Source organism: Neolamprologus multifasciatus, chromosome 20 (assembly GCF_963576455.1).
Source record: "Neolamprologus multifasciatus chromosome 20, fNeoMul1.2, whole genome shotgun sequence".
In the NCBI taxonomy this organism is placed as follows: domain Eukaryota; kingdom Metazoa; phylum Chordata; class Actinopteri; order Cichliformes; family Cichlidae; genus Neolamprologus; species Neolamprologus multifasciatus.
Window position 1 is genome coordinate 22,235,429 of NC_140458.1, and position 72,089 is coordinate 22,307,517.

The following is a 72,089-nucleotide window of genomic DNA, read 5'->3' on the forward strand; positions in this document are numbered from 1 at the left end:
TTCCTTCAGGTTTGAAGAATCTAGAAAGAAGAATCTATATATCATAACACAAACTATAATGGAATATTATAATGGAGATGTCTGTCTCTCTCATTCTTTACTATAAACTATGGCCATTGGCTTCCCCTTTGCTTTTATTGTCCTTCCGGTGGGTCCAGTGTCAGAGCCAATTTTCAGTAAGGGGGCTAAGATGTGATCATTTGGGGTGGCACACATATATCACAGGAAATACAGGGCTATTTAAGCACCTGAACCACCTGTGAAATATTAGGAATGCAGGTAGTGGCAGAAAAGATCCATCTGCATCTAAAGGACAAAGGTCGCTCTTTTGAGGATGCTAATGTTCACATTTTGGACAGAGAAGACAGATGGTTTGAAAGAGGAGTGAAAGAAGCCATTTATGTCCACTGTGAACGACCATGTTTGAACAGAGGCGGGGGCTTATGACACCAGCTGTCTGCCATCTATAATCCAGTTTTGAGATCCCTTCCCAGACACCTTAACGCCCACTCACATCCTGGGACATTTGACCTCAGGAAATCACATGATAGGGTGGGGATAGATTCACCCAAAACCTTGGCTGATTGTGACCTACACATGTTTCCTTGGCTCGTGTGATTAGGTAGAGCAGGGGTGTCGAACTCCAGGCCTTGAGGGTACTTGGAAGGAACTTGGAAAAAAAAATGTCGGGACTTTTTTGAGTCTCCTTGAAGACATTTCACCTCTCAACTGAGAAGCTTCTTTGGTTCTAAGAGCGACTGGTGGAAAGTCCCAGATTTTAAGCCCTACAGGATCGTCCACAAGAGGGTCATGGATCCCTATTGATCCTCCACCTCACAGGTGTTGAACTCTAGGCCTCAAGGGCCGGTGTCCTGCAGGTTTTAGATCTCACCCTATGTCAACACACATGAATCAAATGACTAGTTCATTACAAGGCCTCTGGAGAACTTCAAGACATGTTGAAGAGGTCATTTAGCCATATAAATCAGCTGTGTTGGATCAAGGACACATCTAAAACCTGCTGGCCCTCGAGGCCTAGAGTTTCAACACCAGAATGTACCTGAAAATAAATGTCAGTATTATTATTTTCTTTTTTTGGATAATAGCACTGCTGTGTTTGTTCTATATTATTGTTGTAAATGTTTATATGCTCGATATATTTTGAGGTAAGTACAGCATTAGATCAAATTTTATAAGGATGTTATGTGTTTGTTTCTTCTCTGCCCGATCGTTCCTTTGTGTTGGAGAGGTTGTAGTCTTCGCGGGACTCGATCTACGTAGGCTGGGTTCCCAAAGGGACTTCTAGAACAGAAACTGATTTAGGGATCTGAACAGTTTTATAAAGGCTAAATTTGAGATTTAGATTTTTGATAAACTTATAAAAAAGTCACTCTTGACCTTTTTTGGATTGAAGCTCTCAAACATTTCTTTACAGCTCATTTCTTTGTTTAGAAATAACAGCATGATGGGTAGTTGTTGTGAGAAGTGAACAGCTTCCTCAACCCACGCACGCAGTTTTTAATAAAACTGTCATATCCTCTACTGGGAGATGCACTAAACAAACAAAAAACAAATGTGCTTTAGAGATATCATGTGGGAAGCTGTTAGATATTAACCAATGACTCATGTTAGGTCTGAGTCAGTTCTGGTCATCTCTTAAATTCCACTGGTTTTACTACTATCAGAAAAGCCTCAGCAGATTAGTTCCCATCGCTTTCGACTCTCTCTCTCTGTGTCTCATTTACTTTGGTTTAGATTTCATACAGTGAAAGAAACCAAAGCTGTGTGCGGATTATGTTACTCAGGCCATTTGCACATGAGCAAAGTTCAGAAGAAAGAAGAATGCAGGCGTGCCAATATTTGTGGCTTTGAACCGTGAGTGTGTTTGCGCGTCACTCTTCCTGGGCATATTGTTATGACAGACGGTCAGCGGACCCTTTTAAATGCAGGCTCTCCCTTCCTGTGATGGAATTCCTGCCATCAAAAAACATTCTCCCAAACAATCGCCATAATTAGAGCCCACGCTCTCTTGAACGGCGTTGGACACTGAGTGAATTATCTGGGGTTAAATAAAGATCATTGTAATAATGATATTACTCTAGTTCTGTAATTATCTCACAGTGGGACTTTTTGTTCTCATTAAAAACAAGATTTGTTTGTTATCCATGTGAGAGATCCATCCTGTTAAGAGTGATTTCTACTCTCTGTGGTTTGTTGTTAGAGATGGATCGCTGACAGAGAACACTTATTAAAAGAACAATATAAAAATGCATATTTTATTCCCTGTATTTCATAAATATATAGAGACACTATCATGTTTAATTTACTTTTTCTGTCATTTTAAAGTGAAGTCTGTGTATTTGTTTATAATTGTCTAACTCAGAGATTGCATGTGGTCTTGGTAGGTTGTACAATTCATTTATTTGTGCTTTTATTAGATGGATTTATAATTCAGTGATATAAGTGATATATTCACTGATTTATCAGGGAAATGACTCGAGGCTTATATTTCTAAAAACAAAACAAGCAAACAAAAAATCTGAGTAAATGTATTGGCGAAATAATTTAGGGACAACATAAAGCTAAAAAGCTCACTTTAGTATTTATGCTTACATCCCCACAGCTTTTTCTGACAATCCTGGACCAACAAGCACTTTTTGTTTATGACTTTTAGATAACATATACACAGATGTAGCTAAATCATAAATTGGGTCTTTGACCCAGTATTTTGAGTTTTCTCTGGACTTAAATGGTTTCTGTTCATGTTCTTGAGTATCTTGTTTCCTAGTGCTTCTGAGTTTGCTACCTATGGTTCTTAGTGTCTTGTTTGATTGTTCGTCCCTTTAATGTCCAGTATTGTCCGATATTCTTCTCTGTGTCCTAATCAGCCTTGTCTGTCTGAGCTCTCCGTGTTCCCCAGGTGTGTCCTCTCAGCCCTCTAGTCTTCCCTGAGTATTTAAACACCCGGCGTGCTTCTATTACTCATCACGTCCTCCCTCATACCCTCATGTTGTGTGTGCTGCTGGCTATCTGGCCACGTGTAGCTTCTAGCCAATTCGCACCTGTTCTGCTCTTTCATTATATTTTGTTAAATCTTTCTGTTTTTTGAGTCCAATCTTGTGAACCCTGCTTCCAACTTGCCACACAGCAGTGCCATGACATTTGCTAGCAAAAAGATGGAAAGCTACTAGGAGATAGTGTGCATACATATAAAATAAGTCATGGTTTGGTATCAAATTCAATTCCGTTTTATTTATACAGCGCCAAATCACAACAACAGTGGCCTCAAGCCGATTTGAGCTACTTCCTTTTCCCATGGTGTAAATACAGTTTATTTGCCGTCAGGTTTCACTGGGCTCAGACAGTGAAAGAAATAAAGAAATTAAGTAATTTGTCCTTTCACATGACATCAAACAAAGAAACAAAGAAACAGAAAACCCCACAAAGCACTCAGAGAACTCTACTGCTTTTTTTATTATCTTTCTGTTAATAATTGAATACTAACAATAACATTGTAACTAGTGGTTGGTGATTATCAGGAACGTACTGGAACCTTTAGTAGACCATTTCTGGTCTGTGCAGCTGGGTGAAAGAAATACTCAAACTCTTAGCTAGTGTGTGTGTTTTGGCAGAACAAAAAGTTACTCATATCAACCGCCGCAAGGAGATAAGTCTTATTTCTTGGCCCTGAAATGTCATATTCATGTGTGTCTAACCAGTGAGTGGTTGGAACAGGATACAATAGTTTGTGTAACTTCTCGGTGAGGCATTTATTCATGTCTCTGGTGAAAATGTAGAATGGTACGTTCTGTCACTCATACTATAAAACTACGGGCCACCATGGAGGTTGCGGCAGGGAGGGTGTGTGAGCGAGGTTGGAGTGAAAAGTTTGGGTGGAGCTGGGTCTGTGGCCACAGTGAGACCCTTTTATAGCTCCTGCTCACCACCAAGGGCTGCTTAAAAATTCACATGGTATATTTACACCTTTAACTTGTGACCTGCTGTTTGCTTATCATTGATTTTTGTTGAGGGAAAAATGTCTGTTTTCACAGACTTCATTCAAAGTTCTTTTGTCTCATTTTCCTCCAGATACACTCTGGCAATACAAGAGCCAAATGTATTTTAGTTTATCCTCTTTGAAACAATACTAACTTTAATCTCAGAACAGCGACGGCCCGCAATCATTTACCCTTTCCTCTGGAATGTGAGTTGGTTACTCATTTAAGGAATGCCGAGGTTAATGGAACCTCAGATAACAAGAACTGAGTGAAAAAAAACTTGATGAACTCAGCTATATAGCGTTTCTCTGGAGGAGCTGCTTCAGGCTGGATTCATCCCCACCAGAGAGACTCACCGCTGTATTTTTAGCAGCGGATAGGCGGCAATCATCTTACTCCTTTGGGTGTACAGCTTCCAACTTTCTGGTCACCAAGTTCTTTTGGTTTGTTTCCATGGAAACCAGACAAATGAGTCACTAAACAAGTTCAGCCAATTCTGCTCTCCAGTTTGGGAGACGAGCCTTGGGTTTCCAGCTCGAGTCCACTCCCCCCACAATAAGGACTGGAAAATGAAAGTGGGGGAGAGTAAATGGAGCTTGGATCTTGGCTTACCTCCCAGTTTTGTTCTTACTTAACCTGCCCTTTGCGCCTCCCCCTTAGCCTCAGCTCTCCCACACTCCTCTTTTCTCACTTTTTACCTATCACTCATTTTAACCTTCACTCCTTATTCCTCATAATCGCTTTTCTTTTCCCACAATCCCACACTCCCCTGGCTTGTCTTTTCTGTCACCTCTCTGTAGAACTTGGCCTCGATCTCGCAAAATACATTTGCACACAGGCAGTTCGCAAGAGTAGAAAGACAGAAATTAAAATGATCTTAGCTTATTACCTAATCTGCTTACTGACCGTGGTTTGGAGGATTAGAGGAAGTTTGATTATCCTGTGGCCAATCTGCTCTCTGGATCTTGCATGGACGATCCATTACTGTAGTCCTACTGTTTTCAGGTCTTCCATTTTTTTCCCTCTGCACAGGCTCACTCAGACACACCCTTTCCTTTTTTCCACCACGGTCCCTCATTTCTCCCCCATCTTTAGCTCCCAGTGGGTGGAGGCTCAGCAAACTGGGAGCAGTGGATGACTGGCTGACTCACACTCGGCACACCCCACAGATGTGCAGGGTAGAGAGAAACACCAAGAATGTGTGTTTGTGTGTAAAAGCAGGAGCTGATTTATACCCTGTCCATGTTAATCCTGCTAACTGTTGTACTGCGAAAAAAGAGAAGAGGCTGAACTTTTTGCTGACCTGTTGTAAGTGACTCATACAGCCTGGTGTAAGTTCTGAATGAAGTCCTGCGTGCCAGCATAAACTGTTTATCTTAACTCTTAATAGCTGCTGATAACCTTTTCAAGTCCTTTTTTTGTTCATTTGAAAAACTTGAAGGAGAAGCAGGAGTTCATAAATTTCTACACTGTGTATGATGCAATGTGACTGCAACACAGTGTCTGTCTCAAACATGTACAGCTTAATCACATTTTTCTGTGTTTGCAACATCTCAGTGTCACCACCTATATAGACTGGAGTCCCATTTTCTAAATGAGCTATCAGCCATTACCTATCACTCACTAAATGTCCTCACAGACGTTTTGAACACATTGGACATCACTGCCCCTCGGGAGGAAGTTTATCACCTAAACCTCTGAGCACCAAGTTGCATCTGCACTATTTTACCCTGCATACACCAAAGTAACGCTTTGGCATATTGTGAGCGTCCACCACATAGTTTAACATTATAATCAAGCAGCAGTTTCACAGTCCTACCTTTGTTGAAAAAGGGTACTTTTGGCTTCTGTGCTGAGTAAAATATACATATTAGATAAGATGCAGCAGTCACAATACATAATTAAGTATTAAGTCCTGACTAACTTTGTAGATGAAAGACTTTCCTTACTTTCATATGAATTTGCTCACGTGCTTTGTGCCTGACATGTGCACCCTTTTTGTATCTGTGTTAAAATACTGTGTGTAAGCCGGTGTTGTGCCAAAAAGGGTTGTTTTTCCCCTCCGATGTTTCCTGATATATTTTTCTCTGACCACTTCAGTTTTGGCTGTTAATTCTGCAGTGGGGTCTGGCAGTTGCAAGACTAACACACTTTGTAGATTTATGTTAGAATATCACAAGATAACTTGGTGCCGCCTCAGCACCCTGAACTTCAAGGCCTTTCCCACGACTCTCAGTGTCAGTGTGAATGAATGAAATGAATGCTTTTGTGATTTGAATTCAAAGTTTGCAAAGTGAAAATAGTATTTTTCTGTCCAAGGTCTTTCTTTTTTTTAGTGAACATGATTCATTAAAGTGAACTGTTGGTGTATTTTTCTGCTGCTATTGTGGGGTCCTACTGAAGGATTGCAGGCTAGAAAACAGGAGGTGCAGGTCTGGTGCATTTCTCCCACTCTTCCCATCCCCTGATTTTCTATGGGTTTTCTGGAATTCCTTAGCGCTCTGTGGTTTGTCTACTAAACGTCTTTCAGCTAGGCCATGAATTGCCTGGCTGCAGAGGTTAGCAGGCCCTCCAACAAAGGCTCAGACTGTCCGAGAGGACACTTTTACAACAGTTGGTAAGACTGGCACAAGGAGCTTCTCACAGCAGCCATGCTGCCACACACACTTTGCACCACAACAGCTTCGGGGGACTGGCAACTAGCACAAATCTGAAGATTCTGTCTTGTTGACAGCTGCAGTTGAGAAAGCAATCTGGATATAAATCTGGCAGGAAGATTAATGGTGCCGTCTGTGGAATGCTGCAGTGCAAAAACGTGACATTGCGATGATGAACGGGGCACTGATTTGTGATTTGTGTGTAATGAACCACAGCAGTTCAAAAACATTCCCAACCAATTATAAAATCTTTTGCAACTCACATTTCTATCGGCAACTCACCAGAAGTCGTTAACATAAACTGATGCAGTGAATCAGCTGATTCCAGACGAGAACAGTTTGTACCACAGCAGCTTCAGGAATTAGACTGATGCGAATGTAAATAAACCGGGACAGAGGACTTCACTGAGCTGCTTGGACATGGCATGGGAATGGCTGCCTTCTGCCTATAACTGGACAAGGTTAAAGAACTGCAGGTCACAAAGTGAATTTCTCAGAAGCTGAAAGAATTTCCTGCAGACTCTGATGTGTGGGAAGTTGATGGCGGGATGCCAGACAGCCATTGGTGTATGTGAATGGCAGTGAACCTTTTTTTTCCCCCAAATGTATGTTGAACATATATTTTGAAATTTCACAATTGTAAATATTGATTGTCAGTATATTTTAAAACCAATATTTTACTATAAAGCTACATTAGCACAGGCCCATAGAGATTTAGAGAGGTCACTCCTCCCAGGAAAAAAGTAGTCCAGCACATGACCTCCTGTTAATCTGAAATTTGAGTCAAAAGTTTTGGTTTAATGTATGTGTAAATGATTTAACATGTCAACCTAGTGAAATATGAAGGTGCTGGTGCTTAGTCAGGCTGTTTTTTTTATGCTAACCTAAGCTGAAAGTTTGTTATAGCTTCCTTTAACACATGGATAAAGGCATTATATCTCTTGACAAAGAAGCAGTAGACATATTCTCTAAACTGTTGAACTATTAATTTGTTTTTTAAAGATTATTTTTGGGCATTTTTGCCTTTATTTGACAATGGAGCAGTAAAGACAAGCAAGCAGCAAACATGCAACAAAAAGCTAGGCTGCTGTACTCCAGCCATGTGGCATACTGTCATCTGCCCACCCGCTGAGCTACACTGGCTCCTCTGAACTAATAATTTAATAGAATAATGAAATAATACATAAGTCTTATCAGTTTAATCAATGGGTTTCTATGAATATCAGTCAAAACAATGGTTGATATGCTTATTTTGCCCTTAAAAGAAAAGCTGAAGACATTGACAGAAAGCAATCAAAATAAAATGTTGCCATTTTATTTTTTTCATAGTTGTTTTTCTTTCAGTTGTTTTTTAACTAAATGCCAGATTTTCAGTGGATCCGATCTCCTTGCTCTCCTTGCTCTCTGACACCACTTTGCCGTCCACCACAGTCTGAGTGACCGTCACCACTTGGATTTTCTTTAGGTCAACTGCATCTTCAAGGCTGGTAAAATGAAGAAATATAAAAAGGTTAGTCATACGGAGACAGAACAGAAATATATTTTCCACCTTTGAGTGATCTTTTCTTTGACATGATGAAATTGAGCAGTTGAAATTTAAATGATGGTAATAGGATTACATAGACACAGGTCAGTGGCATCTGCTTTCCATATCATTGCTGCTCCATGTTTGCATGAGGCTGCTTTAAATCAAATTTGCAAATGCACCCCCGAGATGAAGAAGGCTTCTGTCTCAGTGAGCGTATGTTGCATCCATACTTTCTGCTGCTTCACCTTAATACTCACTTTAAGTCTCCTTCACCATCCAGCAGCCTTCTGTACTCTGCAATCTCAGCCTCCAGCTTCACCTTGATGTTGAGGAGGGCCTCGTACTCATTCGTGTTTTGCTGGATGCTGCTGCGGATGTGTGCCAGTTCTTCCTGCAGACTCAGGATTATCTCATTGTATTTTTCCAGCTCTAAATTGTAACGCCTCTCAATGTCATGAAGGGCAGCCACCAGGGACGCTTTCTGTGAAGAGATTAAGGAAAATCACCATTGTAAACATTTTGTGGCTATCTTGCATTAGGTTAGTCTGGGCAATTGATATGTGTTAAAGAGGAACACAAAGCTAGAGTTAGCTTCATGATTTAGCCTAGAAATAAAGACTTGCATATAAAATTATGTACCAGCACTTCTGACAACCTGTGAAAAAATGCAATTAGTGAATTTTCGATGTGCTGATTGGTGAAATTTATTGGTTTTGAACAGAGCTAAGATCAACTTAATTTTTTTCTTGGCTGTAATGCCTGTCATACTCTGGAATTGCCAGGTGTGAACCAGGCTCAATCTATGAGAAGACCTAATGATGAGTATTTATAGTAAGGGAAGGGTCAAATCTCAACCCAGAACTGGAAACTAGTGACGTAACCAAGACTTACCAGACTATGTGCAGACTGGAGCTCAATTTCCAGTGCCTGATGCTGCCTCCTAGTTTCAGTCATTACACCTGCGGCCTCCTTCAGGGCTGTTGAGCTCTCTGTGACTTTGACCTCCACCTCTGTGATCTTAATAGAAGATTATATACATAAAAAATTTACTAATACTGTTCAACTTTCAGTCAAGTTAAAAAAAAAAGATGTTTTTCACCAGCCTAGTTTAGCTGTACCTGGGAGTTATGCCACGCTTCAAGCTCCTGCTGGTTCTGTAGCGCTATCTTCTCATACTTTGCTCTTATTTCCTCCATGATTCTCGCCAGGTCCTGTCCTTTTGGTGCATCAACATCCACATGGACCCCAGCCTGTGCAATTTGAACTCGCAATTCATCAACTTCCTGTTTGGGAGGAAATAGTCAGGGAGTGATTTCCTGAACATTTGGTTATTAGGATTTTCCTGTGCTAAGTGGTTAAGGAAAAAATTGTTTTAAAGGTGCACTGTACTGTATTGGGGTTATCAGATAGGTTTTTCTCTTTGAACTGCTCTGCTGAACTTTATAATGGTTGCATACTCTCTCGTGGTTCTTCTTCAGGCTGATCAACTCCTCCTGGAGGGACTCGATTTCACTCTCCAGGTGCAAGCGAGTAACATTGGTGTCATCCAGGATCTTCCTCAGTCTTGAAACATCAGCCTCCACTGTCTGCCTCATGGACAACTCATACTCATACCTATGGAGATGGAGTGAATGCTAGATCTGCTCATGCTGGTGAAGCGATTACCTTCATTTTGCACAAAAATCTCGACACTCACTTGGTTCGTAAGTCATCTGAAGCCAGACTTGCGTTGTCAAGACGGATAGCATACTGGGCATTTGCCCTGGTCATGTCAAGAATCTAAAAAACAGTAATGGTATTTTTGGTGACATAACTGTATGAAGAGATCGTTTTGGTGGAAAGCAAACTGTGACTTTCAATTTGATGAGTTGCAAATGGTTGATACTGCTTAGCGATAGGAGCCCACAGGTAATAAATGTTGTGAAATCAGGTATTCAAGTGATATCTAGGACACTATAATAATAAACTTTATGTGTTAACAGTGACTCGATTGAACAATAGTATGTGGCATTTACAAGAAAAGAGTTGTAGTTGTTGTAGTTCTGGGTTCGTTTAACATACTGAAAAAACTGAAATGCAAGAAAACTACAACTTAAGAATCATTTGTGAGAACTAGTATACCATAGCTACCTAAACCAATCCGGTCTTTAAGTGATGACCTGATGAAACCTGATTCCAGGCCCAAAGTACTCTGCGTTTAATAAGGCTGTTGTGTTTTAACATGTTTTAATGCTTTGTTTCTTGTTATATTTCATCTCAACAAGCCCCTAAAAACAGTCGGTAATCACTGTCGGCCTCTCTCGGTTTTTATTACCGCTAATCATTTTAAAGCTCAGATTTTAAAACCTTACGATGTAACTAAAGCCCAGCCCATGCAGCAGTATATTAATAACTAACCTCGTGTTGAGGATGGATTGTCTCAGTTGTTCTCCTGAATGAAGTTTGGTCCATGCCATGCGATTGCATTTGTCCCTAACCACCGGGAACCCTCACGTTAACTTTTATCGAGTGGAAAAAAGTTGGCGTTCATCCTCCAGCTTCACTGTTTATAATATGCTAACATAGCTGTGTCGCTAGCAATCACGTAGCACAGCGGTCCCCAACCCCCAGGCCTCGGACCGGTACCAGTCCGTGAGTCGTTTGGCGCGAGAGCTGAGGCTTAGTTGGGAAATGTATGGTGTTCAGTGTTTTTATTGGTTTTCAGCGTTATTTTGTTATCGTTTTTATCGTTAACTCGGTTTTCTTTGGTCTTTTCATGTGTGTTATAAAATAATCTTCTTTTTTTCGGTACTGGTACTAGTTTTAATTTTGTTGTATTTATCCGCGACACCTTAAAGGCCGGTCCGTGAAAATATTTTTGGGCATAAACCGGTCCGTGGCGCAAAAAAGGTTGGGGACCGCTGCCTTAGATGCCTAGACTATCATCTAGATTAAATGTTTCATTGGCTCACCTGGGCCCTGAGGCCTTCGATGATAGTGTAGTACTTGCTGTAGTCCCTCCCTTCCAAGGGGCCTCTATTCTCAGTGGCCTCTCTGATCTTGACCTCCAGCACTGCATTGGCCTTCTCCAGATTCCTCACCGTCTCCAGATAGTTCGCCAGGCGGTCATTCAGGCGCTGCATGGCATGCTTCTCGTTTCCAATGCCCATGACTCCAGAAGTGGATCCAGAGGACAAGGACTGGTAGTCGTATCCTCCGCCAAAACCGCTGCCAACACGCGAACCATAGCTGGTACTGGAAATCTTGGTTCCACGGCCACCTGCCCCTCCAGTTACACTGTGGGCGTAGGAGGTTTCCATCCGTAGGGATCTGGGACCTCCAAGTGAACTTAAACCATAATTTTGAGAAGACTGGCGTCTAAGCTCCATTGGTAAAGGAAGTGTGCTGATCAATCAGAGTGAGAAATGGCACTGAGGAGAGTGGCAGCAGAGTGGAGTATGAAGGTGGAGTCTGAGGCCTTATATACAACTCTGAAAAGCAATATTTCTTCCTGAAACTCCTCTCCTATCTATATTAAATTGTTACCTTTGACCTTCTTGCTTAGACTTTGTCCTCTACCCACTCACTTCACAGGTAAAAAGTGTACTGACATTTTCATTTTGATAGTGTGGAAATAAACTGATAACCTGATATGACTCTCAGTGGACACAGTGAGGCTGGACATGTTCTATTTATTTATTTATTTATTTTTTTGAGATGGGGGAACAAATCTGTTTAAAAATGTTCTCTTTACTATAGATGCGCCCTGCAGTACTATAAATAAATAGAAATATATATTTGTTACACACCCTTGGATTGCACCTAACACCCACCCCCCAAAAGATACATGTATTACAAACATGTATAGTGTACTTACAAATTGAGCATGAAAAACACTGTGGGAGAGGGGAGTATACTGGTAAAGGAACATGAGCCCTTCTGGATGGGTCAGATCACACCTAATCTGAAAATTGAAAGCTTAATTTTTTTTTCTTGAATGGCTGCGATGCTGTTTTACTAACACTATCTTATTTTATTGGCAGAAAAACACCTGGCCCAAGCACTTGAAACCATGTGGTAGATCTCACTACAGCAGGCGTCACCATGACTACAAAACAAACATGCACGCACAACCTACGCACTTGAAGTTGAGGATATCAGTTTCACAAACATGACTGTTACGAATGTATTAGCTTGTGTTGGCTGTGGCATGCTTCATTATGCGCCAAAGAAAAATAATCCAGGAAATGTAGGAAGAACAGGCGGATTTGATAAGGCACAAGCTAAAACACTGCACAGAATTTAAAATACTACTAGTAAGACTATTAATAATAATGTAAGCCTTCCAAATTTGCAAGGCAGACAATATGTTTACTGTGTCAAGTATAAATAATCAATCAAAACTGGTTGGTTTTACTATGCAGGGTTATTTGGTCATAGCGTTGGCTATTAATAGGTTATTAGAGTTTTTAACCCTGCAAAGTGATTGCCATAGCAATATCCATAAGCCTTAATGCTAATTGCTAACTATGCAGTTTAATCTAACAGAGCTGTATATGAGCACAGAGGAAGAGATAGAAATAAACTGAGAAGTGAGTTTCCATTTTCACACATGCATGAAAAATGATTTTAAAGGCTTGGTTAAGTTAGCAGTTGGCATTAAGTTAGCAACTTATTTCACATTTACAGTTAGGTCGTTTAGTGTTTCGGTGACCTGACAATGTTTTTTAAACCTCCAAAGTGGATTTTAAATCAAACAACCAAGATAAGATCGAGGTGCAGACTTTCAGCTTTAATTCAAAGGATTTAAATATTTCATGAATTGTTTAGGAATTACAGAAATTTATTTTTAAACATAGGATTTCATATGATTTGACGTGTGTTGGATCCTGAATGGTTCATTTCTTCTCTGTACTTTTCTCATTTTAATCTTGGTCCATCCTCTTCTTGAGAATCGCAGCATCTCTAATCCTTACTCTCCCCCTAACACAATTTTTCACAACTTTATGTTGTACATTTTTCTGAAAGTGTTTTATAATAATCAGAAAATAGAATAGCCTTTTATTGTCATTGTACATGTACAACAAAATTGTGGGTGGGCTACACCAACTGTTCATGGAAAAATCAAAAATTGGTACATTAAAAAGACCAGACGCTCATCTGAAGCAGTAGATGCTTAGACCTAGAACAAGGGCTACTACAATGGGTTGGTTTCAGAACGTAAGTACTGGCACCAACTTTCACAGGTGTGGGGATTTTCTTACTTTGGTGATTCATAAAAGGTACAAACCGTGACAGAGAGGGAAAGTTGTGGTGCACTCACACACAATATCTATAATTATATCACAAGAAAAGTCAGACACTAAGTTGTAAAAGTAGGAATTATCTTACATTTGAATTCATAATAGTACTGCAAAAGGCAGCGATATTAATCCAGTGTACAGGTATATGATGAATAACAGGAGCAAAGGTCAGTCTCCATTAGACTCTTACTTAGGTTTGCTAGTTATTTCACTATGCTACCATCAGCTGAATAATTAGCTCAAGTTTGGTTGTTACTGCAGTAATTTATTGCCCGTGAAGTGTTAAACCCTAAATACTCTAAACAGTCCAAACTGTATAACTTCAAATGGTAAATGTTGTAAAAGTCTGTCAGTACAATTCAGCGGAGGGGTTCAGTGAACGCTTTGGAAGAGCCTGGAGCTCAATTATGCGAACAATGTTGTTATGTTATTCTTATCTCCTATTCCCATCCCCCTTTTTATGTTATTAATATTTTAAGCTGCTTCAGTGTGTGTTAATGGCAACAGGGGTTTGGGATTCCTGTTTACTTGTCTGCTCAGCAGACTAAACAAATCTGTATCTCAAGCGATTTCTGAATGAACGAGACGCCGTGATAGCAAATATAATTTCAGATGGACTTTATTGAAATGTCTGAACATAACAGCAAAGCAGGCAGACATAACTGGACAGAAAGAAAACAAAAAAGATGATGAAATATAAAAATAATTTCATTTATTCTGAGAATTTTATGACTTTGAAATAACGTCTTGAATCTTTTTGTTTTTTTGAAAAAAGTTCTCCAATTTTAAACTTTTGTAAACATCTGCATGTCGACACACAAACACATAAATAACTCATGATGAAATAAATAAAAAATGATTTTGTTTTCTTTTGATCCAGTTTTTTTAGCAGCCTGTGGGAGAGCTGTATACCCAGGAAGTAAAACTATTGGTAGAGACGGCTGAAGGGTCTTATTGTTGTTAGTGCTCTATCACTAAGAAGCAAAGAGGTAAAATTTGACCAGTTGTATGCTAGTGTTATAATGCTGTGACAGTGACTGGTGAGAGAATCAGCTGCTTGCTCCTTGCATTCAGAGGTTCTTGGTCTCTGTGCTGGAGGACACCACCTTGCCGTCCACCAGCGTCTTTGTGACGGTCATCACTTTTTTGGTCTTGGTCACTGTTGTTTTCTGCTCTTCCAGAGCATCCTGGAGCCTAAGTAAAAACATTAATACTCAGTTAACTTCCAGGTAGTTTCTACTTTTAGACTTCTAAATGATAGGAAAACTATCCTACGCACTTGAAGTCTCCACCGTCCAGCAGCCGTCGGTATGTTGCGATCTCAGCCTCCAGCTTCATCTTTGTGTTGAGCAGGGCCTCGTAATCCTGTGTCTGCAACTGGATTTTGCTTCGCAGCTGTGTGAGCTCTGCCTCCAGGCCCAGGATGATGGTGTTTAAAGACTCTATCTCCATGTTGTAACGGAGCTCCGTGTCCCTTAGCGTGCCCTCCAGAGAGGCTTTCTGTAAGCGACAAGAAGGGGTTACATTTTTACAGTAGAGTCAGATTAGCGATGACAGCTCCATAGAGACAAATCACCGGAGTGCAACGCTTGTGTCAACAGAATACACCCGAGAGACTTGAAGTGAGAGTGCTGAGTTGGGCAATGTGGAGAGTTCAGATAAGCGTGTTTAGAGGTAAATGAGGGGCAGACTGCTCACCAGACTCTTCTGTGATTCCAGTTCAATATCCAGCGTTTGTATCTGTCTGCGCAGTTCGTGCACCTCTGTCTGGGCACCCTTCAGGGCCTCTGTGTTCTGGGTCACCTGTGTCTGCGCTTCTGTTATCTGATTGAGGTTAAGAGACAAGTTAGTCAAGAGTTTATTTATTTAAATTTTTTTTAACTTGATTTGTTTTTGCTAATGGTTTACCTGAGATTCATGCCATGCTTTCAGTTCTTCCTGGTTCTTCTTTGCCATCTTCTCATACTTGGCCCTGATTTCTGCCATGATCTGAGCCAGATCCTGGCCTTTAGGAGCGTCGACATCCACGTGGACTCCAGACTGGGCGATCTGGTTACGAAGCTCGATAACTTCCTAAAGAAAAAAAGAAAGTCAATAGAAAGTCACTCTTATTGTTTACCTCACCTAACTACTTTCAGGTCTATAGAATACTTCTTAATTCTTTTTCATTCTACTGCTTGAACTGAGTCATGACCCAGCGATGACCCTTAGCCTCTATCCAACCATAATCACACGCTTCGGTCAGGCAAATATACAGGTCTGTGCCTGAGTCCCTTAACACTTAATTTGATATTTCCCTCAGTAAACAAATGGTTGTGTTTTGGCTTATGCACTCAAATCATAGTCATTTGAAATCTTTGGAGCTTTCTCTGTTGCCAATTGTGGCTGGGAACCATTTTTACGATGAGGCTTCCCACAGAACTCACATACAGATATTTCAGATTTCTTAAGCAACCTCTGCCTTCCCAGCAAAGTTTTCTAAAGACTGTTTTCCACAACATCCCACTCAAGGAGGTGTAGGATGTAGTCGTGGCTTTCACTGCATGTGGAACTTAAGCACATATGGTTGCAATGAGAAGGATTAATGAGATGAACAGATCTGCAAATAATATGTATATAATTATGGATCTTTCTGAGTTCGACTATGTTGAAAGCAGCACAAATATAGTCTATAGACCTGAATTAAATGTTGTATATTTGAAATTTTGTTTTTGAAATAAGTTAAAGTAATCAAACTCACATTTTCATGGTTTTTTTTTAGGTGGATGAGCTCCTCCTTCAGTGCTTCGATCTCACTCTCCAGGTTCATGCGGGTCAAGTTGGTATCATCGATGACTTTCCTCAGACCAACAATGTCGGCCTCCACAGACTGGCGGATGGCCAGCTCGGACTCATATCTAAACAGGACAGGGCAAAGCAGTCAGGATAACGTCAGAGTTTGGCGCAGCTGCTCACATTCACAGAGGCTTAATGAACTTAGTTTACCTGTAAATTTTTGTTAAATATTTTGCTACACTCATTTAGAGAGTTGCCGTACTTTGTCTTGAGTTGCTCATGATTATTTATGTGTTTGTGTGAACTGTGTATGTTTAGAAAATTTCATTATTATCAATTCATTATTTGGTCAGTGTATAATACTGTTAACTTTATGGTCAGCTCTGTTTGCAACTACACATAATTTATGACACAACTCCACCAGTTGTGATTCAAAGGTGACGATTTACGACTACATGACTGATGACTGACTCCTCCTTTAGATCTTCACACTAGATTCGTCCTACAACCCATCCTGCACTAAAAGAGGGTGTGCCAGCAGTTGTCTAGTTCAGTGTTTTACAATGTCAGCGGTAAAGCAGGCGGGTCTTACTTCACTCGGAAGTCATCAGCTGCCAGGCGAGCGTTGTCGATGTTCAGAACCAGACGAGCATTGTCGATAGTGGCATCAAACACCTAGAATCGGATAACAAAAGAAAAACGTTATTTCAACTGCAAAGCTGAAATATGAGGCAGCTAACAGTAGAGCGAGCAATTACAAAAGAATCAACAAAGAGAGACAATGACTATTGTATATATTTTATTATTGTAGTTTTGTAATATTGCTTAAGAATGTATTTTTCTTACTATTAGAATCACCTGAAGTTACCTGTAGTTTGAACTGGTAGTGTATAAAAATTTTAATATTATATTTAATATTATCATATATTGTACTTTGAAAAGTTAGATGAGAAGCTGAAGACTAGAATTACATTTGTTTGCTAAATGCTAAGCTATGGCTAACAGCCAGTTAGCCTAGCATAAAGCCTGAAAACAGCTGTACCTCAGAGCCTTTTAGCTTTGGTAAGACTTCATGTAAAGGGAAAAAATATTATTATACCAACTTAATGACTAGGCTAGGTATTCTTTTTTTATTTTGCGTTTTTCAGTGCTGCTTGGCTAAGTCAACCAGCTGCTGGCTATCGCTATGCTATTAGCAAACAAACATCTTTGCTCAATCAAACTCAAAAAGCGTAGTTTAAAACTAGCCTGATGTTATATATAGATAAAAATAATTTTCTACTCATGCTATGTGTGCTGTTTAGTTTTAAGTTTTCATAGAAAACTATAAAAGTTTATTGGGGTTTACTGTTAGAGGATAAGTGCCACTATCTGTGTGTGTAAACGTGAATAGTGGCAGCTGCTTCAAAAACTAAATGGTTGGAATATTTGTTCTAGCTGACAGATATGACAGATAAAAGCTGGGATGGATGGTAAGGGAGGTATGCAGAATGTGCCAATCAGTGGCTGCCGGGCTGTTGGTGCTAAGAAACAGGATCTTGTCGGCAGACAATTTGCATGAGGATGGTGGTGACTATGGCTGTGCCGGTGTGTTTGTGTGTGAGTTTGTTCACTTCACATGCAAGTCTGTGATATCGAGGGTAGTTGACTTTTCATGTCAGAACTAAATTTATTTTTAGACCCTGTTAAATCTCTGTGAGAATTTTTCGGGGTTTTTTCTGAGGTTATGGGTGATTTCTTTGCATCATTCCAGATGAAATATTAGGCGTGTTCGACCTTTATCTGTTTGGCTAAGCTGAGGTCCTCGGTTGTTAGTAGAGCAAACAAAACCCAATTCCAGACAGCGTTTGATCTTATGTAATGTTTTGAGAAGTAAAGGATTGGGGGAAAAGCCGCTTATTCAAAAAAGAAATTTTCCGACCTTGATGCTAGTATCCTATTACAAAGATTAGACTACAAATATGTTTCCCCACAGTGATAAGATGCAGAGATACGCTATGCTACAGTCGAAAGTCCAGAATGTTCCATGTGGCAAGTCTGACTTAATGCTCTCAAATAGCAGTTTTGAATGTAGAATGTCAGGATTTTGTGCTTCAGGGATCCTGCTGTTTTTTTCTGTGGCACTCAATACAACGAAATCTGGAATAAATGATTAACATGTTTTTGCTGCATGAGTAGTACCTTTACTTTGAAATCTTGAAACTGTGTGGAAATTACAGCTGAACTGACTTCATAGCATTTGTCATTTAAGCATGAGTTAACAGCCAGTCACTTATAAAATGCTGATAGATCCTTCTGTGTCTAATAAGTTTCCCTTTTATCTCTCACTTTCTGTTGGATGAACGCAGAGTAAAATTGTTAAAGTCACACTGTCAATTTAAGAAGACTAAACAAGGAGGGAAAGAGTAGTTAAGGATGGGAAGTATGGGGTTTAAGTAGTCGCAGGATTCTCTCTCTGGTTTCCTGTGTCTGTGACCCCTGATGATCCAGCATTCCTCCTCCATACTGTTTCCGGTCCAACCCTCAGCCCCCAGCTCAAAGCAGCAGTGGCGCTATGCCAAGCACTAGCAGGAATCCACTCTGTTAGGATTCTATAAACTATACGAGACCCTGAGAACTAATGGGGTTATATTTAATCAAAAATATATAACCAATCAGGTACACTCACAACATCTTAAAATGTTTATCACAGCACATCTCATTCTGCTTTTCATGTTCATCTTCTTTCATCTTTCGTTCTTTTTTTATTAACACATAAACGGTCACATTCCCCTGTCTACCCTCGTCATCCCTCCCAACCCCATTTCCCTCCTCACCTTCCTCCGCAGGTCGTCCAGGATGGTCTGGTACTTGCTGTAGTCTCTGAAGTCGGGTCCACTCTTCTCCAGGGCCTCCTTGATCTTAATCTCCAGCTTGAGGTTGGCCTGCTCCAGGTTCCTCACCGTCTCCAGGTAACTGGCCAGGCGGTCATTCAGGTTCTGCATGGCAAACTTCTCGTTGCCCATGATGTCGGCGCTGTTCCCGCTCACCTGGATGCTGCTGGAGAAGCCTCCTGCTCCAGAGCAAGCTGCCATGCTGGATCCCAGCCCACTGCGGTAGCTGGAGGAGACGCTGATTTTGGTCCCACCGGCCCCACCATGAATGCTGCTGGATTTGTAGACCGGAGCAGAGGTGCGAGTGATGGACATAGCAGGAGCCCTGCTACTAGAGGAGGAGCGCACAGAGTATGTACTATGTCTGGAGGTTTGCATTGTCGCTATAGTGTGAGACTCAGTGAGAGAGACTGTCAGTAAGAGAGACAGAGGCACAGCCTGGGCAGGCAGAAATTGGAGCTCACAGACACAAGGCAGGAGGAGAGGGAAAGTTTTAAACTATATAAACCTTGTGGGCCCTCAGGTCCGCCCCTCTGACCACTCCTCCTAGCCTGTGTCACCTCCCTTTTTTTCCACTGGCCTCAGCCATACTTACTGCTCAGAACCTGCCTTTGTCCTTGAAGGCTCCCTAAGTTAGTAAATCTTGACTCTGTGGTATTCATTAACTTGATATTTGGTAGAATTATAAAACCTTTTTTTCCCTATATGAGACTAGAGTGGCCTTAATTTTGGACTTTACTGACACAACAGTAAAGTCTAAGATTAGTTCTGCTTGTTAATTTTACTAACAAAACCTTTAAAGAGAATAAAACCCACACTGACAGTTAAGGAATGCCTAAAATAATATTAGGCCTGGGCACTCAATGTTTATTAACAATGGTTCCAACAGTCATAGGATCAACAGTACTGAGTTACATAAACAGCTATACCCCCTTTTGGCTCCACGTTAGACTCATCATAATCCCCACCCTATAGGAGTGACACACCCAAAAGTGACCCACAAATTCAGTGAGTGATCACATGCTCAAATGATGTCATCACTGCTCTAGTCATCGCAGCTGATGAGATCAGGTCATTTCACACCTACATTTCACACCTACACTTCTGCATTAGCTGTCGTTTAAAAATGTAATCTTTTGTGTTTGTCAGCACTCTTACTGATTTACCATAAACAAAACTCTCAATAAACATCTGCAATCATAGTATTTTATAAAAGCATTATTTGGGATCCAGCTAATTATTGTTAAAGGTATTTTTATACCATTCTAGGTGTCTGTTGGTTTGATGTGAAAGTACATTTTCAAATCTAACATACCACAAACACAACCCATGATCTTTGGTGTTTAAACCTGAATAAAAACCATCAGTTAAATGAGAAAAAAGTTTTCAAGGTGTTAGCTCCAGATGCTATGTGTACTACAGCATGTTATCTGTCCTGCTTAGCCGGATGTGTGCCTGATTGCCCCCCTCCCATAAAGGATATGGTCAAACAAAGGAACAATTCCGCAGCCTGGTTAGTAGATATGTAAGAACAATGACTTTTCTACACCAGTAAACATGCTTCAGGGGCCCCCCTGCAGCTTTTTAACACAAGAACATTCCAGACACATTCCTCTACTTGGTGGTCTTAAAACAAGGAATAACATCTTTTCTTTTCTTTGTTTTCTTCACAGTTTTACATAAACTGTACAGATATGCGTTCTATAATATGCGTCACTGTCAGATTTCTGTTTTGCAGAACAATTAATCAGTTTCATACGTAAAGTTATCTTCCTACGCACAGTCGTCTGTATCATCATCAACTTGTTCCCAGATAAAGATCCTGCTTAAGGTTTTGTTGTTCAGTATTATTGTTGCTCCACATTTTTCTGTTTGTTTTTTTTTTTTAGGAAGGAATAATGCAGCAGGATATTAAAGGATAAAGGGCTCCTGACAAAATCAAAAATACTCTTGCTCTGCTGATGAGCCGGTAAACAAATGGATTCCTCGTAAGCATTGCAATAAAGTGGCTTCATAAGAAGCTCCTTCACAAACATGTATTTAAGCTTACTTGTAAGTCTCTGAGATATTTTGAGGGCAGTCAGTAGAAACTGAAGAACAGATACAAATCAAGCAAGAGAAAAGAGAGTAGACAAAAAACATGTTTCTGATCTACAAATAGATTTAAGAAATTCTATTTCTTCTGAAATTAGTAATTAGTAAATATACAAAACCAGCTAGGATCATTTTATGGATGACTGTTTTTTGTTTTGTTTTTTCCCACGGTTTTGTTTGTCTTGTAGTGGTGAATGTGAATAGTGAATGATTGTGCTTTGTCTGAATCTAATGGCTGCCACACCCAGCAGAAAAAACAAAGATTAAGGTTTGAGGATAATAGCTGACCATAGTATGTGTACATTATTTGTAAGGTGAATAACAGGGGTTACCTTAAGCCTGACACAACAACAACAACAACAACAACGTGGGTTTTGCGTTTTATTTTGAACACATAACGCAAGTACAGCACAGGACAAAATGAGCTAAACTTGAGAACGGAGACAGAATATGAACATTTTAGAATTTCACCAGTTGGTGAAAATTAGCCTCAGCTGCAGCTCTTTCCAGTATAAAAATGTGATTTTGTAGCCTTTTTGTAAATCCTTTCTTAAACAAGTAGTTCAGTGTAAGTATGAAGCTCGTGTCAGGTTAGCATAGCACTGACACTGGAAGTAGTGGAAAAAACTAGCTCTACTGAACATGAAATAATATGGAAATTAACACTTTAGAATATCACCACTTAACATATTTCTTATTTGCTTAAAATGTATATAAACAAATGTGAAAACACGTTTTTTGGAAGGGAAGTCTTGTAGAGATCAACAGAGGACCATTATTACATTTATCAGCTGCTGATATTTGTGCTCACTAAATATTTGAATATCCAAAAACATGCTTTTTTTTTTGCTTTTTATACAACAATGACCATTTAGAAATAAATTGGGCTTTAACTAGGTCAGTAAGTTTCTAAGCGTGAAATAAAAAAATCATGCTAGCTTGTTAACACTCTCTCTGTCTTTCAAGCTAGTTGCTATGCCAAAAAGTCATCATTCCAGCATCTTAACATCCTGACATGACAGTGGTACCTAACACCTTAGCTAACCTTAGAAAATTAAAAGAACAGTTTAAATATTGAAAATGTGCGACCTCCCTGTTGTTTCACAAATCTTGATGATCCATAAACATCTTTAATTTAGATGTAGCGCTAGCAGATCAGGAGCCACTCTTCATCACTTTTTTTCTAAGGGAGCATATAAAATAATTACAGTAAGCTTAATCAATTGAAATGCACTTGTCACTTTAAGAGTAGACCGTTTCATGCAAGAAATGTCTAAACAGAAATTGAGTAGTAAAAGCTGCCATGAAGATATCTAAGGCCAGATTTGGTAATGAATTAGCAAACCGCTAATGGCCTCAAAAAGCTGCTGCAGGATTGTAGTGTTAGTTTTGTGAAAACAGTGTGTCAATGTAGAAAAATGAAAGGAGGCTAAAAAAGAATCAGTATGGTTTTATATAAATGTGACTTAATTTAATTTCAAACTTTTACACAATATAAACCTGAAATCTTTGTGAACTAACTCCATCACATGGACACACTCCACGACCTGAACAAATAGCACCACACCTCTACTTCAGGTGTTTTTCTTTTTTTCTTGCAGGATCTAAATGTTACTCTTTGCTCACAATAAAGCATCGATTTCACGTAAAATAAACATTGTCATAGTGTTAGGAAAACCACCCGTATTATGATAAGGGGAAGGCACAGATAATACTAGTCTGATTTCTGGGTCTGATATCTATTGCACAACAAATCAAAATCACATTATGACATCATTGGTTTACCTCACTGATGATTGTGAAATATGAACGGGAAAGTGCCCATCCAGCTGTTTGATGTTGAACCCTTATCCTTGGTCACAATGTTTGGCTGATGCCAGTTAGGGCGAAACCTCAGAGGTCCTGGCCCAGTGCCAAGAATCTTTGCCCATTACTGCCCTGATAGTCATCATGCAAGTTCCCCTCCCACTTGCACGCTAACCTGACAAACTTCAAAGGGCACTTCAGAGTTCATGTAAATATATCTGTACATATCTAGGATTTAAAAAATAAGTGAAACTTTTTTAAAATTGCATAGACTGGGCATAAACTAGTGCAATCACCTCCTCTCCCTTTTCGTGCATACACTTTGATCATTTTCATAGCTGTGTTCATGTTTTCCATTCAATATTAACTATTATGTACAGCAAGAAATCATTATCAGGATTTAAAGTCAAAGCAAATTATTGTTCAGACTTGTTTGTTTCCATCCTAAAATGCTCAGGAAAGAGTGACACTTTTTTAGAAAAGTTAACTGGAAATGGGTTGAGCAATGCTCAGCCTCTGTTTACGCTACTTTAACACTCTTATCATCCTTGTGTAATAATGCAGTTGACTGTGATGGAGTCTGGGAATTCATAAGCTAGTCATACCTGCCTTATGATCAATGTTCTGCAATGGCTCTGCTCTCACTCTTGTTAAATACTGTATGTAGATGGGAAAAGTGTCACATGTGCATGCTCATATATGGCATTTAATCTGGCAGTGTGAAAGTGACCTGAAAGGTCCTCGCTTTTCTGTTTAGACGGCACTCTCTTTGGTCACAAGGGTTGTGTTTGTTGTTAAATGCTTGAGTTTGACTCATGATCATCTGATGTTGAGTTGAAACTTCACTGGGGTAAAAATGAGCTTGGCTGGCTTGAGCAGATCAGAGGGACTGTAGGGATTTTGTTCTGCTGGACCATAATTTCCCTGTTCTGGCCTCAGGGTCCAGAACACCCACGGAAAGTGCTAAATCAGAGCAGGCCTGACAGAAGCAAAGGAAGACCGCCCAGAGGTCTAATGTACAGGCCGGGCCAAGGACTTGTCAAACATCTGACCTCTGCTGCACTTTATCACTCAGCACCTTATTCATTAGGAGGACAAACCATCACTGAGGAAATTCTGTGGAACTCCCATTAAAACTACTGACACAAGGACCTTCATTCACGATGTCTCACAGATTAACTCTCACTGCAGTAACGAGCAAGGGAGAGCCCATGTTGTGACCACTTCAGAAAACTAATTAGGGGGCAAAAAAGCCCAACAATTACAGAATTTTATAACCAGAAAGTGAGATACAAGCATTTCTTTTAGTAGTGTTTCTGGGTAAATATAGCAATAATTAACCCTGAGTGGTCTTTGTTCAGTGGCAGAGAGGACATGCAAGCAACACAAAGCTCCCAGGTTTGAAAACAAGGACTCCCTTGCTGTTAGATAACATTGTTAACCCCTAACCCACACCATTAAAAGCTTCTTATGACCCTCATGGTGTACTTCTACTTGGCAGTCATTCCTGAATATGCAAATAACATGAATGAGCAGAGAATCACAGAGAATACCTAAAAACAGCCTGCGGCAAGGTGAAGCATAACACAGAAGCATAACAGTACAGTCACACTGACCACAGTGGTTTCAGTCTTCAGTGACTTTGGCGCGTCAATAAGAAGGGATAAGGATTCAGCCTGGCATCAGTCTGTGATAAGTTTGCTATTGAATGGAGTCAAACTGGCAAGTACATGTAATCTGTTTGTGATAACATGGTGACTAACTGTGGTGATACACACAAATTAACATTAGACAGAAATTTACTGCTTACATTCAGTGTTCAGCCAAAACCTCATAGATGTGAAACTGAACTTCCTTCATAAACAGTGAAAGTTGCTGATGGTGATTTAGCTGCAAAATTACATAGATACCTGCTTGGGGTGGCTGGAGCTCAGGATATAGAGAAGGTCACCTACTGATCAGAAAATTGGTGGTTCAATCCTGTCTGCTCTAGTCTGCACGCCAAATGTCCTTGGGCAAGATACTAACCCCTAGTTGCTCTCTGATGCATCGATTGGCGTATAAATGTTAGATAGAAAGCACTTACATAGGAAAAGCATTGAAAAGACCTTCACCAATCTGTCTGAGAGTGATTGCAGTCAGTCTGAGTCAGACCACAGTGGTTTGGAGACAAGTTTCCTGCCGTAGAATCACTTTGTGACCAAAAGTTGTTACTATAACTATTTCAATGCAAAAAAAATATGGATGCAATCACCAGGAAACCACAGATTTTCTTTGTCGCACGGAGGTTGCTGTGATATTTTTACCCTAGTGTGAGTGAGCTGTTAAGAAGCTCATAATGACTCACATGGTAAGCACTTGTGTGTAGACAATTTACAGGTGTGTGCAACATGCCTACCAGGTGGAGAGGTTGACTCAGACACCACTAAAGCACTAATCGCACAAGATCAGATGTCGGGAAATGTCTTTGCCATTGTTCCCATGTCGTGAAAATGACAAGAGCAGACACAATGGAAGAGGGTGTTTTTGAGGACTTGCTCATGATTAAAGGAATGACTTTGCTTGATTCCAAGAAGCTCTAGATGTAATTGTTAGGGTCTGTATGGAGGCGGGGAAGTCTGCAGATGGCCAAGATAAGACAGAAGAATTTTGTATGTGTTTAATATGAAATAAACTGAAGAGAGAATATGTTAGAGGGAGAGGCAAACAAAAAGAGAGGGATTGAGTGTTTTTGTGAAGTAGAATGTGAGTCAAGTCTGACAGCTGGAAAGCTAATTTAACACATGGGTGTCACAGGTTAAATAAGGGTGTTGTCTTTACTGAAAGGCTCCAGGTTTACCAGAGAGAAGGAGTGAACAGATCCACAGACAAAAAGTGAGGTCAGGGGTCAATGGTCTGGTTTAGATCAGGACAGAGATTTGGTATGTGGTTGTCAGAGCGGAGAACTGGAAATAACAAGGGATAAACTGGGCAAAAAAAGAAAAAAACAGGATTCGAGCAGTTCTTTATCACTCTCCCTCCCTTCCTATATGTCCTTATTGCTTTTGTTGAACTGATGAAGGTATGGTTTAGTCTCTCTGGTTATCTGACCCGGTGAAGTCTGTGTGGATGCAACCCTGCCGTGACAGTGCGGGTGTATTAAATAAGATAGGTATTCATTCAATGCTTTGCCGTGTTTTCAGATATTTTACCTTAATGGGCACACCCCGTCTAGAACTTTGTTGTTTTGGCTAAATTGAACTTTAGATAAAGCCTCTGTGACTTTGTTATCCAGTTTGAGGTTAGTTGCCTGCCAGGTTTGGTACAGACTTGATTCAGAATTGGAGCCAAAACTATCCAAAAGGAGAGACAGACATATAATAGCAGTATTGGTCATCACCACGGGTTGCATGGGAGTTTCAATGACATCAAGGCATGCATACTTTCTTTTTATGGTGATCCTTTAAACATAAATTTATATCTTTATTTTCCTATGAAGTGTCAAGCAGTCATGAATTTGAGTCTTGATGCACACAGTTCTTTCCTATTTATTTGTTTATATATATGTATCTGTCTCTCTCTCTCTCTCTCTCTCTCTCTCTCTCTCTCTCTATATATATATATATATATATATATATATATATATATATATATATATATGTACTCACCGACTGCTTTATCAGGCACACTACAAAGTTGCGGTTACAGTCAAGGTATGCAGAGGAGCATGTCTGAACATACAATATGTGGCAGATGGCCTACAGCAGCAGAAGACCATGCTGGGTCCCATTCGAGTTTGAGGAGAGTACAACTCACATTGGCTTATCAAAACTGGGCAATAAAAGACTGAAAAAAATGTTGCCTAGTCTGATGAGTCCCACTTTCTGCTTCAACATTTGAATGGAAGGGTCAGAGTTTGGTGTATACAACAGGAACGCATGGATCCATTCTGCCTTATATCAGCAGTTCAGGCTGCTGCTGGTAATGAAATGATGTGGGCACACTTTGGGCTCCTCAGTACTAACTGACCATCATGTAAATGCTACAGCCTATCTAATATTGTTGGTGACCATGTCTATCCTTTTATGACTATAGTGTACCCATCTTCAGATGGGTACACTATAAGATAGGTATTCATGGACATGGCAACATTGCAACATGGCACGTAGAATTACGTGCCATGTTGCAAAGCTCAAATAAACTATAAACTTATACTCATTTACTGAAAATGATAGTGAGCTCACTGTATTCAGCTCCACAGTTGGTGTGTGCTGGGGAAAGAGAGTCACATCATGGAAACCAACAAATCTGCAGCAACTATGTGATACTATCATGTTAATATTGACCAAAATCTCTGAGGAACGTTCCCAACACCTTGTCCAATTCAATACTATTAAGGTGTACCTAATAAAATGACAGTGAGTGTATATTATAATCTTAATTGAGTCCTTATCCAATCTGTTATACTTGATATACCTGCTTGCATGGTTATGGATGTTCACACTGGATGAACCTCAGACATTTGTGAGGTTTGTGTGTCAGGAAAGACTTTTTCTGTTACACTGCATGTACAGTTTTGCAACCAGCTGATGTTATAAAGCTAAAAAGGTTACTTGGTGACTTAGTATAGAACTCCAGATTTAACTGTAAATAATCTTTTTTCAGTGCTTTTCATTGCTAAGGGGTCTGTGGTGGAAGCATTCATCTGATCAGGTCTAACTCCCCTGATGCAAAGCTGTACTACCCCATCATTTTCTCTTGGTCCCCAGCTTGTTTGGTTTTGCCATGCTTGGTTTGTTTATGTTGGTTTTCGCTTTCGCTCTGTAAAATAAACTTATTTTTGGTTGCAATTCATATGTGGTCTCCTCTCTATCCATCCCTGGGCTGTGCTGTGACAGCAGAACTATAATTAAATTAAGAACTAAGAATTACGACTCTTATGACTCAAATGACAAACAAGGATACTTTTTCAGGAATTGTGTTATGAAATTATATAACTCAAGAACATATCACAAACAAATAAAGGGGAAGTATTATGTAAAATAGATTTTATGGCTCAAAGCAACAAAAATTACAATCATAGATAAATGTCTGAGGGGTTCATACATAACTACATTTGGTCCGACTATTCAAAGTCAAATTGCCAGCTACAGTAACTAGGTGTAGATAAAGGCAATGACGACACGAGATCAACACATCTCTCTTATATGTACATTAAACATAAAGAGATTTAGCTTAGTATTGCATTGAACTGCAATAGTTGAGTTTAACCTTGGTTTTGTCTGCTAGCAGCTTTATCAGTGTCCGAAAGATAACAGTCCTACTGGGCTCTATTTCTCATTATTTGTCTTGTTTGCTGTCTTGCTTATCGCTATACCTCAACTTATTAGTATTATTTTATATAAGGTAGCAGCCTTTTCAGGCTTTCAGTCTTCATGATAAAATAAGGTAGCAATGTTAAGCTAACCTTCCTCTATCCAAAAACTAGAAAAATAACACACAATAAACTCCTCAACAACTTTTATTCTCTTTTCCATCAGCTAATGCCTTTTTCAGTCTTCCATTCCCTGGGATAGAGTAAGCTGGTGAGGTTAAGCTAACCTTGCTTTGTCTAGAAGCTAATGAGCTAATAGCTCTTCTAGTTCTCCACAGTTACTTTGTTTGGCGTCTTTGCACACATCTTAGCAAGAATAGTTATAGTCCAATTCACTGAACAGAAACTCAAAAGTAAAACAAAATGAGCAAACAAGACAAATCATTCCAAAGTTATGTTGCTTTGACTCAACTCAGACGTCTTGAATTCAATGAATGTTGGAGCTGAATGTTTTAAAATGTATTAAATGAAAGTATTAAAAAAGAAACTGTTTTACTCAAGTTGCTTAAGCCACTCCCGCTTATATGGGACTAACAGTTTAAGACTGTGTTTATTGGGAAAGTCTGTTGAAACAATTGGAACTTGTGACTTGTCCATTTGTGTGTCTATATTAAGTTTAGCCTCAGGGGAAGAGAGATTGTGTGTAAGTTTGAGTATCTCTTGAGTCACTCACTGACATTATCAGATTCACAGGGATACTCCTTCACTCACTCATTTCTCTGAACATATCAATGATTTAATCAATCGCTAAGAGAAGGAATGCTTTCCTGCGCAGTCACTCGCAAAATCAATAGATCCTCTCAATTAAAGATTCACTCTTTTGAATAAATTGTTAACAGAGTCGACTTTATGTCATTCCATCAGAGAGTGAATCTGAATTTTAGGGGGTTAATTGCATAAGCTTCCCTTAACAAGATGGAACCTATACTTGGATTACATGAGCAAATCCTACAAATACAGTCTGCTTAATTTGTCGGAGTAGACCATATATTGGGGTGAGTGATTTAGATGTGAAGGAAGGTAGTGTGCTGAGCGACTGATAAGATACTGTAAAGGAATGTCTGAGATACTACATAGATGAGGGGAAAGGTTAATTTACCACATGTGCTTGCATAGGAGGAAAAGCTTTGAACAGGAAAATAATATTTTCATTGTGTGATTTCCAACTTTACATAACAAGGATTTGAAAGATTGGTGCAGGAAAGGCTCATGGAGGGTTACAGCTATACAGCTGAGCATTGTTTAAGTATTAAGGGTGTGATCATTTAGTTATCTGGCACACACACACACACACACACACACACACACACACACACACACACACACACACACACACACACACAGGTTGATATACTGTATGCCATTTAGCTGACTTTTCTTTCACTCTTTCATTTTCCATCTTACACCCACTGTGGCATTCCCAGCCGCTGTGTCTCCTTTTCCCGATCGCAGTCCACATTCCCGCTCAGTAATTGCTCCCAGAATGCCTCCGTCTCAGCGCTCCCAGGGAAAGAAAGTTTCAAACTGGATCCTTACTGTGTTACCATGGTGAAGGGAAACAAATTTGGAGAGTTCACTTTGAAAAAGTGCACAGCTCAGGCTGTTATTTTACATCCCCCGTTGGGTACTCATCATGGGCCCGTATATTAGTCTCCTGGCAAATGCCTGGTAGAGATGAAACACCACATTTCACAAACGCATGCAAGAACACACTGCAGTAGCCAAAGTCCAATTCTTCAGAGCTTTTGCCCCCTGCTCCCCTCTGTGTCTGAGCTGCTGGGCTGCATGTTTTCAGACACAATGGGTTCATTTGAGTGGACGGACACAGGGTGGAAAAAGTTCTCTAAAGAGCTCTCAGTCTCAGTCAAGGATAACAAGAATGAAAAGAAGGGGGAGAGAAAGAATGACCACTGTCTGGTTTCAAAGAATGTTCAAACTGGCCCAGTTTGACTCAGAGATGAATCAGGCATTGACTGAGATGTGTGTGAGGGGCAAGTGTTCCTATTCACAGCTCAGGCTTCTTAATGTGAAGCCAATTACGGACATAGGTTGCGTCCATCCACAACAATGGGTTACCCATCACATAAAAGTACAGTACTGTGCGAAAGCCTTGAACCATCCTCATGTCTTTAGATTTTACTTCCAAGCAGCCAGACCTTGTTTTCTGAGTGGGATAGAGCAATACTTCAGGCTCCCTTTCAAAGTTGTTCTTTGAACTCTGGCTGCTTGTCCTTGTACCTGAACGTTTTCAGAGGAAAGCTTTTTGTTTGTTAAGCCAATTAGTGCTGGCATATAGTAAAGGGACAGGTTCTTGACTCAAGCATAGCTTGGCACTCAAAGTGGTTTACACAACTTGCCTCATTCACCCAAAGCACTTCTTTTATATGCTTTTTAGCAAACATTCATATGCATTCTTACTCCGGTGGATGCATCAGAGAGCAACCTGGGGTTAATAGCATATTTGGCATACCTACTGGAGCAGAGAGGTATCAAACCACCAACCTTCTGATTAGAAGGTGACCTGCTCTACCTCCTGAGCTACAGCCACCTGATGAAAATCAACCATTTAAGAGCAAAAAGGCACCTCACTCAAGGGAGGAAGCAGCATTGTGGCTGCATACCTTGCTGGTAACTTATCTTTAGGCACTTTGTTACTTGCAGCCTATTGCAAACAGAAATCATTTGCTCCCATGGAGTGATGAATATAAATATGAATAATTTAATTAATTAATTCTTAATATATATGGAAATCAGTAGAGAGGTAGAAGTGTGGGTGTCTACAGCCATCTCTAGGCTCTGTCATGGCTTGGGGCTGCATTCAACCAGTAGTTTTGGGAATACTGCCAAAATTGATGGACTTATGAACACATCAAAATGCCATATGGAAAGTGTCTCATTGGCAGCAGGTTCATTTTTCAGCATGATAATGATCCAAACACACTGCCACAGCAATGTCTCAAGTTTGGTACCAGCATAGACTACTGGGGTCTTCCCATTGTACAGCTCTTTTAATGTATTATTTGTTTCACTATGTTTCTGTTATACATGTTTCTTTGAGACTGGGCTTATCATCCTTGCAGTTTCCAATCTATTACATGGTCCAAAACACAAACTTAACCTCTGATAGGATCTCTCAAGTGAGTCAGCTAAGTGGTGAATTGTGAGTCAGTTCAATTCCCCAACCAATCATCAATACTTAAAAATAGCCCCTGTGACCACAGGATCTATCCAAAGTTTATAAACTTAGCCATGGCCACCAGACTGTAAGCTAGTAATCACACTGATGATGGTGTTTTAACCCTATGAGGTCTAGATAGGAGGTGTAACTGTTAAACCCTCAAACCCAGTGCTATCAGAGTATATGTGAATCTTGGCTGTTGGAAATTGTTTTCTCAAGTCCCCATAATCAGGTTGGAAAAAAACAAATATTGACATTTTCATTTGTCTAAAAAAAATGTTACACATGCTTTCTTACTGAAAGTCTAGCAATGAGCTGAATTACTGCAACTTATATCTGACAGCAAAATACTCAGTGTTAGAGCAGAAACTGCCAATTTCTCGGAAACCGCTTCTTTCCATCCAGTCACATGCTTTCTACGGTCAGAAGTCCGTGGAGATTAAATTGTTTCCCTTGATTCCATTGGTCCTGAAATCCTTCATATATCTGTCCCATCTTTTAACGTTTTTTTTTGTGGGTTGAATCTATTTCAGGCACAGTGACTCATTCCTCCCGTATAATTACCTCTTGGCTCATAGACCATACAGTAAAGCAGGGAAGGAAGCTGCCTTTGGGAAATCCCACTAAAGAGGGGGTATTCCCGTACCAAGGAAACCCTCTAGATCCCCTCCTCTCCAAACCACCGTCACAATGACCATAATGCGCGTCTGGGAACTATTACATCTTCCTGCTTTCCACTCCTTTTTTGCTAGTTTTTCCATCCTTTATTTTTCTGTGCCACCTCACCGTGTCCATACGTGATTTCAATTCATCCCAGATGAGGAAAATGGGAAAATGTATTTTCCACGCTCTTCCTCTCGCTGTGGTCTTTGTCAGTTCTGTAATTTACAAGCAAACATTTGCTCACACCACACTCGCACACATAGAGGGACAGTGAGAGGTAACGTGGGAGCAGTGGAATGAAAGAAAGCTGGAGTGAAAGGCAGGGAGAGTCGATAAATATCGCATATGTTCACGAGCCGCAGTGCACCAGTATGAAAATGAAAAACGGCAATCTCCGGCCTCCTCAGTGCCTCTCGGACCGTCTTAGAGGAATTTGTCTGTCTGGCAGCCACATGTTGGCAGGTCAGAAAGTCAGACCATTTGCTGACCTCTCTCTGGTAGAGCCATGGAAACACTTTGTGGTGCAATAGAATTTGACAGCGCCACTGAATGCAGACTTTTTCAGTGTGACTTGGTAGGAACGCGACACATTCATTACAGTGAATTAAAATTTCGTCATTTTTTTTTTCAGTGCAGGAAGACAAACTACGATGATGCCACAGCTATTCTTTTTAATGTTCTAACTTCCAGTCAGTAGGTTGGTGATTTAAATGGCTGGCATTTAGGAGATGAAGGGTGGCATTTCATACTGTATGAACTACAAACAGTAATACAGGGCTTTTCTTAATCCGTTGTCAGGAACAGCATAACAGTGGTTGTGCTGCACAGCATTAGAGATTAGAGACTTCCCCACCCCACTTTTTCTGAAAAAGTGGGGTGGGGGATGAAGCCTTAAATCTTCAAGTTGGAGTTTGTATCCGGTGCAGAAATTTGAAACTAGTTTGCTGAGCTTGATAACATTCCAACTGGGCTGTCGCATTTGTTCATGGTGAATACACACCTGCTAGCTCTATTTCATGGGTCCAGATGTGGTATAAAACCGACAGCAGCTGCTTATCCTGAAGAAACACTATGCTTTAACCATGGATGCTCATAAGAATACTGGAAAACATAGCAGGGGCGAAGCAGCACTGGCATTGTTGGTCACATTGTTGGTCACTCCTGCTGTTAGAATATTACTCTCCCTCTCTTGAAGTCTGTTGTGTATTCACTCAGCACCAGAGAAAGGTGCAGCTAGGCCGCACAGCTGTTCCAACTTTCAGTCACAGTATGAGGTAGTGTGGGATTCCAGCTGTGCCTCTTAGTACAGCGGTCCCCAACTCCCGGGCCTCGGACTGGTACCGGTCCGTGAGTCGTTTGGTACCGGGCTGCGAGAGTTGAGGCTCAGGTGTGAAATGTATGGTTTTCAGGGTTTTTATTGGTTTTCAGTGTTATTTTGTTATCGTTTTTATTGTTAACTCGGTTTTCCTGGGTCTTTTCACGTGTGTTATGAATAAATCTTCTTTTTTTCGGTACCGGTACTAGTTTTATTTTGTTGTATTTATCCGCGACACCTTAAAGGCCGGTCCGTGAAAATATTGTCGGGCATAAACCGGTCCGTGGCACAAAAAAGGTTGGGGACCGCTGTCTTAGTAGACACAGAACTCCCAGAAGTGCTTCTTTCCCCCACAGACAATCAAATGTCAGATTATGTGTCAAATTATGTAATCAAATTTAAAATACTTATTGGGAGCCCTCAATTGCTTATATAATGCACACAACTATATATATGGATATGGTTGTGTGCGTATTCATGTGTGCACAGTTGTCATGCATAAACGTTTTTTCTATGTGTGGATCCTTTTGTGTTTTTTAGTTGCCCGTGTGTCTTCTTCCACATGTATCTTGTAGGTGTGGAGTTTGCTTTCTGTGTTGACATTTGACCAGGGAGTGGTGGATGATGACCTAAACGAGTCCAAACACGCAGAAGTCAGCAGAGCTGGAGCCTCCCTCCTTCCTTTCCGTCCTGAAACGGTCTCAGTTCCCTAAACTTTAAACTCTCCCTTTTTTTTAGGAAGTCTTTCTTTTGGTTGTTCTGTTTTGTCTCTTTTCTTTTACTAACGCCATCCTCTTCCCGTTGTCCTCCTTTATGAGCTATTTGTAATTCTGGCATCATCTTAGTGTTTACTCCCTTTTGCCTTTCACTTGTATACCACACAGTAAATGCTTCCTTTCCTCCCCATGGCCTATCTTCCATCCACCCCCGTGTGTTACTCCCTCGGTTCCTCCCTCATTACTCCGTCTTCATTTCAGTGCAATATTGTGAGCCGTCTAATAATTTCTTGGCTCTGGTGTGTTTTCTTTTTCTCTCCCTCTGCTTCTTTATCCCTTCCCCTCTGACCTTACAGCCTGGGAGCTGAGCTCGGATCCTGTTCTCCACGCCTGTCTCTCTGACAGGAATGTGCTGTTTGTACATAAACACAACAAAAGGACTGATAAGAACATGTCTCCACAAGGACAAGGCTTTATGACTTCTAACACAACACTGTTGGGGCATCTGGGAGACGGGAATACTCATTAAATTCTCAGTTTGGTTCACGGGAATTCCTGAACAAAAATCTCAAAGAAAAAGGTTTTAGTACATAAAAAAGCAGAAACAGACAGTGAGTAAATTAAAGCTTTGTTTCCACTGAATGCTAATCACATTGCAATATCTTGGATGCTTATCGAATGATTACTTGGGGGGGGGGGGGGGGGGGGAGCCAGATTTACTTTTTTTCAACTTAATTTTCCAAACTTTAACTAGCACATTATGTGATTTTATATATATTGTAACATCAAGGTAACGTGAGTGAAGACACCATATTTAAGACTTTCTTTTGCTGTGTTTGGATAGAAACCTGGCAGTTATCACAAATGTATTGCTTGTTGCAAAAAAAATAACAGTGCTACATGATGACATAAATGATAACATAGTTACAGTAAATCACCCAACAGCCCCAAACTCCTTAAAAAAATGACTTCTAATATCAGGTCACTGCAGTTTTTTGTGATGACTGGTGTTTTTGCATGTGGTTAGTGGTTTAAAGACTCCCAGTTTGACTCCAAATACCAGTAATGTGATTATGAGTGATTGTTCAAGTGTGACATTATGTGAAAGTTATTTGGTTTTTCATTTTCCCCATGCACACTTTGAAGATTAGACAATCAGCCCTTACCCGTCAATGATTGACCAGAACGACTGAGCAGTTACTGCTTAGTCATAGCCAAATGGGACGGATGGGGACGTGCCGGTCTCCATGGAAACAGGACGTAGCAGGTGATTCATTGACAAAAATGGACAAGCTGTCAGCTTCTGTACAAAATAGGAAATGTTGCTCACTGCTGCAAACATACCGCCTATTCTCTCGTAGATAGACTTAACATCCCCAGGATCTCGTTCCCCCAGTGCTGAAATCACCCCATTACTGCATTACATAACTGTCTGAATGCATGCAAATACACACAGCTGGGCCACACAATAGCTGCTCTTTCTTTTACCGCTATGCTGAATCTAACAGGGCATTATAATATAGGCTACGTGGTGGATGAATGTCTGCTTTTGATGTGCAGACATGCTGGTTTATTGAACTTTTCACTGTCTTTTTGTTTTTCAAAGCACCAGATGGGGCAGAAGGGGGCAGTGTGGTGCAGGTGTTTGCTGCACAGGTAGATGCTGCAGGTTAAGAATCAGGTGAGGGACATGACTGTCTACCCTACTTTGATCTTTCCTCGCCTTTGCTTCCCTCTCCTCAGTGTGACTTTTCTGCCCTTTACTGTCTAAAGTTTGCCTTCACTCCTTGTTTGTATGGGGGGGTTTTCTCTCCCTCTCTCTCTCTCTGTGTGTGTGTGAGCGTGTGTGAGAGAGAGAGACAGAGAGAGACACATCCAGTGGAGAACAGAAACTATATCTGTGGGAAATTGAAAATGTGTGAGTGTGTAAGTGTGTGGCTGTCAGGAATTGGCATTCTTATCAGCACCAGGGGAGCAAGCAACATTAAAGGCGTTGTGACTGGTGTCCAAAACAATGCCTTATAGAGAAAATAAACTCTGGAATACCACATGCCGACTTTTAAAAAAGCCCAACTGCTATTGCAATGCAGCATACTGAGTACATAGGAAATAACAGGTCTGGCGTACCCCTCCCTGTTCCATTATAGCTGACTCTGCTACCTTTACCTCACTTTGCTTGAAGCTTTTGGGAACTCTTTTACAACTCTTCTTCTTCTTCTTTCTGCTTTTTCTTTAGTTCTTTTCTCTTCACTGTGTCCAGTTAGAGTAAACTCTTCATCTTTTGCAGTCAGCAGCAATTTCTCCCAATCTGATCTCTGTGTATTTCCCCTGAAGCAATACTCTGCTGCTTAACCCGTTTACCTGGTTCACATTTTTCATTGAAACTAAAAGCGAGCTGAACTCTCTGTGCCTAGAAAGGGAAGTAGACTCAGTAATCTATGAGGTGTATTGCGGCACAGCTTGGACAAAAATCAGGAGTGTGATTGTTAGAAGGAGATTGGTCGAAGGAGATGGATCAACAATTGTGATCAAACCTTGCAGTCAGTCAGTGTCACTACCCTGTCAGAATTCATGCAAATGCTCCCAGACTTCCACACTCATCTGTTCCTGAAGCAGGTCTGTAACCAGCCATCTTTGCTGTAAAGCTGTACAAAGAAAAGAAAAGACAAAAACAACAAACAAACCCACAAGCATTAAATTACACAGGGTACCTGCAGTTTATATAATACTGGTTGAAGAATGTTCCTGCAGGCAAATATCCTCCTGAAAAAAAAAAATCAGTGATGCAAGTTAAATGCCTATCCATCACTCAATACCCTCAGGGAGGCATTGGAGAGTCACAGAATAATTTTACAGCAGGGCAGCAAACCTGAACTTCCAGCTAGGGTCATGAAAACTACATTACATTTCAATTCAAATTTAAATTTATCAGCTCACACTAACATGCTCATTCTCCTTTGAGGTGCTATTACCAAGCTTGGATCACTTTCAGGGTCCTGTTCTCTCACTTTTTAGGACCCGATTTCAGCTTGCTCCAAATGCACACATTATGTTTTGTGTCTAGGTTCATCGTTAGTGATTAGTCTCATCCAAATAATAAGACATCTGAGGGAGAAAAAAAACTGAAAAATACATTTGAATTGTGGCAAACGCCACCAAGCACACATTAAGTGAAAGAAGTTTTGTGGCCACACCCACACAGCAGTCGCTCCTTCCCTGCCAATTAGTCTGTGACTTTATTGTCTGCAGAAAAAAAGACCCAGTGGATGAGATCCAAGTGCAAGTTAAAATGGGACTTCTAGGGTAAGAATGAATACACCGAATAAATAAAAACTGCAGTTGACACTAGAGGTGGTCCAGAGGTGCACAACTAGTTCACTAAGAAGTGAACAAGTGAGTTTCTGCTTCTAATAACAAGATCAAGAAATGATTTTTCCATCACACTTACTCTTATGAAAGGTTGTAAGATCCCCCAACCTTTACTATTTACAACCAATGTGGGGATCTAGTATAAAGAACACACAAAGGAGCTTGACTTTGCATCTATTTTCATGAGCCAACTGGCTAATGCTAAAGCTTGTTTGTGTGTGTGTGTGCATGTGTCCCAAAAGAAGAGATGACTCACTACTTATGCAATAGAATAAAAAGTAGGAATAGTATCCATGGTATGAATATGTCTTTTTATGTCCGGTGAACAAAAGAATTATCACCTGCAGCACTAAATATGGATTCACCAGCTTTTGGTATACTGATGCTTTTGACTTTACTACATTAAAAACCAGCAAGTATTAAAATGCAATAGAAACTGTCCAATATGGCTCTATTTATTTGAATATTTTTCAACTTTCTGTCATTTTCTTACCTTGACTACTGAGCATGTATCTTGACATTTGTTAAACATCCTGCTTTTATATGAATTAATACAAACCTTGCTATAAAAGTCTCACAACTGGAATCTGAAAAAGATCTGATTTTGAGCTATTTTACAGTCACCGTGTTGATGGTTGCCAAACACCATTGCAACAGTCATGTTTAGTTTATGTATACATCAACTTAACAAACGCTAATATTTTTTCAGATAAGGCTGAAATGCAAAGTTGTGAAATGCGCTTTTGTGTTATCATGGCAGAGTCTGAGGGTGTGAACACAGGCCAGGTGTAGACCCATATCAATAATTTACACTGTCAGTGGAAGGATCACAATGGGTATTGAAACATCAGCAGTTGTCATGTGACTGTGTACACAGAGCCTCACAAACCCTCTGACACACAGAAGTGCGCGCACACACACACACACACACACTGTTTATCTTTTCATTGCTGCATAGTCCTTATTATTTTTGTAGATGGGATGATTACTTATGTCAGTAACTTGAAATCCAATGAATGCAAGCGAGACTGTGCAAATCAGCTGCTGATTTCAAGGCCTGGATGGACACTAATGAACGTTACATAATTCTATTACACAACTAATCCAGCCTCTTGTGTGGCCCCTCAAACTCTTAGCTGCATGCACTGATGCTGACTCTAAACAAAATTCCACTCCCCTTCCTTCACGTCACTCAACTTGGTATCAGGAAATCTGAACCATGAATACGGTGTGTTGCACATCTTTGGTATACAAGCCAGCACAGATAGGATAGAAGTATCATCAAAGTGCTGAGCGCTGATACAAAGTCTTCCTCGCACATCAGTAAGCTCACAGGAACTTGTTTATTTCTTCAGACATTACAGTTAGTTTTCAATCAGACTGGCCCCAATAAGAAAACACTGGCCAAGAGTTGCTTAGCAGAAATGAACACCACACAAAATATAACAATTTATTAGTTTCTAATACTTTAAAACATAGTTTTGGTTCTAAAGCCAAACAAACAGGGATTTCATCTGTCTGACACAAACGTTCTTATTCAGCGTTCATCATTTGTCTTTGTTTCCTGTCTAGTGTTTGAGTTTTGTGTCCCTGAGTTTCCGTGTTTTTGTCTTCTTCTGTTTTGTCTGCGTGTCCGTTTCCCTGACTTCCCTGTTTTCACTTTACATTTATTTTGGTACTGACTTTATTCATTTACCTCAGCTGTTTGCATGTCCTCTGGTTTTCCTGTTTTGTGCGTGTCTGCCTCACCAAGTTCACCTGTGTATATGGTCTAATTTCACTCTTTTACAGTTGTCATTTATTTCCCCTTCGGTTCTTTTTGTTCATTCTTAGATATCCCTTTTGCATCATTGTTTTGTTTCAACGTTACACTGTGTGTATTTCCCATCTATATGCTGTCTTGCTGGTTGTCTTGACATGAATGAGAACAGTGAGACATCACTCACTTCACTTCTTCACTAACTTTATTCTGACTGCACTGATGATAATAAAAATGTGGGAGCTTAGCTGGTAACTCTGAGGAGCCTTAAATCATGATATTTTTTACTTGTAAAATAATAAGAGCATTAACTGCATTTAAAGTTTTGTAACAAAAACATTTAATAATGGACCAAAGTGTTGGCGGTGTCTTTTTCTTGGCTGTAAATCTTCGAAGACTCTTTTGTTATTTGAAATCTCTGCCTCAACACTGATCCCGTTAACAAAGGTATCCAGTGCTACATCACCCCTGAAGATTGAATCAAATGTGCTGTGATGGACAACATGATCGCTCCCCAGACATGAACCCACAGTAAATTTAGTTTGAAATCAACAGTGTGACACAAGAGGGAGTTTTGGTCTGTGATATTTTGTTATTTATTTAATTATTATAGGCAATAACTACTGTAAAAATCTAATGGAAATTGTAGAAACCACATTTTTTGCCAACACAAGTCTTCAAAAGAACAAAGGGAAAATCATTTCTCTGACTGTCAATTAATATACACATGCACAAACACAGGAGCTGTCCTTGTTAGCACAGACTTTTAGGTCTTTAAGGCTAATTCAAACGTTAATGCTTAACTTAACATAACAACAGTGTCATGAACATGGAGTCGCTTAAACAAATTTCTGTTCAGGCCACGCCCCTAACCCTAGGACCCACAAAATGAAGTCTTACATCAGGACTGTCCCGACAGGGTTTCTAGAAAAGGTCCCAAAAACATGCGCAGCCACATATTTTCTGTTGCTGGTAATTCAGTGTTCAGTTCATGCAGAATAGCAACAAACCTAAATGTGTGGGTGTGTCTAATTTCAGCCAGTGTGACCGGATGTGGCAGGTTATACACGCAGACCTCGACTAACTGGGCGGAGAAGAGGACAACATTGCTTTCTTGTATTAGTCTGGTCAAGCACTGTTGTGTGTGTGTGCATGTGGCCTTAGGTGCATGCATGCTTGAGTGTGGGATTTGCACATGTGAAGTTAAAAGAATGGGACTGACTTCAAAGACAGTTTGCTTGTTGTAACAAACTGACATCCCCTAACACTATGTGCTCTCTAGCACATCGTACAGACCACTCCCTGACAGCCACTCTCATTCTGGGTCAGGCCACTCATGATTCACTCCACATGTCTGAGTAAAAGAGTAACTAAGTAACTGAACCAGGTGTGGTAGCTCATATTTATGTAATAATTGACAAAACATAATATGAAAACAAAAACAATAATAACCAAGACAATAGAATCAATTACAAGAGTAACAGACTGTCGTTGGTGCTTTTGTTTGATTATTAAAGGCAGAATCTGCTAATAAAACCTGACAAATCCTAATTTGTCAGTGACGTAAACTTGTTTAATCACCTAAAATCTCACTTTATGTTTGCCATTATGACATGAATGCACTCCACCAACACAGGCCTTCAAGGGCAAATACATCCTAGAGATCCCAAAAAACAGTTTTCAAAGGTACCTGTGCTTTTCTGTCCGAAGCTTTGACCCTGCAGGCAGAAAGTTAATTTGGCAAGTCCCTTCAGGATAAAGTACCTCCTTTTCAGCAAGCTTCTCAGAGCAGGATTATGGGTTGCAGACAGAAGGCAAGTGAGGAATTGGACACCTCACATTCTTCCCCGAAACCCATAAATCAGGCTCTTCCTCCACACTGACGGTCTTGTTTGGCCCAGACTCGCTTTTTTTCTATCACACTTTTACTTTATTCCACTCCCAGTGCTTATCCCATAATCCCATGCTTGTATTATCCACCTCACTGTTTGCATGAGAGACAGTTTGTGACGTGCTTAGTGCTTGCTCTCTCTCTCTCTGTCTACCACACTTCCTATTCTGCTGATCTCTTTTAACTACTTTCTGCTTGTGGCACTCTGTGGCAGCCCCTTTGCTTCACACAACAAAAAAAATCCAGCATTTTGACACAGCTCCCCACCCCCGCCGCCCATGCCACCCCTACTTTGCAGAGTGGTAGACGTGACGATTGAAACCACTCTCATATCTGTGGTAAATATGGACGGAGATACGGAGGAGTGCTTACTTTAAGCCAAAGATTAAACCAACTAGGATTGTTTTTTTTTATTCTTACCATTGTAAAAGGAAGTGTGAATTAAATAAAATATGATTAAATGTCTGCACATTCATTAGGACTGCAACAGATGGGCATTCCTGATATTACATCCCCAACCCAGTTATTCTGTTTTTCACATGAAGTCTTTCAGAGGTAGGGTGTATAACCCTAAATGTCCAATTACACCTTTAATTCTATTTGATCCCAAGCTAACAACAACATGCTATTTTAAAATGACTATACTTCACTTTTAAAATGACTATACTTTGCTTGACCTTGGTGGAAGGCAGTTGTTTCTTCTAGTACTTGTTATCTAAGAAAGCTTTCCTTTCCACCTTCCATGCCCATCACTCACCAGCGTCTTGTTGCCATACCAATCTCTCCTGTCGTTCTGCAAATCGCCTTCCTTTCCTTATCTGCACTCCTTCACCCTTCAGCAGTAACTCCCTTCCATTCCTGGCAACATTTACGCCCATTTCTTGTCTTCCTTTGCTCCATTTGCCCATTTTGCTGCATTCCGATCCTCTGCCATCATACCTGCCTTTCACACGGGCAAGTTCCCCTCTCTGCAGTAAACCAAATTTTGAACAAAGACTCTTTGGTGCTTCTTTGGGCTCCTTGTATGCTGTTCGCAGCTACTGCACAGAGAGGTAGAGTGTAAACAGTGAACCGGATTGCTAGTAAACTTGGTTTATTTGCATATTTGGGAGAATTTTGGAGCACGCTCATTCAGCTTACTGTGTCCATTCTAACGTTTAGTTTTAGTTTGGGGGCTCACTTTAATTGGTGCATAAGCCCACTGCCAAAGTGTGCAAACATTGGTGCAGAGGGCAGGCTCAGAACATTATCCGTTCCACATATAATAGCTCTTTATGAGTCATTTGTGGTCAGGACAGGAAGCACAGATGCAGATTTGAGGCTTAGATTTGGAGATGTTCATTTGATTTTTTTTCCCTGCCACTTCTTTTTTCTCTTCCTCACCAAAAAGTAGCCATGAGGGAGTGAGTCACGTAAGCTTTATTTCCCTTCCGTGAGTGCCTGCTGTTTAACTGCGTCATTGTGTTTCTCTTTTATTGTTCTCCGCTCATCGTGCCAACGTACAATTTGGCTTACTTTGGAAGGTGTTAAAAGTGTAATTGCATAACCACATTTCAAGTTATGTTTTTGGAGATGAATGCTGCACGTTTTTTAATGCCTGGGAAAGTGCCGGCAGTGTTTTGCAAATACTGACTGAATTCCGATGTTTGAATGATAAAGCCGGGATCATAGAGGGTAAAGAAATCATTCAGCTCTTTGCGGCAAACACTTCAAAGGCCTAACGCTTACGGTTTGAGACAGCTACTGCTGCACACACAGATTGCCAGTGTTCATCTTCTTACTATACCTATGACAAAGTGACACACCTTAGCATGAGGACAGTAGCTGTCGGATTACCATTCTCCCCTCTGTTTATGTCGCCGATCGCCTTTATTATACCAGGCGGTATATATTATGTATCACAAAGTGAATTAAAATCACCTATTAAATGTCCGATTTTCCAGCTGTCACTTGGAGAGTCTTTAGCTTTCCATACAGTCATGTTAAATTCCTCACACTGCATCAAGCAAACACAATCGTCCTCAATGCAATAGTTGTGTTTTGGACTGAATTATTTGCTGCTGACTTTGAAGCACATACCTGAAATAAAGCCTCACTCTCTGTTTCCCCTGAATGCCCCTCTGCAGCTTTGTGCTTTTATGGTGAACAAACTCCGAGCTCTCCTTGACCTTTTTGTCATGTTTTTTTCTCTTTTAGCTGTTATCTGCTCTGTCAGGGAGGAGCGCCTGTCAGAAAGAATGCCTCAGCAACCTGATACTCAATCTTTGTAGTTTTAGAAGAATGCACATCCACATTGTCACAATCGAGCATCTTGCCTTTTTTCCCCATGGATCATCATGGCCCACTCTACATTCCTTTGCAGTCTTAACCACAGGAAGGAGTCAGACTGGAGTCAGCACTTGCGTATTTTTTAAGGCACTTTTAGCTTTAGATGTTTCCTATTTGCTGTTTGAAGTTTTTAGCTTTTTAATCCAGGATCAGTCTTACTCTTTTAAGCATACTTAATCATAATGAGCCTTTACTGAGCTCGTTACTTTTATATTCCTGCTCAAGGTCACCGCTGGTCTTTATATAAATCTTAATATCTGTTTTATTTTTCTTCCTGTTAGCTACACCAACCCTTCCATTTACATTATGAATCTATGTATTTTAGATTATGTATTTTGCAAAATACAATTACAAAAACATATAAACTAAATTTGTAAACTAATATATGTGTAAGATAGTCTCATCTGTACAGATCATATTTAATAGCACTGACTTTCATTAATGAACTGTTTATAGAGACACATAAAGAACACTATCATAACAGTATAAAGTCAACCAAACAGCTGACAGTACCTTTTTTTGCAAACTCTCGATTTAGTTACAGTGTTACAGTGTATTACATAGTAAGTCATAATCCAAACATTATGTGTCCAGTGTTTGTGGCTTTGTGACTGTAGTAAAGTTGTGTATTGTATGTAGGTAACTTTTAGGAATTTACAAAGGAAGGTAAAAGAAAACAGAAACATTTCAGGCTAGTCTTTCCTCTTAGATTAGTTTAATGACAGCTAAACAAATAAAAGCTGATTTAATTAAGCCTAAAAAGTAGGCTACATTATCCCCAGGTAAATTAAGAATCTTGTTTCCATGGCAATTATCATTCATGAATACAAGCCCTTGTCTCAAACTGGCAAAAAAAGAAGCCTGATTGAACAATATTGTTAAACTAGTGTTTGATAACAATATTGTGCTACAAATAATGAGAAGTGTGAGGATGTCCTTTGTTTCACTTTTCTAAGGAAAAACTCATGACCAGCCGTTACAGACTACAGGTCTCTCTAAAGCTCTTCAAGCCTTTTTTAGTTTGAAAAAAGTATTCAATTACTTTTAATTTGATTCAATTTGGGGCAAATATTTTGTACTTTAGACAGCTTTGTGTAGTGGATAAATGTAGCCTATCTGTCTCGTGTCTGTTAGACTGATCTAATCACGATCCAGCTTCTCATACTGGCAGACAACCTAGTGCCTGCTTTAAAGCTTCTACACTATGCAAATGCTGGAAATGCATGCAACATGCATGATTAGAGAAATGAGCATTTCTTTTTGACAGACTATGTGTTGATTAGGAAATAAATGTCCTAATTTTGGTTAAAATCAGGGCATTTCAATGGAGGTGATGCTGCCTTTTATTCTCTCAACAATCTCCTTCATTAGTATAATGCAAAGTACAAAAGATAAGACACGGTCAAATTGTTTTGTAACTCCTTTCTCACCCATGCTATCTACATTAGGTGGCCTTGATTTGGTCTTTAAACCTAAATTACCCACATTACACCAGCGTGAAGTGGGCCTCAATCAGCAGCCAAACATTAGAGTAGGCTCAGGTTAAACAGTACAATCATGTTGAGGATATCATACACTTTGTTGTGTGTTTAAACACAGGCACAGACACACCCAGCTGCCTAGTTTAAGGCCAAAGCAAACAAGGACTGAAGCTGCACACACACACACACACACACACACACACACACACACACACACACACACACACACACACACACACACACACACACATATATATATGCATGTATATGCAGCTTTTTTTTTAGAAAAAAAAAATAAACAAAATGGTTTATTTAATGACAGAAGAAGGGATAGAAAGTAAGACAAGTAAGACAAGAAAAGACACGCCTGAAAACCCCCGACTCTGACATGCTACGTATATTTTCATGTTTCCCACTCATACACCCATTCGCCTGTGACAGACCCACCCAGTTAATCCAACCTCACATAAAAGTAAGTGAAAAAGAATCCACTGAACCTGAGCTCAGCAACCTAGTGAAGGCTGCCTGGAGAGTAATGTTACACAAAATCCTTGGCTGTTACCGGTACATCCTTGTCTCACACAACTTGTTCTGACACTAATCCCTTTCTTTGTACTAAACAGGCTGTTTATAATTAAACTGCATTCTTGCTTGTTGCGTATTAATGAAGGCTCAAGGAATGGATTTATGTGATGCAGATAATGCTTGCAGAAATTCACTTTACTACTTAACATTAAAACTAAATTTTGGATGGTTTTTTGTTTTGCATTGGGGACAGGCAACACAGAGCTACTGTAGGTGATCACATGGACTTGCTGGAGTGACTCATAGTCACACTGTTGTAAATATTAGACTTAAGGAAGCGATAAATCAATGAAGCCAGCAGGATAAAACATAAGACAAAGGACATGGATAATGGTTTAACCATTCCTCTGTGGTTTTTTGTTTGAAAGTGAATATACTGGTATTTATCACGCGATGGGTTGCAAGACGGAAGTGAAAGAGGTGGAGCTAAAGTAGGTGAAGAGGAAGACGTTTCACTCCTCGTGTGTTGCTACGGTCTCCCTAGAAACACACTGTAGCGGCTCGCTTCCTTTTTTATCTGCGTTTTGACAGCTGCAGATAGCGACCGATATATATGTAACTGTGACACGTCATAAACTAGCAAATGTTTCAGATGCGCTCTGTATGAGTGAGGGTGTTCCTTTAAGGGCATTTCTGAGGAGGATGGTAGTATGGTTTGTGTAACTGTTTGTGCAACATGGCAACTTTAAATCAGGAAATGATATTGAGGTCAGGTTGCTTTTTGCAAGAAATTACTGAGTATAGTGCAACATCAAACAAGATGAGTCATTCGCACGCTTTTAGACTGCCGTAGAAAAGAAGTAGTCACAAGAATCCGAAAGAGGGCTGGTTTCTCCGAGCCCCCTCGGTACTGGACTAAAAACTTACCAACACACATCTGGCTTTTGCCGTCAGTGATAAAGTGTACTGTCAATATTCATTCCTCAAATAACTCTGCTGGAGATCACGGGTATTCATTAAATCCAGCTCCAAATGGCACTGATGGAAACATGATACCCGGCTGGCTTGGAAGCACATTATTTTTGTTCATTAGTGTTGCATCGAACTACTCCAACTTGTACTTACTTTTCTCATATGTGAACACGCATTTCTGTTCTCCCATCCATAGGTTTCACCAAACCTCTATAACATTTTGTCATTTTGCTGTGACATGAGGATGAGCTACAGTTGGAGTTTTATCAGCCTGATAAATACCACTTGTTGGGGTAAGTGTCATTTATCGCTACCAGGCTCTAATACCCTTTGCTGAGAATTCCCACAGGAGCCCAAAACAGTCTCTTTTCCAGGCTTGACGCCAATGTTTTTCCTGTTACTTTCCTTTTCCACGCTCATTTTCAGCACCGCTGAGCCTTTTTGGATGTAAAGCTCTGGCCTTTCAGACACACTGTAGGCATTGTTCTTGGGCTCCATAGAGATGGTCATATTTCAGTTTATGATGCAAGGGAGAGTTGCACTTTCAGTACCCAAGCAAAACATGTACAGGATTTTCAGCAAAGTACAAAAAGCAACTCCCCCCCCCCCCCCCCCCAAAAAAACAAACAAACAAAAAAAAACAAAACAAAAAAAACGGTAGTTATCAGAGTTACTGCCACAAAGCTGTGGAGTTTCAAATGTTTGAGGTCTCTGTGGCTAAGGTAAAGTAGCATTATCACACCTCCTACATCAACCCTGAAGCTGTTGCTGTCGTCAAACCAAACTGACCTTTGGCTTGGCCGTGTCTTCTGTTGCTAAACCATTCATTCCATCCAAGTAAGTAATCGATTTATCAGCGAGTGCGCCCTACGAAGTAGTCAAAGCAGTTATAGTTGGTCATCATAGGCCTTGGTTATTTAATTGGACACATAAAGGTTGTGGGTGAGCTGAGTGAAACCAGCATGTATAGTTCCCTGTCCGAAGTATCAAAACCTCATTAACAGTCTTACTGATATTTGTAGCCATGCCAACAACTAAGAGTCTTAAACAAGAGAGTGCTGTGTGGTCTGTCTATAAAAGGTAAAAACTGCAGTTCGTGGTTGTTTGCACTGAATGTTCTCTCTAAGGTGTTAAAGTATAATTCATTGCTGAAAGTATGATGAATTTATAATGCACAACACCATGAAGCATGTTCCTCATTGCACTCCTGAACTGATGCGGCACCTTTGGTTTTTTTAAGAATGTGAGGTATTCCAGGGCAACCTGCTTTAGTATCTGTGTTATAGCCGGAGAGCCAAAGACACAGACAGACACTGACACAGAAGTAGTCAGTGAGTGAATTAAATCAGGTGTATCAGGTGTTTATATACGCTGTGTACAACGTTTGATCCTGCCTCATAATACAAATTTTTATTCGATATTTTATTGTGCTGTTATAAAGCCGGAGGCTCCAGCTTGCATTACCCAGACTAAAAAAAATCCTTTATCACACAGTCATGCAGTCGGCTTATTGAGTCATAGCCTTGGAAGTTTAGATAAGTCTGTCGGTGAAAACTCGGACGGCATGTTAAATTCTTAAACGGGAGCAGAGTTGTTGTTGTGTCAGCTGGTAAATATGTAAACCAAAGGTTGTAAATGGAGTGTAATTTCAGAGAGACATATCAAAATAAAAGTAAGTGAAATGAAAAAAAGATTCAGCTGCTGTCTGTTTTCTTTTGTTTTTCTTCCCACACTTCTCCTCTGATATTTGCCAATATAAAAATGAATTAAAATGAACCATTTAAAGCTTTATAGATGACTTGATTATATATAACAGTTGTTCAAAGGCATTTTGACAACTATATATAACCCTGCAGGTTTTAGTGAATTTCCTGAATTACCTCCCCCTCCTTCACAAACACCACAGCTTGTTGGTCTCTTCTCTTAATTTACACTAGACGCTGATTATAGCCAGTAAATAAATTCAATATAACATAAAAAGTCCCTGTGCTTATACAGTATTTATCTTTATATATTATATACAAAACATTAAATTTGATAAGTGAAGGCTTAAATGCCTTGACACATTGGTGCGACTATGTGACAATTTCAAACTTAGCTTAGAATATAGATAAATAAAAAACGGATTAACAAAAAGGTCCTATGAAAAGGTAATAATACCAAGTTGCATAACACTTAGCTATCCTTCCTTTATACTGTTTCCATCATATGGACAGACCACATGCCCACACTCGTACCCTCAGAGAACGAGGTTTACAGCTTTGACTGAAGCCTGCTCGCTACTATTGACTGTTACAAAAAACAGATCATTCTTTGGCTTTAATCACTGAAAATCTTCATGTCTGACTTACAAATCTGTCCATTCCATGTGAGTAACTGAAACCACACAAGTAAAAACAAGGGAGACTATTGTAAGCAGCACTATGATTGGAAACAGATTTATCACAAGCAGTTTTGGCTACTTACATTTAGTTTGGAAAAAACAAAACAAAAACCCCCCCGAGGGATTCTTAATTGGCTCCTTGCAAAAAAAAAAAAAAAAAAAGAAAGAAAGAAAGAAAGAAAAGAAAAAAGCATCCATAGACTTCCGTTTCCATTTTGCAGCCCTGTCAAAGTTTATTTATTTTTGCATTGTTCCACAGTCTGTGGGGACTGTTTGGGTTTATCTCTCAGTTTCGATTTTTCTAAAAAAAAAGCAGGGAACAGTCAGGCTTAAGGAATGACCCTCGGTACATTAGCATGAGGTCTACGTGAATGAGTCCAGTCACTTGACAGGAACACGGGAGACTGCAACTGTCTGTGACACATGCTGCAGTTTGCGCAAATACCCAAGTTCCATACAGTGTGCAATTACACATTGTATGCTTCTGTGTATCTCCGTACCCATGGCAACCACACTATTTCCATGGCAGTCACATATACATCTGACAAAGTCATCACTACGCTGTGGTAACCCCGTTGCCATAGCAATTGTGGGTGTGGCGTTGAGTGGGGGTAAGGGTGGTGGGTGGTGTTTGAGAGGAGGGTGGTGGGTGGGGCAATACAGAGATCACACGAGGACACACATCAGAGGAACATGTGGTCTGTGTGTGTGCAAGCGTGTGTGTGTGTGGATAGAAACAGCAGACAGATGCATTTGCAACTGATATAAATAAGAGGAAAAGGTTTCCACACACACGCTGCAAATAAAATTAAGCCTTTGTTTTATAAATCAGGAAATTCTGCTGTTCAAAAAGGAAGGAAGAAGAGCGAAAGAGACAGAAACTCAAATAAGCCATCCAGTTTTCTGTGGGCACTAGTAAACTGGGCGCAAGGCCACTGAGTTGAGTAGGACCAGGTTTTTCCATGGAACATGTTGGGTTTCTTACTTCTCTCCTCCCCTTCTCCTCCTCAGTTTTTCTGTCCAAGCTTTATTTAATTTGTTCAAACGGCTGTGAGTTATAAAAAGAACACAGGAGTATGTTCTGCTGTGCAGTGAGGCACATCAGTAGTGTCTCAATAGATGTTTAAGCCTAAAAACTCAAGGGCTAGTATAAAGTTACTGAATTACCAACATGTATTTTCTTTGCCAGCAGGAATGTTCATATTTCATATCTGTAATAGAACACTACACTTTCCCTGTAATCACAGTTGTGACTAATGGGGTTTTAACCAAGGCATGCAAACAACTGCAAACCGGAAAAAATGATGACTAAAAAAACCTACAGATGAACAAAATGATAAGAAAGAGATGCAAAAAGAAACTCAAGAGAGCTACAAAATGACACAAAATAACTACAAAGACAATGATTGACGACAAAAAGAAGCAGCTAACTTCAAAGAGGCTTAAAGCAAAGACACAAAAACTGACTACATGCACAAAATGACAATAATGATATGCAACCAATGTCAAAGAAACCCAGAATTATTTTTTTTTAAACTAGTTATGCTATTACACTGTAATACTGCATGATGCCAAATATGGCCCAAAAACATATCACTTAATCTGTTTCTTAAACCTGTTTTGTTTGTTTGCTTATTGGATAGTAAAAAAGAAGGCAATCTATCGTATCTCCGTTTGTATGCTATTTTTGTGTTGGTAGTGTTTATACACTATTTTGACAATCCACCATATCCAAATCTGGACAGACCTGCTGGTGCACTGGACAGTGTGTGTGTGTGTGTGTGTGTGTGTGTGTGTGTGTGTGTGTGCGTGTGTGTGTGCGTGTGTGTGTGTGTGTGTGTGTGTGTGTGTGGTGGAGGGCTTAGTTTTAATTCTGGTTAAATTTTCACTGTGCATCTAATTGAAGAAGAATTTAAGAGTCAGCCTGTTTTCAGATTTCAACAGGTGTTAGTGATTACCTGCCCGAGCGTTACCCTGGTAACCACCAAGTTGTCATGCAGGAATCACAAGCAGAACTCGGTATACAATCTCGTGTTTGAAAAGGAATGACTGGCACGCTTGAAATAATAGGTCAAAGCCTGTTATGGAGGATGATTCTGGGGCTGTAGAAGGATTTACTGCGAAGGAGCAGAGCAGTGCTGCTACTGCACCTGTATACACTGAAAGCTACAGCACTAACCTGTTTCACTCTGGCTAACTACACAACAGATGTAGCTTGTCGTAGGCTACATGCACCTACTGCTGCCAGTCCCTTGTTCCTTCTCCCATTTTAATATCAACCCGAAAGGGGAGAATAACAAACAGAATGGGCAAAATCCTAATCCCAGTTATCTATTGTTATAGTTGCTCACTATTTTATTTTTTTCTAATCCTTCCATGACCTAAAGACCCGGATCACCATCTGAGCTTCAAATTTCATAAAAAAAAAAAAAAATCAGCAATGCATAAAGAACGTACTGTGTCTGATGGGACTCTTTCATGTTGTATTTACATGCTCCCCACTCATTCAGCCTTTTCACACCTGTTAGACAGGATATTTATCACTGATATTGGGTTTGCTCCAACCTCTAACCAGCAGTAGGTGTGGTTTTTGTTCCTATTTGTGTTTGGCACACAATGCACCATGCTTATGCCTTTATGCCTATGTGTGGCAAATAAATTATTTTGTGTTGCAACTGCACTGTGAATGACAAAGATTAATGGACCTCTTTAAGAGGTCGTGTGATTGGGGATAGCATAACTCCACATTGCTTCAGCCTGAACTATTCAACTAAAATTGGTGCAAAATTAACATCATTAACATCAACATTAATCACTTTAATCACAGGTGACATACAGGATTATGAGGAAACTGCAGCTTTGTTGGTAATGTAGCTCATCCTCATATCAGAAGATTGGAGGTCCATCCATCCTTCCATCTATTCTCTTCGTGTTATCCGCTGATCTGGTACTTGACGACAGGGGGAATAAAAAAAAGAACCAAGCTCAGGAAGGGGCAAATCCCCAGCTCCTCCACACTGAGGTATACGATTTCATAGCTATGAATCAATCTACATTTGTGCATTTTACCATGTGCACCAGTTCTACAATACGCAAATGAGTCTGAATCCTGAGCATGTATCAATATTTAAAACTTTGGTCATATTCTGAAACAAACAAATGGCAGAAGAGGACAACTTTAACATATAAATCATGCACATTACAAACTACATAGCATGCATGCTTGTTACCATTACATTACTGTGAAGAAAACTGCATGTGTTGACACTTTTTCCAAGAAAAATGACTCTGACAAGTTTTTGCCAAAGTCAGGATTTGTGGGTTAGAGTTAGCGTTATATCTATTATTACAAGTTATAACATGGAAAACACTGGTTTAATTGTGCAACAGATTATTGTGTGAAGGTTTGCAGTGTGTCCTGGAGTCCTGACACTTTATATTGTGGTTCACTGCGAAACCTAAGTAGAACTGAAACATTGTTAATATTGTTACATTGGTGGTTTCCCTGCCTGACCCTCAGACTCTCTTGATCTGCAACCTTTGATGAGTCTGTGCACTTTGTCACTAGTTTCTTACTGTGCATACCTATTGAATCGGTCTGCAAACACTGGTTAAAACATACAGCTGACATACTTAAACATTTATTGCTTAGCAGGCTTGTGCTGCAAACTTCAGAGGCCCCTTTCTTTAGTTGTGTTAAGACCCCCCCACCCCCCGACTTTTCCAGAGGGAACTCAAGTGAAACAAACAGGTTTGTGCAGTCTGACAGGAAGGGTCCTGTTTAACAATTTATGGTATAGAAGGTTCAATTGGAAAACAATGCTCCCTGAAAATACAAAGGGTGGTTCAAAGTGCAGGGCGAGTGCAGGGTATCCTGTCAGGAAGGACTGGTGTGCATTAAGAGTGAAGACAAATCCTCCAGTTAAAATTCTTAAAAAGCCAAAAATCCAAAACACAAAAGAGTTAAACAGTTATTAAATTTGACTTTTAATGCTTTTAGTGGTGTAACTGTACTTAATGCATTTTGGTGACAAGTCATAGGTTCACCCTGTAATTCCTCCATCTTTTAAAATCTTGCAGGATGAGTAAGTTTCTCCTCCGCCCTGTGTGTCCTTTAAGGTCAACAGGCACATAGGGGCGAGAGTGTTACACCCATCAACATGACAGACTCTGTACCTGCCCACACACGCCCACACACCAAAGTAGCTTGTGACACACTTAGACACACCTTGTGACAGCTGCGGGTTGATGTGACAGCAACGGGTCCTTTGATATGTTGGTAGAGTGTTGTAAGTGTTGGTGTGAAGGTCCACCTCTCTGTGTTCTCATTCATCCCGGTGAATGCCTTAGTCCCAGTCAAACCAGAAAATCAGCTGCCTCAATGGCATGTGATTAGCTGGCAGACACAGGGTCAGTCTCAGGATGTTGATGTTTTTATGACAGATGGTGAAAAAAACTTCAAGCATGTGCTGGTGATGATGAAAGCATCATTACATCTGGCTTAGGTGGACGGTGAGAACGACAGGCGTAGACTGAAACCGCCTTTTTGTTAAGTAAATAAAACTCAAAATCAGATAAACGTGTTGCAATTACAGTGCTTTACCAATATGGGAAGAGAAGGAAGCCTTATGATTACCCTCTGTGTGAGGTTTTATTGCAAACAGGTATCTGCTGATGCTGACATTCTGTGCCTTTATCTCATTTATCTCAGTGGAAGACCACACAAATGTCAGCTGGACTGATCAAAGCGGAACTAGAAGAATCCTCTTTGTTTCAGGTGTCATGTGATTGAAGAAAGAGCAGTGCAAAAATCAGCCTACAGGGGACTCTGATGAAGAGGACACTGATCAAATTATAGCTACTCAAAGGGAGTAGGAGTGAAACTGAGGAGCGGTTTTAAAGTGATTACAGGAAAGCTGTAAACATCCTTTTTACAAAGAACGTTTTTTTTGTTTTCTGGACCTGGGTCCATTAAATTTAACATTTTACACGGTCCTTATGTAACAATCTCACATGGAAAAGTAATCCACTTATATTTAAAGTCAGTATTTTGGGTGTAAATACTTGTTTGAGTGTGGACAGAACATGAAGACTGATCCCTTTCAGTTGATCTGATACAGTTTAGTATCTCATCAAAAAGATAATAAAGATGCATGTAAAAGCATCATTTAATATGCACCATGTATCGGGAATGTGCTTTAACAAAACTTTAAGTATCCTTCATGAATAACTTTACTTATTAGCCAGTTTTTATAAGAATGCTAACAGCTATCAAATCATTAAATTGTCCCTGTTATATTTATTGATTTGTCTTAGTGTCAGTGCGTGCAATTTTACATTTTTTTTTTTTTACCTTTTAACAAACAAATAAATGCCTACGACATCACCATGTGTTATACAGGAATCCTTCCTCATGCCATGCATGATTTTTTATTAAATGATGGTATGCTAATCAATTTAACACCAAAATACATAAGGAAAACATCATGTGGGCAGGTGTATAATGTTAAGAATATTTGCTGTAGAAAAACTCAATAACTGTCGACACCCTAGTTCTTTTATTCAAGGTTTCCTGCAAAACGTTTGGTGGTTAAAACTGGAAAATTTTAATAAAATCAAACCTATGATGCTGAAAAAGCTTTGGAAGGAGGCAGGTGTTTGTCAGCCTGCAGCAACACAGAATGATGTGATTGTGAATGACCCCACTCAGTCACTTATAGTGAAAATTGTACCAACTTGATACAGTTTTCTTGTACTGCTGTTTGATTTTGTTGTTGTATTTAGTCACATGGAACCACTGAAAACGAGGATTTTCCTTCTGTCGGTTTTCCAGTGTTTTAAATAAATAAAATGATTCGAGTCATACGGCATCCCAACAAAGTTTCATAATTCATGGTGGAATTTACTGAAATTCAATTTACTTCCAGACGGTCTGAGAGAAAACTGTGACTCACTCCTGTTGATTAAATCGACATCCTACGTGATTCATAATCTGCTGATACTATATGAGAACTATGATTTCACTGCTATCATATGACGTACACAGAGCCCAACAGGAGTTCCCTCTTTAGTTTGTATTTGTCGCTTAACAGATTCACCAGCGTGACAACCACAGCAACTCACAATACCATGGCAACATTGCCACATAGCACTTCAGTCCCTATGTGCTTTGCAACTTGGTAGAGCTCTTCAGCTGGCATCGATTTGGCATTTCAAAGATGGTGATGTGTTTTATTTCTGCATGTTTCCATGACAGTTATGAGGCCAAGAGGCACTGGCGGGAAAAAAGAAGGCTACAGAAAATGGAGGAGAGAGGGTATGGTAGAGAGGGTTGAATCGGTAATGCCAAGACTCATGACTCATTGTGGCGAGGCACTGAAGGAGGAAATGAATGAGGGAGGAGAAGAACGCAGGGCGGGTATTGGTGGAAAGACTTTTGACACAACATCCTGTCCTATAGTCTGGTAAAAACATGAAGTTACTGTACGCGCATTTACACAAACTCCCTCAGGTATCAGCTGTGAATTTGGGAACATATTTAGAGAGAACAACAATGCATCACAACTGTTTAGCTGAGAAGCGTGCACACCATTTAAACAACTGCTAATGTATAACAGCACAGTGTATATATGCATGAATAAACTGTTAAGCACTTGTGTTCATTTTTTTTTAAAAGCCTCAGGCTTAGTGGCGTTAACCTGACATACTTCTTGGTGGACCGTATCAAAAGCCTGCTGGTTTGTGCAGTTCACCTGGTTTGCAGATGAAAGTACACAGACCTGTATATGTGATGTGCTAAGGCACAGACTGGGGTTTGCATACAGGTTCCCTGTAGCTGCAGAGGATCTTGAGCCCCGATGAAAATATTAGAACTCTTTCACTCTTGTTTAAAACAAGGTTGGATTTTCCAAAATTAAATTGTCCTGTCTGGTCAGCTATCTCTATTCGTTTTATTCATAAACTACCAATAAACTCCGAGGTGCTTTATTTTGTAAGGTAAAGAGGCTACAATGTTAAAGGGAAAACCCTAACAATCAGTCATTTACCACAACCAGTTAGGGGACAAGGACAAACCATAAATAAATACAAACTAAGACACATCAAAGTGACTAAGCCATTAACCTACACTTTTATTTTTATAAATCACAGTAAGAGCATGAAACCAATTTTTCTGGACTCTGATGGTGAAGTCTGCAGCAGTAGTTATTCAAGAAGCCAGCCTTCCACTATTAGTAATACAGAAGCTAAGTTTTTCTCTATTGCTCTGGATATTATCATAAAAATGTTACTATATTTAAAGTATGCTTTTAAACAATGTATAGTTTTACAAACTTGATTTGAAGTGGGCCAGCTGAGCGAAATGGACAAACAGCAGTCAATTACCATAGCTTGACAAAAGGCCAGGCTAGCCTGTTAGCATGTAAGCTAGATTTCTGTACAAATTAAAATAAATATTAAAAAAGAAAACATTTCCTATTGAAACTAATAAGAGACCCTTTATAAATGGTTAATCACTGGCCTGTTAGTTAATATTTTACTAATGATTTATAGGTTATTTAACAGAGTAAGAATAACTTTCAGTTGTATAAGGAATGCAAGCTAAGATATCACTAACCGGCTGCTGGCTGTTGCTGGCTAGCTTAAGCGTCCCAGTCTACATTCCTTATTCATTGTTTGTTTCATTAAGATGACACCTCCCTTCTTACACATACCAGTTCACAAATGCCTTATCAACAGATCATTTTTTGTTGTACAGATGTAACTCACGTACATGTGCGAGAACTGCTGAGCTGCTTATCAACCACCCACTCAGGCACCAGCCCCCACACGCTAATGCTGCAGTTTTTGTCATACAAAGCTTCAGCTGGAATACAATCATTATTACTACAAAGCATTTTATTTGTAGTGTGCTTGAATACTTTTACTAGGAAAGAGACAGACTGAGGAGAGAAATATCTCCACATTCCTCAAAAAGAAAATTTTTTTCTTACAACCCAGAGAAGCCTGTAGAAAGGGCAGGTAATGGTTTTGAATGACTGGACCGTGTGTCATAGAAGTGTAAAGTTACAGCCCAGCCCTCCCTGTCATAGACTTGCAGCCAATGGCATCTAAAGCCTGAAGTCACTGAAGTCCCCTCCCACTGGGGAAGGCTTTAAAACTCTTCAGTAGATTCTCGTCTTTCTATCCACTCTGGTCTCTCCCGACTGCTGGCCTTCCTGACTGCCTGCCTTATTTACCAAGCCACTTGGTCTGACCTACCCAGACTTTTTTCATCCAAAAGAAAAACTACTTCACAATGGCTTACAGGGTGAACACGAGTTACAAGAGCTCTTCTGCTCCAAGGAACTTCAGCAGCAGTTCCTATGCTGGATCGGGTATTTCTGCCAGCAAGAGGTACTCTGCCAGGAGTTCCTATGGTGCCCCTAGTCAGTTTGTGGGTGGTGGCATCACCAGGTCCTCTGCCTACAGCGTGAGCTCAGGCATGGGTGGCTCAGGAGCAATGGGCATGGGTTTGGGCTACGGTGGTGGTTTGGGTGGTGGTTTGGGTGGTGGCCAGACCATCACTGCTGTGACTGTGAACAAGAGCCTTCTGGCCCCCCTGAACCTGGAGATTGACCCCAACATCCAAGTTGTCCGCACCCAGGAGAAGGAGCAGATCAAGAGCCTCAACAACCGCTTTGCTTCCTTCATTGACAAGGTAAGAGTTTGTAGTAGTGGTCAGATGAGTGTAGCTCAAAGTTTCAGGCTGTTTTAGTCTTCTCAAGCAGGAGCTACTTTGGTTGCACTGAAAGCTTGGGCAAAGTGTGCTAAGAACAAAGAATGCTGTATTGTATGTATTTCAGAGCTGTTACACTGTTATGCAACATTTGAGAGGGAGACCCATATGTTCGCCACATGTTCTGTAATGCTGATTTCCTCACTTTTGCTGCATGGGGAAATTTGATTTATTCCTCTCTTTGCTTCCCTCCCACAAATGCTGCAAAAGGCAACTCGGGGTTAGGCTCTCATATCTTTTGGCTCTGGCTGCCCTTTTATAGTGATGAAAAACAGACGTGTAGAATGAGAAACGAAGACAAAGAGAGAGAGAGAGGAAAAAAGTTCAGGGTGTGTCAGGGCAGAGCTCAGGGCTTGTGATACGAGTTACCTTGGGAATGGTCCCTCCCTTTGCTTGGGGTGTGGCTCTCCCTGCTGGCCCCCACCCCTGCCAAATACACGCATACAGTCAGTACTGAGTGCTGTTGTTACCTTTGTGACAATGGCGTCTTTCACAGTGACACACTGTATAAAGAATGCCCACGGGGTATATCAGCACATGAAGTTTTTATCTTTCTAATCAGCAGTGAAGTCCATAAAAGTTTGTGTGACACTCAGTAGAGTATTTGTCCTCTGAGCTCTCAGGAGTGGGTTAATATTTAAAAAGGCGAGTTGGTTTCATGTTCTCTCCAGTGCCAGCTGACTGGCTACATATAGACTCTGTTACTCCCAGAGCAATGATTAAGGAAGCTAGAGTGCATTTTGCATGCTTTGACATCGAGCAAACAAACTTCCGCCCACATGTCTTTTATTTCGTGTGCTGTATTTGGAGCCACTTCTGTTATCTGATTTCTCTCCAGCTCTAATGAAGACAACAGGAGGCAGTCAGGCCTCAGCTTTAGAGTGCACTGTCTCATGGTCCAAGGTCCAATGAGTCACATATCTGCTTTCACTGTTTCTCTTTTTAGTATGCAAGTAGCAAGTATGCAAACCACACAGCTCTTCACTTTGCCCCATCTAGCTTTATGTTCTCTCTGTTCAGCACATCCATATTACGCGGTTAAATATTGACCTTTCTTCATCTGCCTGCTGACAAAATTCAGCTTCGCCCCTTTTTTTTATTTGTCGCACAAAAACAGGAAGACATGCGGGAGAATGGTCAGCTAAAGCTGTTCCTCCATCACTGCTTTTTTCCAACCCCCTACCTCCTGTCAGGATGTGAGCATGTCATGCATACCTTCCTTTGGAAAAACACAACAGCCAGTCTGGCAGCAGAGCAGCTTACAAAACATAGGCAAGAACAACAAAGACAATAGGTGGCAAATGGCGAGGTTGATGGCCATGTTGATGGTAACTGAATCCTGAGATAAAGCTATTCTATTACATCAGGGTCCCATCGACCGCACGCTCATACTTTACAAGGAAGTTTCATAATAACTCGCATGTCTAACAACAAGCAAAAATGTAAGTGACTGACTTGTTGAAAACCTGTTTCATTTACTGCTTGCTTATATTCATCCATAGATGACTGTACACAGTCAGATGCATAACCCTGTCTTTTCTGCCTCTTTCTGTGAACCTCAGGTCCGCTTCCTGGAGCAGCAGAACAAAATGTTGGAGACCAAGTGGAGCCTGCTGCAGGGACAGACCACCACCCGCTCCAACATCGACGCCATGTTCGAGGCTTACATCGCCAACCTTCGCAGACAGCTGGACAGCCTGGGCAACGACAAGATGAAGCTGGAGGCTGACCTGCACAACATGCAGGGCCTGGTGGAGGACTTCAAGAACAAGTGAGTGTGGAGGGAGGGGGTCAGTGAGGGCAAAGAATGAGCCGCTTCAGTCCTGCAGGGCTGATACGTATGTTTTATGTAGGATTCATCTGTTTCCATTCAACTAATATGTGCACAAAAGAAGCCTTACATTTGAGTGAGCTGTACAGACTACTCCCTACATCTGTCCGTTGTTTTGCGTCACACTTACTCGAGGGAATTACAACACTCAGGAAGCATGTTCCAAACACCCATTACATTACGTATGAGTGGAGGTAAAGCTCATGGCTCATGAGTTGGCTGTCAGCAGACCTGTCTATAGCATTTACACAAGAGGGAAACAAGCTTGATTGCATCCATGCTGGCGTGCACATATCTCCATCAGAGGACAGCAGTGCTGCATGCGCTCTTTAGTTGTCTGTAGACAAATGGGGCACATCAGCTGAGGGGTTCCCAAGGGAGAAATATCAGCAACACCTCTTGGCCCAGAGTCAACAAACACTGTGTGAGGCAAATGTCCCAAAGGAGTTCACCAATCAGTTATGGTCGTCTTGCACCACCTAGTGTTACTTTAGTTTAAAAACACTGAAATACAATAAGTTATTTCTGAATTTTCAAAATGTCCTCATAAATACTATTGTCTTTATCCTTTCAGGTATGAAGACGAGATCAACAAGCGCACAGAGTGTGAGAATGACTTTGTCCTGATCAAGAAGGTCAGCACTGTTTTTTTCTTACAGCATCGTAACATCTGCTGGGCCAGGGGTTGGGGTCGACTGTTGTTTGAGCCACAGCAGAAATTCAGAAACTAGGATATGTTACATGTCAAATGAAGTCTCATATAGTCTTTCTGTTAAAAGCTTTACCGTTTGGGTGTTCTATAAAAAAAGACTCTAACCCTAGGTGGGTTGGAGTCGATGTTAAGAAGGTACAACTTTTCTTAAATTAGCCTCCTATTCTAACAAAAGTTTTGCTTTTCTTTTCTTTCTTCCAGGATGTCGATGAGGCCTACATGAATAAGGTTGAGCTGGAGGCTAAGCTGGAGAGTTTGACAGATGAGATTAACTTCCTCAGATCGATCTATGAGGAGGTACGGCACAAAATCAGCATGACTGCATTGTTTGTTCCCTGCTTCCCTTTTGGCTTCAAAACCTCCAACCACTAAAACACTTGCTGCTTTCATCAGCATTTATCTTCCCTGTCATGGCATTCTTATGATGTTTGTGGTATCCTTTTGGAATATGTTTTGCCTTTGCAGCAATCTTGATTTTTTCATCTTTTTAGCATCTTTCCTTACAGCACCTCTTTGAGTGTGTTAGTTTTAAGCATTTCATCCTGGGGTTTACATGACTAATCTTTCACCTCTTCTTCTCTTTCCTTTTTGACTAGGAACTGCGTGAGCTCCAGAGCCAGATCAAGGACACATCAGTCATCGTGGAGATGGACAACAGCCGCAACCTGGACATGGATGCCATTGTTGCAGAGGTTAAGGCACAGTATGAGGACATTGCCAACCGTACCCGTGCTGAGGCAGAGACATGGTATAAGACCAAGGTAACAGACGATTCCTATTACTTTTATCAGGTCGTTCTCATTAGAGACTTTCGGGTTTGTAATATTTTGCTTTATTCTAGTATGAGGAGATGCAGACATCCGCCAACAGATACGGAGATGACTTGAGGACTACAAAGACAGAGATCGCAGACCTTAACCGCATGATCCAGAGACTACAGTCAGAGATTGACGCCGTCAAGGGACAGGTATTTTCAGCCACCACACTTAGCCTAGTCAATTTCTGCCAGTTGTTTGGACAAAGTCTTATTCCTTTATCAATCATCTGTTAGCGTGCCAACCTGGAGGCCCAGATTGCTGAGGCAGAGGAGCGTGGCGAGCTGGCTGTGAAGGACGCCAAGGCCCGCATCAAGGACCTGGAAGATGCCCTGCAGAGAGCCAAACAGGACATGGCCCGCCAGATTAGAGAATACCAGGACCTAATGAACGTCAAGCTGGCTCTGGACATTGAGATCGCCACGTACAGAAAACTCCTGGAAGGAGAAGAGGACAGATTGGCAAACGGCATCAAGGCTATCAACATCTCCCAGCAGAGCAGTAAGTTCCCTTCAGTGACATCCTGCAGCACTTGTAGTTTGGATTCTCTTGTAGTTTTCAGGTTTAACAGATTAATTGAACATTTGTAAGTTAAAGTATTGTCTCTCAACAGCAAGCTACAGTGGATTCCCCATGGACAGCATGAAGAGCAGCTACTCGAGCACCTACTCTAGCGGTTTCAGTGGCGGATACGGTAGTGGATACGGTAGTGGATACGGTGGTGGATACAGTAGTGGTGGCTTCAGCAGCAGCAGCGGCAGTGCCGGTGGATACAGCACCCAGACTAAGAAGAATGTTGTGATCAAGATGATTGAGACCAAGGATGGCAAAGTGGTGTCTGAGTCCTCCGAAGTCATTGAGGATTGAGCGGTCTAGTCTAGAGGTGTAGCTGCCTGTCTGCTATGATCTTCTCTGCCTCTATGGTAGTTATATAGTCACAGTTCACCCCCAACCCAATAAACAAGTCTGAAACAAAAGCTTGCCAGCCACTCTTCAGAGCCTTTACATGTTCTTAACAAAGCAATAAATGATTGTAACACTACCAAAGATTTGAAAGGGACCAAAGGATTTTGTTTTGTATGTCTGTTTTCTGACAGTTTGTACTAAAAATAGTTGTTTGTTTAAAAAAGTCAGATAAAACCTGGGCCTACTTCAGCTAGGAATAAAACACAGATGTGTCACGCTCCCTTGAAATCTATGCAACTGCTGTTCCATGCTTAAAGTGCCTTTGCGGTGCATCAAATAGACAGTGGTGTTGTCAGAGGAATGTGAATGTACTGACACAGTGCTCCAGTGTTCATGGTCAAATAATGTCGTAAAATTGCCTGCTACAGTAGGTAGTGCATGTGTCTCCTGTGCGTGCCCTGTAACTGAAACTGTTTGACCCCTTAGGAGGCTGCCCACACCAACCTGTTGTCCTGAGGTGCTGTTTTTGCTACCAATTCAAATAAAAATGTGTTTACTGAAGGTAAAAAGGTGTTTCTTTATTTTTTAAATAAATAGTGGTCCAGACTGAAAACTAGAAGGCATAGTAGTGATAGTAGAGTCTAAACAGTCTCCCTTGTTTCACTGCCCAACAAGTCACAGTAGATTGTTGCCCCTCCATGAGCCAGAGGTTCATCCTTCCCTTTCTTGCCGGGGACTTGTTCACAGGGGTCGTTGGATTATTGGGGTTTTTTTGTATTATTGTGAGGTCTGTACTTTCATCACATCTCACACACCTCATATTCATCAATCAATCAATACCATCCAAATACAGCACTTCACTTCCAGATTAGAGGTTTAGATGCGGGCCTTAGAGATTCCAAAAGAAGATGCAGAGCCTCACACGAATAAACTGGGACAGTAAATACATTTTTTTTAAATGTATGTGCACACCTATGTGGCTTTACTATCATATTGTAACATAGAGTATGCATCATCCTGTCTTTATGTGGTCACAATAGCTTAAAAATAGTAAAAATATTTTTTAGGGAAAAAGAATAAAGGTAAGGGTCAAACAAAAACACATAGTATGCATACACATATATGCACAGTTTCTGACTGGAGCTAGTATAACACTGCAGATTTATAAATACTTCAGTTACTAAACAGAATACAGTATTTACTAAAAAGCTTTACACAGAACTTTTACTGTGTATAAAAATTGTCTTTGTTGAGCATGGCTAAGCTACAAAGCGTCTGGCCTTTTTTTAGTTGCTTGAAGACGTTTCACCTCTCATCTGAGAAGCTTCTTCAGTTCTAAGGTCAAATGGTCCCAGATTTAAGCCCTATGGGAGCGTCCCCCAAGAGGGACATGGGCTTCGTATTGATGCTCTACCTTGTCCTTGACATTGGCGCCCTCAAAAGAGTGACCTTTGTCCTTTAGATGCAAATGGACAGCCGAGTCTTGTCCCTTCGAGGTGGCTCTATGTTGCGCTCTTCTATGTGGTCTCTCTCTCATACGTATATAGCGCTACAGAACTGTGCAGTTCAAAATGTGAAAAAATGAATATGTATTATTTATGTAAATAAAAAGAATATGAATATCCTTGGAGTAATTTAAAAGGATCTGTATAGTTGTTTTTATTGAACTTTTAAATACTAATAGTGAATAGTAAAGAAACATTAATAGTATTTATAATAATAGTTTAAATCCAAAAAGTAAGTAGAGATATAGTGTAGTTTACCCAGAATCATAATCATATAACTAAGAATAATCTAAATGTAACTATTTCAGTACTGCAGTATACAGTACAGTACAGTATCTTCAGTACTTCAGATACTGTAATAAATCTCTTACAAAGTAGCCATTTTGAGATGTAATACAAAGGAAATAATAATTGCACTAACTATGGCTCTACACAGCACCTTCAGTTTCCCCCAAAACATTAACTGCACACAGAAGAATATATTGACTTTTTAAAATTTTTCACAAGGAATGTTTACTGGCCACTTTGTGGCAGTTTAACATGACTGTATTGCAGTAATTGTCAGGGTCTCTGTGCCTACCCGGTCAGCTCAGTATGGCTACATATGTTTATATTCTTTTTTGTTCCTGCTCTCTCCCTTCCCCTCTTTCCCTCCTCCTTCTGCCTGGGCGGAGCTCACCTGTGGGCTCCTGCCCTTGGCCCACGCACCTGGTCGCAATCACGCACCTGTAGCTCATCACGAGTGTTCCAGCTCCTTTATAAGATGGCAGCTCTGTGTTTCTCGTCGCTGGACCGTTGCCGACCCTCGTCAGTGTAACCCCAGCTCAGTTAACTCTAGAGTGTTTTCACAGCGATCTTCCTTTGTAATCCCTTCGTGTCTCTGTGTACAGATTCCCTGGACCAACCCCTGTGTTACCCGAGTGTTTGGAGCGTGAAGAGGAGCGTGAGGAGTGGACGGAGTGTGTGTGTGTGTGTGTGTGTGTGTGTGTGTGTGACTTTCGGCGTCTTTCCCGTTCGTGTGTGGACCCCCGGAGCCCGGCTTTCCCCTCACTTTTGTATATATTCACCTGGTGTATCATAATAAAGACTCTTGTGCTTTCACGACCTAGAGCCTGCGCGTGAGTCCGTTCAGTCCCGTTGTGACAGAAATAATATTGCATTGCAAGTCATTTAATTTAGTTCTAGATGGTTCTAGATCTTGGATATGGATATGTTAGTAAGCCAATTGATATCAGTCAGAGGGAAATGCCCAGACTACTTGAAGCTGATGGGAAGAAAACTTGGACAACAGAAGACTGGAAAAAACATTGTCTCTGAAGAGTCTGGATTCCTGCTGCAGCATTCAAATAGTAGGGTCAGAATTCGGCATAAACAACACAAGAGCTGTTTTCAAATATCAATGATAGCTCTAGATAACATAAACAGTGACATTGAATGGAGCTATAAAACTACAAATACATAGAATATCCAGGTGCATGATTATTTCTTAATTATCATGACTGTCATTTCCCCTTGGCTTCTCTCTGTTCTCTGTAACGTGGTTGCATACCAGATTAAAATAGCCAGCATCATTCCTGTGCTTAAAAAAAAAACACTCCCTAGGGCCGATTGTCTTAGGCACAGCTTTAAAAAGCTGTTTCTCATTTGTTACTTGGACTGGTCAAAAGAAGAAGAACCAGTATCTTTGATAAATTCCAATCTGGCTACTGAAGAAACCACATGATTACTGAAACTACCCCTGATATGCTTAAATGGTAAGAGTACTGCTTGACTCCAGCCTTTCACACCACTGATCATGACATTCTTACTTACTGTATTTGACAAACATTTCAGGATTGATATTAATTGTATTGCCTCATTTGTGCCCCATGTATGTGGAGTCCCTCAGGGCTCAAAACCTGGTCCAATTCTGCTTTCTTTATAAGCACCAATCAGGAATAACATTATGATCACCTCCCTAATTTTGTGTTGGTCCCCATTTGTTTTACAAACAGGCCTGAGCCATCAAGGGCATGGACTCGACTGGATCCATGAAATATGTGGCACCAAGTTGTTAGAAACACTTGGTGTTTCATCCTTGTCCTGCTGATAGAGGCCACAGCAACCAGGGAATACTGTTTCCATGAAAGGATGTACAGGGTCTGCAGTACCACTTAAGTAGGTGGTACGTGCCAAAGTAACATCCATATGGGTGGCAGGAACCATGATTTCCCAGCAGAACATAGTGACACTGGTCTAGTTTGGACCCAGTGTTGGTGCTTGCAGAAATGCTGACAGGGGTCATGTAGGCATGTGCAGCCTGACTGGTCTGCAGCTATGGAGTCCCATATGCAACAAACTGTGATGCCCTGTGTATCTACAGTAGCTCATCTGTTGAGGCCACACAAGCTATATATATATATATATATATACGCACGCACGCACACACACACACACACACACACACTCGCACACACACACATACACACAGTGGGGCAAAAACATAATTTGAAAATAAATTCTTTAAAAATCAGACAATGTGATTTTCTGGATTTTTTTTTCTCATTTTGTCTCTCAAAGTTGAGGTATACCTATGATGAAAATTACAAGCATAAGTGGGAGAACTTGCAAAATTGATGGCTGATTAAATAGTTTTTTGTCTCACCTTATGTATTTGTAGTGACATTAGCCCTCAATATAAGTGAAACAGTAGTCTTTATTTTCTCCAATAGAGTACCAGAGCCTTAATGACTTGACGTCAAGTTCCATTGAACCAACTCTAGTGACACCTGGTGGTCAATCATTTTTTTATTTTCATTTTTTGACTGGTTATATCCATAACCCTGTGTGCTACATTGTAACAGAAAAGAAAAGAAAAATGACTAATTGCCAACCTGGTGTACGTCGCCTTTCACCTAGTTTTAGCTGGATCCCGAAATGGATACATAGACAAGAAGATGTAGGGGTGCGTATGGATGCGTCATTGCACTACACTCTTTAATCCAGGACAAAAAACACATAACAAAAAAAAAAAAAAAAAAAAAAAAAAAAAATTAACTGCCAGTTGACTTCTATACAGTGACCCTGAGAGGTCATACACATTGCAATTTAAGAATACACCAGCAAAAGTTTATGTGACCTCTCAGGGCCACCATACTTAATTTTTATGTACTTATTTGCATATGATTGCATAAGGCACAAATGTTCTAAAGAAACTAAAGAAAACATACTGTAAATAATCTCTAAATGATCTGTGTTGGACCTTGAGGAGTTTACTTCCACAATCAATCAGCTCAAAATATTGGTCCATCATTCTAAATTCTGAAATCTCCCACAGAGAATAATCTAATCAATTATCTTCCAAAAGTGTGTTATATAGCTACATATCAAAGAACCTTATCTGCAGGTGTTTATTCACCGATGCCGATGAATGGTATGTTAGGTATGTTATCTTATCTTATCTTATCTTATCTAACGCTGCCACCAGACCTGACATATAGAACCATGGGTGAGTGGGAGTGACTGGTTTGCTCTTCCTATAGAGCTTTTCTAGGCTTATGGAAAACTCAAAGTGCTCATCATTACAGATTGGGTGTTCAGCATCAGGCCATCAAGAGTTGTAGTTGTTGTAGTTCTGGGTTCGTTTAACATTCTGAAAAAACTGAAATGCAAGAAAACTACAACTTAAGAATCATTTGTGAGAACTAGTATACCATAGCTACCTAAACCAATCCGGTCGTTAAGTGATGACGTGACGAATCCTACTTCCGGGCCTAAAGTAGTCTGCGTTTAATATGGCTTTTGTGTTGTTAACATGTTTAATGTTTTGTATTTTCTTCTAATTAATCTCAAAAAGCTCCTAAAACAGTCAGTGATCACTGTTGACCTCCCTCGGCTTTTATTACCGCTAATCATTTATTTAAGCTCAGTTTTTAAAACCTTAGGATATAACTACATGCAGCAGTATATGAATGACTAACCTCGTATTGTGGATGGATTATCTCAGTCGTTCTCCTGGCTGAAGTTTGGTCCTTTTACAGCATCCTGCCATGCGATTACATTTGTTCCTGACCACCAAGAACACTCACGTTAACTTTTATCGAGTGGAAAAAAAGTTAGCTTGTTCATATTATGCTAACATAGCTGTGTCGCTATATATCATTATATACCAGCTAGCCAAACTTAAGTAACCCTACAAATGTCACTGCTGTTTAGTTTTCTGTCTTCATTTATGTTGGAAGTGTTAACAGAGCTGTACGTTTTAATTTGTTTCCAAAACCCCGCAGTCAGGACATGCTATATTGTATTTAGATGGAAGCTAGCGAGCTAACTTCCTGCTAACTTCTAACTCCGTTAAATGTCATAAATTCCGTTTTCATGTATGCCTGGATGTTAAACTCAATTGTTACACCTGGTAGAGAAGAACGCTGATCATTTTATTAAAGATGAAAGACTTTAGACAGTTTTTCAACTCTCAGTAATGCCATAGTGATCGTTTGATATATGGACCTGCAGCGGACTTTAGGTCCAGACACGGCTAGTGACGTCAGACTTAACGACCGGATAGAAACACTCCTGAGCCACAGATCTTACTCCCTTTTTTCCACAAGGTACCACCAGGGGGCAACGTCTCATCACTTATCTTGCCTGCAGGTCACTGAATACTCGAGGAGCAATGAGAGTTGATGCTGGGCACACCCTGTGTATGTATATACCGTATATACTGCAGTATATACGGCATACTGCTGGTATGCTGATCAGAACAAAGGAACTAGAATGTGGAACCAAAATGCGAAACATTACAGATCCTGCTTGTTCTGCTCTCCTGCACAGTATGTTCTCTTTAGAGTTAAATAATATCAAAATACAGTCCAAGCAAAAGCAGCTTAATTGTGAAAACATTCCATAGTTGTGGGAAAAACAAAGTAGATTTTTCAAATGTGCCACCAAGAACGCTCATAATGCCAAATGCTATACAGCGAGTCTAGCATTAGTAAGTTACAATTACATTACAAGCTTTTACACCAAATGTGCCACACAAGAGATGCAACATAGATGTCAAACCATGCATGTTAAAGCTGCATGTCAGGCTTTTTGAAGTTATCTCTCTTTTGCTGTCCAGACTCAGAGAATGGCACAACAGTGAGACACAAATCTGTGTACGTGTGTGTGTGTGTGCACGTGTAGGTGTGTGTGTGTGTGCGCGTGTTTGCTTACTTGACATAATGACTCACAACACAGGTAGCTGTCTCTCAGTGACCCTCTGCAGTCCTCATCCGCAGCTGAAACAGTGCACAAATGGAACAGAAAAATAAGCTCAGCTCATGTCAGCAGCCCTGTAGTCTTACACATTTATTTACACAATTATTGCACTTTAATGAAGAACATTCAGGAGGGTGGAGCAGTGATATCTATAATCTCAGCATGTAGCGACCTGAGATGCTTTCGATTTGGCACGTCAACATACGGAGGCAGTTTGCCTGTTAGCGCGATTGCTCCGTTTTGTATGAGGATTACGTGACTTTTCCATTCCTAGCAATGATTTCAAGTTTCATTAAATGTCGGTGCAGAAATGCAGATACATTTAGCTCAAAGTAATTCATTATTAGATATATACTTATTAGAAATCAACAGTTTACACACCTTTAAAAAAAGTGTGAATCAGATGCAACAGTTCCACCCTGAATGTGGTCACTGAGGCCATAAAGTCAGAATCATAATCATTTACGGGCATGCAAGGTGGCTAAGCAGGGAGGAGAAAGTGTTAGCCCTTTCTACTCCCTTTTCTGTTTAAAGTCTGAATCATGTCTTGTGTCTGCAGGTCTTGTGTCTGCAGAACATGTACAGATGTGTAGAGACTTAGTCTTGTCAAAAGATAACACTCATCCTTGTATGGGTGTAGAGGAGAAATGCATGACTGCTGGAATTTTGGAGCTGTGCCGTAGTTATCTCTGTACACACACACGCACGCACGCATACATACATACACACACACACACACACACACACACACACACACACACACACATACACATATATATATATATATCCCAGGATGAGGTGAGCCCATGTAGGTGTGACCCGACTGTTCCACGAGAGAACTCGTTGGCTTGGTGCCTCAGCGTGGATGAGGGTGTGGACGTTTAGTAACCACCCTGAAAAAACACATGCAGCATTAATAACCATTACTGTCCTTCAATGAACTGGCATGCCAAAAAAAATGATCTGTATGTCCAAGATGGAAGTGTTATACTACTTTTATAGCTCAGGCATTTCCCATGCATTTCAGCCATGCAGAGGATTTTCAGATCCAACAAGAAACTGGAACTGCAACCAATCAACTAAGTACTAATGCTCAGGAACAAAGGAAAAGCAAACAGGAATGAAAAGCAAGATGACAGTACATGACAGCTGTTTTGTTATGCGACCACATACTATTTCTACAACAACACTTGTTGAAATAGGACATGCATGACAACAACTTTCACTCACTTGACTTTGGGCTACAACATCAAAATGTTCTCAAAGTAAAAGAGTTTGATTAAACGAATGACAGGATTGCACCATTACTGATACATTAACACGTAAGCAGGATTTTAACAATCTCTATTTAGTTGAGACTATTTATTAATATAATGGGATGTGGCATTTAAGGCTTCATTTATTGACTGAATGGTCACTAAATCACTGTTAACATAACAAAATACACATTTCAGCTCTTCATCAGCCACTGGTTTAGCAAATTAGTCAATACAAAACAATAAGTGCCAAAATACCTTTGTACAGAAGTGATTGTGTGATCAAGTACTGCAGATCGAGTAGTCTGACTTACTGAACCCCTTTGCCCCACCCTTCACCTGACTAGCTGCCCCTCCCTGTGCCACGCCGCTGAAAAAGTTCAAGACACACCCCCTCCCCAGGTGACGTCACCCTGACTAGGTCTATGCTCAGTCCTCGGGGGGCTTTTCCGTGACAACAGCGTATGTTTTCAAAAACATTTCTCCCTCTGTCACAAACATATGTTTTTATGGCTGCATTCAGCAGAGGTCAAAGTCTCTCACTGTGTCGTGTGCTATCCATCTTAGTCTGTAATCCTAATCAATGGCTGCACAAGCAGCTAGAATTCCTCAGTTTTTTGTGTAATATATCAATCACTCCTGTGGCAATTGGTTGCCAGTCCTCCTCTACGTGTTTGGGCCTTTTAGGTTGTAGGCTGCAGGTCGACTCCAGCCCCCCTCCAAAAAAAGAGAAGAAAAATAGAGTGAACTTAGAACTGAGGGGCTTCTCTATGTTGACGCCTTTAGACTTTCACTCAATCTTCTCTAAAACTCACCCGACATGGCTAAGAAAGCTAGCTCTCTTCTGATTGGTTGCTTTAGGCAAGGCTTGTTTTAAACGACTGCCAGGAGAAAGCAGGTTCAGGCAAGGCAGCAGCATAACTCACCGAGTATAAAACAAATCAGATTTGACTCCATATTACAAAAAAGAGAATCCGCCTTTTAAAGGAGTTACCAGTAGGTTCAGATCTTGTCAGAGCCTGTCTCCATGCATAAGTTTCTCGGAGCTGTACAGACTGTTCAAAACAAAAGATGAACCAAAACTGCTCATCAAGCCTCAACCAAAATCTCACATGATCTAACTTCAATGAATAGTCGAACACACAGATGAAGGTTTGGTTCTTCTGGGGTTGCACTCGGAGCAGTCTGAGCATGTAGTGGGACAACATGTTTGTGGATGTGGGTTTGAAAATGACGTGGTGAATCAAAACCTCAATGACTTCAACTTCATTCAGATGCAAAAGCTTTTTTTCTGCTTTTTTTTCTTTCACAGCCATAAAAGCTGAAGGATGTCATTCAAAAGCTGGGAGTACTTTCAGCACAGATAGCTGAACACCACTCATATGGGTTTGCTTATATCCACTTATGGTACAGTGAGAACATTCAAAGATCAGAAGCTGCATTTCCAGTTTACATCAGAAGTCCATAAAAAATAGAAAGGAAACAAATTACATAATTTCTATCAAATGACCTGCACCATGCCTCTTCTTTCATGCATACAGCTCACAATTGTTGCTGCTTCCCAACTCTTACGTTAAAATGCCCAACCTTATAGCAGAAATAGGTAGCCTGTTTTGGATGTTATCATTAATTATATAATTGTGGCGATTTTTTCTTTTTTAAAACACATCTTTAAAACTAAAGGTAACTTCAAGTTAGGAGAAGTGGCTGCTTTGGCGTACAGGTGTTTGCTAGCAGGGGGAGCTTGGTTTTGCCCTGCACATATCATAGGTGTGCAAGAAAGTACCCAAAAGAAGACTTCTGAGGCAAGCAAAAATGAATCGGGTAAATTCCTAGATGATTAAACATGCAACTATTTTGATGGTAATACATGAAATGAGTAAAGAAAATCAACAGGCTATTTTTGCAAGAAAATTCATAATGTTATTGGGGGGGGGGGGGGGTGTTATATTGGTTGGCTCTGATTAATGGGGGGGTCATAGCCCCCCTAACCCCCCTGGAAATTATGCCCCTGGGGTATCTCTGTCTTTGTGTGTGCTGCAGCTTGCCAAATTAGCACTCTGCGGTCTGATACAAGCAGAGTGCAGAAATACAGAAGATA

The 72,089-nt window shown here is 40.4% G+C and overlaps 3 protein-coding genes and 1 long non-coding RNA gene across 4 annotated transcripts; 2 read left to right on the forward strand and 2 right to left on the reverse strand.

Annotated features, from left to right (window-relative positions):
• Positions 1-7,998: 7,998 nt before the first annotated feature.
• Positions 7,999-12,210, reverse strand: LOC146494926 (keratin, type I cytoskeletal 18-like). The gene is made up of 7 exons (XM_085144792.1): positions 11,135-12,210; positions 9,880-9,962; positions 9,641-9,797; positions 9,302-9,466; positions 9,075-9,200; positions 8,441-8,664; positions 7,999-8,139 (listed from the first exon to the last, which is right to left on the reverse strand). Exons 1-7 carry the CDS (start codon positions 11,549-11,551, stop codon positions 8,007-8,009), a joined length of 1,305 nt encoding a protein of 434 aa, XP_085000918.1. The 5' UTR covers positions 11,552-12,210; the 3' UTR covers positions 7,999-8,006.
• LOC146494927 (uncharacterized) lies at positions 9,722-14,439 on the forward strand. Its single transcript, XR_014871404.1, has 2 exons — positions 9,722-9,835; positions 12,206-14,439. It is a non-coding gene; the product is annotated as an uncharacterized LOC146494927 (long non-coding RNA).
• On the reverse strand, positions 14,067-19,598 carry krt18a.1 (keratin 18a, tandem duplicate 1). The gene is made up of 7 exons (XM_085144791.1): positions 19,057-19,598; positions 16,833-16,915; positions 16,206-16,362; positions 15,374-15,538; positions 15,164-15,289; positions 14,745-14,965; positions 14,067-14,659 (listed from the first exon to the last, which is right to left on the reverse strand). The coding sequence occupies exons 1-7, from the start codon at positions 19,489-19,491 to the stop codon at positions 14,536-14,538; spliced, it is 1,311 nt and encodes a 436-aa protein (XP_085000917.1). The 5' UTR covers positions 19,492-19,598; the 3' UTR covers positions 14,067-14,535.
• Positions 19,599-57,116: 37,518 nt separating this feature from the next.
• krt8 (keratin 8) lies at positions 57,117-62,555 on the forward strand. Its single transcript, XM_085144787.1, has 8 exons — positions 57,117-57,644; positions 59,285-59,493; positions 60,128-60,188; positions 60,467-60,562; positions 60,862-61,026; positions 61,107-61,232; positions 61,317-61,581; positions 61,694-62,555. Exons 1-8 carry the CDS (start codon positions 57,243-57,245, stop codon positions 61,945-61,947), a joined length of 1,578 nt encoding a protein of 525 aa, XP_085000913.1. The 5' UTR covers positions 57,117-57,242; the 3' UTR covers positions 61,948-62,555.
• The last annotated feature ends 9,534 nt before the right edge of the window (positions 62,556-72,089 follow it).

Excerpts from the sequence above, each read along its gene's own strand:
- LOC146494926 (XM_085144792.1), bottom strand. The coding sequence starts at position 11,551 with ATGGAGCTTAGACGCCAGTCTTCTCAAAATTATGGTTTAAGTTCACTT. Across the intron at positions 9,798-9,879 it reads TCAGATGACTTACGAACCAA|GTATGAGTATGAGTTGTCCA; the intron begins GTGAGTGTCGAG and ends CCATCTCCATAG. Across the intron at positions 9,201-9,301 it reads AAGCGTGGCATAACTCCCAG|ATCACAGAGGTGGAGGTCAA; the intron begins GTACAGCTAAAC and ends TCTTCTATTAAG.
- krt18a.1 (XM_085144791.1), bottom strand. The coding sequence starts at position 19,491 with ATGCAAACCTCCAGACATAGTACATACTCTGTGCGCTCCTCCTCTAGT. Across the intron at positions 16,916-19,056 it reads TGGACGACCTGCGGAGGAAG|GTGTTTGATGCCACTATCGA; the intron begins GTGAGGAGGGAA and ends ATCCGATTCTAG. Across the intron at positions 15,539-16,205 it reads TAAAAAAAAACCATGAAAAT|GAAGTTATCGAGCTTCGTAA; the intron begins GTGAGTTTGATT and ends TTTTTTCTTTAG.
- krt8 (XM_085144787.1), top strand. The coding sequence starts at position 57,243 with ATGGCTTACAGGGTGAACACGAGTTACAAGAGCTCTTCTGCTCCAAGG. Across the intron at positions 60,563-60,861 it reads TCAGATCGATCTATGAGGAG|GAACTGCGTGAGCTCCAGAG; the intron begins GTACGGCACAAA and ends CTTTTTGACTAG. Across the intron at positions 61,582-61,693 it reads CAACATCTCCCAGCAGAGCA|CAAGCTACAGTGGATTCCCC; the intron begins GTAAGTTCCCTT and ends GTCTCTCAACAG.